This window comes from Acomys russatus, chromosome X (genome assembly GCF_903995435.1).
Source record: "Acomys russatus chromosome X, mAcoRus1.1, whole genome shotgun sequence".
NCBI lineage: Eukaryota > Metazoa > Chordata > Mammalia > Rodentia > Muridae > Acomys > Acomys russatus.
Window position 1 is genome coordinate 55,716,532 of NC_067169.1, and position 72,089 is coordinate 55,788,620.

The 72,089-nt window shown below is 41.9% G+C and overlaps 1 protein-coding gene and 1 non-coding gene across 2 annotated transcripts; one reads left to right on the forward strand and one right to left on the reverse strand.

The window, feature by feature from the left end:
* Positions 1–19,011: 19,011 nt before the first annotated feature.
* On the forward strand, positions 19,012–19,149 carry LOC127186009 (small nucleolar RNA SNORA70). The gene has a single exon (XR_007830266.1). It is a non-coding gene; the product is annotated as a small nucleolar RNA SNORA70 (small nucleolar RNA).
* Positions 19,150–31,867: 12,718 nt separating this feature from the next.
* On the reverse strand, positions 31,868–39,309 carry LOC127185285 (X-linked lymphocyte-regulated protein 3A-like). Its single transcript, XM_051141806.1, has 8 exons — positions 39,222–39,309; positions 38,587–38,656; positions 37,912–37,946; positions 36,581–36,698; positions 35,629–35,728; positions 34,224–34,322; positions 32,074–32,169; positions 31,868–31,980 (listed from the first exon to the last, which is right to left on the reverse strand). The coding sequence occupies exons 1-8, from the start codon at positions 39,307–39,309 to the stop codon at positions 31,927–31,929; spliced, it is 660 nt and encodes a 219-aa protein (XP_050997763.1). The 3' UTR covers positions 31,868–31,926.
* Positions 39,310–72,089: the final 32,780 nt, after the last annotated feature.

Genomic DNA, 72,089 nt, shown 5'->3' on the forward strand with positions numbered 1-72,089 from the left:
TGTGTGTGCCTGTTCATAGTGGTTTTTTGTTTGGTTGGTTGGGGTTTTTGTTTGTTTGTTTTTTAGTATATCTGTGTTGTCGTCAGTTGGGATGTAATAGGTTTTTGGTTTTTTGTTTTGTTTAGTTATTTGGGCATTTTTCCTTTTTTCTTAGTCTACCTGAACATTTGTCAATTACCTTTATCTTTTTAAAAACCAGGTTTCCTTTTTTGTTTTTGTTTTTTTATATACTGCTTTTCCAGTCTCTAATTTATTAACTTTGGTCTGATCCTATTTTATTCCTTATAGTAACTTTGGATTTATTTTACCTTGGTCTATTTACCTGAGTTGTAGAGCTTTCCTTTTTGATGCAGACACTTACTGCTATAAATGTTCTTCTTAGAACTACTTTGGTTTCTAAATTCTATTACATTTCAAATGTTGTGTTGTCATTTTTTCAATATGCCCTTTTATTTTTTTAAAAAAAAAAAAGTCTTTCTTGTCCCATTGATCATTTAGCACCATATTTGCAAATTTCTCTAAATTCTTAATGTTGCCAGTTTCTGAACCACTGTGTTCAGAAAAGATGCTTGAGATGAGTCCTAGATTTTGAAATGTATTAGAACTTTTGTGCCCTACCTGTGGAGTATTCCACATATGCTTGAAACTAATATGTATTCTATTGCTATTGGACAGAACGCTTGTATATTTGTGTTAGGTCCCTTTTATTTACACTGTATTAAAAATCTTGTTTCTTTATAACTTCCATGTAAAGAAGTTGAAAGTGGAGTATTTCTTTCCTGTGCTTCTCCTTCTTCTTTTAGTTTTATTAATATCTGCTTTGTACATTTGAGTGCACCCATATTGGGTGTATACATTTGCATTCATGTGTCCACAATCTTTAAGGAATTGAGAGGGGATTTGTTACAAGGCAATAGTAACACTCTCAAAAGGTAAGTGCAGGCTTATGCTATTTTTCAAAATACAATTTTTCTGACAATATATTCTGATCACACCTTTCCCTCCCCCCAACAACTATTCTGTCCTCCCCACCCCCACCCACCCACCCAACCCCAAGCCTTTTCTTTCTCTTTGTCTCTTTAGAAAAATAGCAAGCAAATGAACAAACAAAACAAGCAGACAAGGAAACAAAAACAAAAAAAAACCCCCACAGTACACACACATCACAGAAACATTAAATCAGAGACCGTAATATACAAGCAAAAGACCAAGAAGACAAAAAGGAAACACATCCCTTGCATGTTGTGTAGTTAATTTTTGTGGGTTCAACTTTGGTGGAGGAGAGGTAAGGAATTCTGAGAATGGATTGAGACTTTCCTGGAATAGAAGTTACCCTCCTTTTCTGTCCTTTTATGGGATTTTCAGATGTGGGATGGAAGCAGACATATGACAGGGTGGACAATTTTACACAGTTAATGATATAGAGCTCCCAGTACACTGAAGCAAAGGGCAATTAGCAGTCTTCTCAGTTGGCCCTTTTGGTTTGGTGTGGTTTTGTGTCTTTACCGTTTGCTCAGTCACATAATGTCTGGTTGTAACACACCTCTACAGTCATATCAGCCTTCAGCCATTAGCCATCTGCCTCTTTCCCCTCAATGCCTATCTAGTTTACTTCTTACCTTGGAGACTTCCATTCCTTAATCTTGAGGGGTAAATGACTCCTAGTTGACACTGTGCTGTTGACTCTACCTATTGAGGGAAAAGAAATCTCTGATCCATGGCAGTCAAAGGTAAAGTAGGTGCCTTTGAAATCTTGAAGGTCAATCTTTTTAGCATGGAACTGTTGAAGTCTGAAAGATTTACATTTTACAATAAAAAAACCAGTGTAAGGACCAAATATTAGGAGCAGTATAATAGTTACCATGGACTTAAGAATGGTAAGAACTATGTTAGACCCTGGAAGGAAGACAATTTTTATTGCTGTCCAAATGATGTTTATATCTGGGCAATATTACTTTAAAATAATCTAGACATTTTGTCCTAGAGTAAGAATTATGGTAAATCATAATGCACAGCACAGAAAGAAATGTAGCCTGCGAGGAAGCCAAATGAAGACATTCATCTTCTTATTTGACTACTAGGCCTTTAAATAGCACAAGACACCTTGGAGTAACCTCTATTATAGGACTCACATCTCAGGACCACTTTGAAGGACTAAAGATAGGCCTTTGTGATTGTTGGCTTCAGATAACCCAAACATACATCCCAAGCCTGAGGTAGACAACAGAAAGTTTGTTTACATAATTAAAAATACTCTTGACTATATATTACAATAACTTAATGGCAGTATGTTAAGAAGGGCTAAAGAATACATCATGTGAGAACTAGTTAGACAGGAAATCTAGAATTTATGGCTCTTGGTTAAGACACCAGAAGTGTGTCCAGAGACTGTTGGCAACTCTTGGCTTTTTTTCCCTGAACAGTATATCCACTGGTGTCTTTTTTTTTTTTTTTTTTTTTTTTTTTTTTGAGAATATCTTGTAACAGCTGCTGTAGTAAGTACTGAGAACCCTCTTTTGGACCCAGTGTAACATTTTTTTGCTTTGTATAATTGTTAGCAATTAGTGTATTTGTTGGTTATACTTTTCTGTTGGATGTTTAAGAAAATGCACATGGCTAAATTTTGTCATTCATTATTTTACTGTTAAGTTCAAGTGAAGCTTCTTAGGGATTGTTTTTAAAGATTTATGAGGCACTCAGTGCCTCCTTTACCTTTTTCTATCAGTTGCATCATCTACTGTATTGAGTCGGGCTTTTTCTGACACTATGGCTTCTCTTGGAACTACTGGGGACATTTTTCTATCCAATAACTATGCATGCGGAATTAAAATTTATTAGAGATAAAAAATTTGATGTTTATGCAGCTTCTGTGATCAAGAGGCTAGGTGTCTTAGTAAAACTATGTAGGCTGGAGAGTAATAACCAAAATATAGGCAGTCTCTTAGGCCCTTTATTCTCTTGACTTCCAGGTTTTGGTTGTTAAATACCCAGAAAATCAGTCACCAGTCTTGAGGAGGAAGTAGTAGGTTTCCATTAGCATTATAAGCTCTCAGATATCTGAATATTTTTGGAACAAACATATGGTGTTAAATGTGCTACAATGCCCTAAAATGATAGTTGTTTGATTAACTAGTTATAAAAAAATTTTTAAAGGTTTTGAAAACAGATAGTTAAATAAACCCTAACTTTGTTAAGAAGTAGTTGCCTTTAAATGGACTATTTTCAGCGGGGGTACACCTTCACCTAGGAGTGCTGATTAGTGGAGTATGTTGTTTATTTCCAATAAAAGAACATGGTATACTGTTCATGAAGCTCTGCTATCTGAGGCAGTGGTCCTCAGTAGTAGGCTGTCCATAGCTCTGGTAAGAGCTATTGGGATTTCCAATGGCAAAGGAGGATTCTGTTATTTTGATGCGTTTATCTCCCACCTAGGAAATCATATTTATCCTCATTGGAACTAAAGTTTACTTGAAAGTATTCCTGGACCAGTGTTTCATTAACAGAACCCTTGATGCCATCTTGGTAGCGGAGTCTGATGCATAAACAAACTTACAGGGACTGATGCTCTAGGGTATGAGGGCAATATCAGCATCTATACGTGGAATATAGGCATCTCAACTGCCACTCTGGTAATGTTGTGCATGGTGCGGGTATTTATGGAAGTGGGGTAGCTGGAACATATGGTTTTTTTCTTTTTAAACTTATGTTTATCTGTGTTTGCCTGTATGAATATTGCATATGTGCAGGTGCCAAGGTAGCAAGAGGAAGGTATCATATCCATGAGAACTTGAGTTATAGACAGTTTTGATCTGCCTAATATGAGTGCTTGGACCCAGACCTAGGTCCTCTGCAACAGCAAGCATTCTTTGTTGTTGTTGTTGTTGGGGCGGGGTTTACTTTTAAGCTTTCTTAGTTTTCCTTTTTTAATGAATGTATTCATATTACATCTCAATTGTTGTCCCTTCCTTTGTATCCTCCCATTCCTCCCTCCCTCTGACTTTCACCCTATTCCCCTCCCCTATGACTGTGACTGAGGGGGACCTCTTCCCCGTCTATATGATCATAGGGTATCAAGTCTCTTCTTGGTAGCCTGCTATCCTTCCTCTGAGTGCCACCAGGTCTCCCCATCCAGGGGACGTGGTCAAATATGGGGCACCAGATTTCGTTTGAAAGTCAGTCCCCACTCTCCACTTAACTGTGGAGAAGGTCCTGTCCATTGGCTAGATCTGGGTAGGGGTTCGGTGTTTACTGCATGTATTGTCCTTGGTGGGTGCCATAGTTTGAACAGAACCCCTGGGCCCAGATCCACCCATCACAATGTTTTTCTTGTAGGTTTCTAGGACATTCTGGGTCCTTCTATTTCCCCTTTCTCCTATGTTTCTCTCACCTAGAGTCCCAATAGGATGTCCTCACATCTATTCCAATTTCCTGGGAAGTGAAGACTTTCATGGGACATGCCCCTTGGGCTAGTGTCCAGATATAAGTTAGTATATATCATTTGAGTCTTTCTGCTTCTGGGTTAACTCACTAAGGATGATCATTTCTAGTTCCACCCATTTGCCCACAAATTTCGGGATTTCCTTGTTTCTTATAGCTGAGTAGTATTCCATGGTGTATATGTACCACAGTTTCTTTATCTATTTTTCTACTGAGGGACACTTAGGCTGTTTCCATGTTCTGGCTATTATGAATAAGGCTACTATGTACATGGTTGAGCATATGTCCTTGTTGTGTGGTGGAGAATCTTCTGGATATATTCCAAGGAGTGGAATAGCTGGGTCTTGAGGAAGCCTTATTCCCAGTTTTCTGAGATAGCGCCAGATAGATTTCCAAAGTGGTTATACAAGTTAACAGCAAGCATTCTGACTACTGAAAAAATTTCAGTCTCTGTTCTATTTTCACGTTATTTTTATTTATTTTTGAAAACTCAGCATTTATCAGCAATGTATCATATTTACAGAAATGACTTCATTCCAGAAGTGTTTTTTTTTTACTCAAATGAATTTATAGATGTAAAAATCCCAAAACTTGTAGAAATTGATGAGTGGAAATACCCAGAGCCAAGAGTCAAAAATTATCTTGAAAAACAAGATGAATTTACATTAAAGATTTAAAAGCCATACCAATAGGAGAACAGAATATCTAACAAAAATTTCCTTACAAGTATGGTGTTGCAGAAATTGTTGGAATATAGTTATTTTAATAAATGATACTTGGACATCAAATATGGCAAAAGGATATTTACTCTCTACCACTCACAAGAAATCAAGCCATTATTGATTTGAGTATGACAGATAAAATATTCTCTTTACGTTTTGAAAATTCTTATTTAACGTTTACCATCTTTCTTCATAGTCTTAGAAATATTGATTTATATGTACCTTTTAGTTCTATTAACTTTTGAAATTAGCATACAAGTTAAGAGTTTCTGTTATATAGCTTTCCTACATGCTTTATTCGTATTGGTCCTCCTCTTCCTTCCGTCTCCCATCACATTGTACTCCCTCCTTCCCTTCCTCATTTACCCATCCAGTAGTGCCCATCTTCTTTCATGATGTATATATTATTCCTCTTTTAAATGTCTTCTCCTATTATCATCTCTCTTCCTTCTAGTTTCATGCCCTACTGTCACATACACTAGTGTATATTCACATATACTCAAAGTTTAGAATCAGCATATGAAAAAAAAACAGCCAGTGCTTGTTTTTCATGGTCTGATTCATGTCACTTAACATGATTTACAGTTCCGTCAAATTTCCTGAAAATGTTATACTTTCACTTCTCTCTAGGGCTGAATAATGAGCTGTTGTGTATATTATCCATTTGTGTGTTGATGAATGTCTAGATTGTCTTTATTTCTTAGCTACTGTGAACAGTGAAACAATTAACAAGATGTGAAGCTGTGTCTGTGATAGGACTTGGAGTACTTTGGGTACATGCCCAAGAGAGATAGAGCATGATCATATGGTAGTTTCACTTTTGGTTTTATGAAAATCCTCCATACCGATTTCCACAGTGGCTGTACCAGTTTACATTCCTACCAGCAATGTGTAAGGATGTCCTTTCCTCACATCTTCATCTGTATGGGTTTTTTGTCATTTGTTTTCTTTTCAAAAATATTTTATTTTTTAATTACATGTATGTGAATTTCTGTATGTGGGCAGGTTCACACGATTGCTTGTGCTCTCTTCATCAAGAGGTGTGGATCCTCCTGGAGCTGGAGGTAAGTGCAATCCTGAGCTGCCTGATGTGGGCACTAGGAACCAAACTTGCTCCTCTGCAAGAGCAAGAAGTGCTCTCTAGTCTGAGCTCTTAACACTGAGCTATCTCTCCAACCCCACAATTTGTTTGGTCATTTGAGTGTTTCTTCTTTTAAGAACTGTTTGGCAGCAAACTGTCTCTGTCATTTTTTTTCCAATTTGGAAACTGCTAACCTGCACCCCCTGATTACTCAGGCAATCAATTTTATTCCTTCTCAAGTCTCTGATGGGGTTGAAGACCAGATAGTTTAGTTTTACCATTAAGCTTAGTTGTTCAGGGGTTAAGATATTTTTACGTCTACATAGATGTTTTAGGTTGATAATGATGAGATATGATACATATTAATTTACATTCAGAATTTTAGATGCACCAAGATAGGAAAGATGTTTTCTTCAAGATTGCCAAATACAGACAAAACATGAAGAATGTAATATTTATATAATTCCTGATTGTTTCCTAGTTCTTTTTACTGTATGCAGTTTATTGTATATGTGTGTAATAATATAAATGTATACGGAAAAATATTATTAAAAAAGAACTATCTGTTCACTTCACTAATGTATATTTTTATTAGAAGATTATTTATTTATTTATTCTAGATATCAACCCACTTTTGATATATAATTGGCAAAACTTTTCTCCCAGTCTGCAGGCTGTCTCTTCATTTGATGATAGTTTCTTTTACTGTGCAGAAGTTTTCTTATTTCATGTACTCTCATTTGTTAATTCTTGGGACTACTCTTAATGCTACTGAAATCACTTTCCAAATATTTTTGTCTATGAATATATATAGAAGCATTTAACATGTTTTTCATTAGCAGTTTTTATATATTGGGTCTTATTTTAAGGTTTTAGACTCATTTTTAAAGATTTATTTTATGTGTGTGACTGTTTTACATGCATGCAAGTGTATATACCACATGGTTGCAGTGCCTGCAGTGCCTGTGGAGGTCAAAAGGAGGCAATGAATTCCCCGGAACTGGACTTATAAATGGTTATGAGCCACCATGTGGGTGTTGGAAACTGAGCACGGATCCTCTGTAATATTAACAAGTGCTCTCAACAACTAGGCCATCTCTCCAGCCCCGCTTTGATCCATCTCAAACAGATTTTTTTTTTCTGCAGGGTGAGAGATAGGCAGTCATCTGGATACTCATTTGTCCCAGAATCACTTGTTAAAGTGAATGCCTTTTTTCTAATGTCTGTTTGTTTGTTTGTTTGTTTGTTTGCTTCGTTTTACTTTTTTTTTTTTTTTTTTTTTTGGTCAAAGATTAGGTAGCTGTAGAAGTGTTGGTTTATGCTTGGGTGCTCGTCATCTATGTATCTGATTTTATGTTTGCATGATGCTGTATGGTCTGTAGTATAATTAAAAGCCAGGTATTATGATACCCCCAAAATTGTTCTTTTTATGACTTTTCTGTATATTGAGAGTCTTTTATGAATAAGAACATGAATGTTAGGATTGTTATGTCTTCTTCTGTAGAGGCTGTAATTCAAGTTTTGATTGGGATTGCACTGAACTTGTAGATTACTATTGGCAAGATAGCCATTTTCTCATCAGTTCTGCCATGGAGGATCTTTGTGAGCCCTTTAAGGCACATGAGTGGCCAGGCCCCTCCTCTAACACCCTCCAACTGCCAGGCTTCATTCACAGAACACTCTGCCATAACGGCTGTACCTAGCACCTTCCCTATAAAGTAAAATGCCCAAGATCAGGACTTGAAAATCCACCACCCCATCCTGGAAATCTTCACCCCTAAGAAATGCTATATAAACCCTGTCTTCTGTAGAGGCAGCCACCCTCCTGAGTTCTTCCCCCCTCATAAATCTCTTGTGTGAGATTTGTTGTGCAGTGTGACTTTGTGATATTCCTTGGCTCCCAAGTGCCAGGAAACCTTTCCTCTCATAGCTGTAACACAATCCTTCCACCATCTAGTGTCTTCTACAATTTCTTCAGTGTTTTAACATTTAAGTTGCAAGAGACATTCATTTGCTTAATAGTTTATGTATAGATGTTTTATTGCTTTAAAACTACTGTGAATGGCATATTTTCTTGTCCATCGAGAATTCCTAGTTGGACCTTCTTTGAGGGATACTAAGACCAGATGACAATAATGACCAGTCCTCAGTTAATTTTTGTGGGTATTCAAGTCAAGTTTGCAGATTGTTCTCTACTCTTGGTAACTTTACACTGTGGCCACTTTGCCACTTTACATCTGCTTTGTGTTCCTGGCTACTTACCTCAACTCTAGTATCAGTCCCACCTAAAATAGTAGCGCGAGATCACAATGCACCACTTTAATATTTAGATAGGTCTCCCAAACTAAAAATCATCAAAGAAACATCAGAGTGAGCATAAACCAGAGGTCAAGTGAATGTGACAGATATCTTCAGAATATTACATCCAACAGCTATAGAGTACATATTCTTCTTGGTGACATGGAACATGTCTAAAATGGTGCACTTTATATGGCAGGAAGCAGGCCTCAACAAAAGAACCAAAATACATTTTTTTACCTTATTGTATTGTAGTAGAACAAAACTAGGAATCCACAGCAAGAGAAACCATGGAAATCACACAAAACATGTAGAGTAAAAATATTTTTAAAGATATATTTTTAAGCCAGGCATGGTGGTACATGCCTTTAATCCCAGCACTCGGGAGGCACAGGCAGGTGGATTGCTGTGAATTCAAGGCCAGCCTGGCCTACAAAGCGAGTCCAGGATGGCTAAGATAACATAGAGAAACCCTGTCTCAAAAAAACAAAAAAAAAGATATATTTTAAAATTATGTTTATGTACCTACCATAGCCACGGCACAGGAAGGGCAGTAAGTGGCCACATTGGCTGAAGAGATTGCTAAGGCTCAAGTGGCCCAGCCTGGCCACATGATCTTGTATGTTTATATGCATCTCTTTCTTTAAGTTGTGAAGTTTTCTTCTAGGATTTTGTTGAAAATATTTTCTGGGCCTTGGAGCCAGGCATCTTTTTCCTCAATTTCTATTATCCTTAGGTTTCATCTTTTCATGTTGTCTTTGATTTCTTGGATGTTTTGTGTCAAGAATTTTTCAGACTTAACATTTTCTTTGATGGTTGCATCAAATTCTTCTTTTGTGTCTTCTACACCCAAAATTCTTTCCTCTATCTCTTGAATTCTGTCAGCAAAGTGTAATTCTGCATTTCTTGTTGTCTTCTCTAAGTTCTCTTGTTCCCACATTTCTTCTCTGCTTTTATCGTTGTTTTCATTTTCGTCTTCAGATCTTGAACCATTTTATTGATTTCCTTCATCTGACTGCATTTTCCTGAATTTCTTCCAGTGATTTCTTCAATTCCTTTCTATAGGCTTCTCTCATGGCCTCTTTGAGGTCCTCAATATGTTTGAGTGCATCTTCCTGCATTTGTTTATGGATTTTATTCGTTTCATCCATTATCATCTTCATTACTAAGGATTTGTGGTCATTTTCTTGTGCTTCAGTTGTGTTTGAATTCCCAGGGTTGAATTCTTTGGGATAACTGGGTTCTGGAGATGCCATATTGTGTTGGCTTTTGTTGTTTGTGTTTTTACTCTGGCCTTTAGTAATATTGCTGTTTTTTATGTTGGGAGGTAGTTTCTGGTGTCCTTCACTAGTCGCTGAGAGTAGTTTGTTGGTGAGTGTCTTTAAATCGAGACCTCTCACCTGTGGGGATCAGGGAACCCTTCCCTGGGTCAGGCAGATGACTTAGATTCAGCTCCGGGGGACTTTGCTCCACACTCTGGGCTACCCACTGGACCAGCAGAGGCTGGTGCTGGTGCTCTGCAGCCCAAGGTTCAGTCCAAGATAGTGAAGGTACTATCTGCCTTTGTCTGGGCTTTGGAGACCCTGCCCTTGGCCACTTGGGCCCTGGGACCTATGTTATGTCCAGCAGAGTGTGGGAGCCACCTGCTGGCTTTGGCTTCAGCCCGCCTGTTCTTGCTCTTGTTCAGTTTGACAGAGAGAGAAGGAATGCCCCATAGCCGAGAACGTTTCCCCGGTCGCTTGCCCCCCTCCTCCCGTGTGGGCCTTGGGTCCCTCCGTGGACTGGCAGGGTGATCTGAAGTCAGGTCTATCCCAAATCCACACTCGGGGCTCCCCTCTGGGCCAGCAGACAGTGAGTCTGGTAGTCTGTAACCCACAGTTCAGCCAGAGAGAGTTCAGGTACTGCCCAATAAGCTGCCCTGGACTTTAGAGACCTGGCCCGCAGCCACAGGACCGTGGGGCTTTCTGTGGACTGGAGGGGGGTGGTCTGGGGTCAGATCTACCAATTCTCCTGGTTTCTCCTCTGGACCAGAATATCCAAATGCTGGTGCTTCACCGCCCACAGTTTAGTCCCAGATATAGAGTCCAAGATATAAGGCACAGCTGCAGCTCACAGTCGGGTCTGCAGCCAGTCTCTGGGGACTGGGCACCTGTCCTCTGTGGACCAGTTAGATGACCAGAGGACACACCCACCTGTGCTCTGCACTGTGTGGACTCCTCTCACCTAGGCTTCTCCAGGTCTTGTGGTCTGTAGCTCCCAGCCCAGTCTCTAGGCTCTGTCCTGCTGCTCAGACTCTGTGGGTAGTCAGCACTGCCATCTTGGATCTCCCCCCACAAGGTGCCTTCTGTTCTTTTTAAATTTCATTTCTTTTTGGCAATTTTTCTTCTTTCTTTTTTCTTTATTCTTCTCTCATACATTATATTCCAACTGCAGTTTCCCCTCCCTCCTCTCCTCCCAGTATCTCCCCAACACCTCCCCTTTCCCCTAAATCCACTCTTCCTCTGTTTCCCTTCAGAAAAGAGCAGGCCTCCCAGGGATATCAACCAAACAAGGCGTAACAAGTTATAATAAGAGTAGTAACCTCCCCTCATAATAAGTCTGGATGAGAGAACCCAATCGGAGGGAAAAGGTCCCAAAAGCAGGCAAAAGAGTCAGAGACATCCCCTCTCCCACTCTTAGGAGACCCACAAGAAGATCAAGTTGCACAACCATAACATATATGCAGAGGGCCTAGTGCAGACTCATGCAGGGTCCTTGATTATTGGTCCAGTCTCTGTGAACCCTTATGAGCCAAGGTTAGTTGGTTTGATTTTAGAAGGCAGCACTCATTCTGTAGCATAAAATCATTGCTTATCTCCTGGCTCACTTCATGACAAAATAACACCAATAAACCTGAGAATATATTGCTCTAGGACAGAGGCCTAGATTCAGGACACAATCATCACTAGTCTGAGTCATTTATGACAGATATTGTAAACCAATGCAGGCGATTCATATCTTGGTGAATGCCATGCCAAAATCAAGCATAGCCAAAAAGTAACAGTGGAGAAAAAAAATCTATTACTTTGCACAGGTAAGAACAGCACACGAGTTTTTCTAGAGTAATGACATTCTTGATTAATAGCATGGCAATATGGCAGTTTTATTTAGGGAGCTTATACAGTCATATAGGGACATAATACATACATACACACACACACACACACACACACATAGTTCAAAAATGAAAGCTGTCAGGCCCATTTTGGGGTGTGCTTAGTGTACGTTTGAAAGGTTACTAAAATGGCAGTCAAGAACATGCTATGCGGTGCTCATCTTTGTCTCAAAATACCTGCCTCTTTTGCAGCCAACCACTTGAGCTCCAATTCTTCCTCTGGGCTTCCAGCACTTTCTTCTAAGAGTCTGAGCTTTTTATCATCTTCCCTTCCCAATCCTTACCCCCATGGGATTCAAGCAGTTGTACCAATCACAGGCACAGCATTGTAGGCACCATTTAGATAGTTCCTACCATTGTGTAAATCAAATTATTGCAATAAGAATCAATCAGTGATGTCTGCTACCGGCTCTACTTCTCAGATTGAACCTTGATTGAAGTAGGAGTTATTTTGAAGCCAGGGGCTTTCCTTTGTGTAACATCCTTTCTGATTTGTTCTGGGCCTAACTGTACCACATTCCATTCTCCGTGACTATAGCGAATGGCTACATTAATCACATTTTATTGTATGTATTTAATGATACTTTGACCTCTTGGGGCCTAATTCTTCTGCCCAAGAGACTTCCCTTTCCATAGCTAGCTAAACCCTTGAGATAACCACCAACTCCCTTATAGGTACATCTGTCATGGACTATCTAGTCAATCCAAAGATTATACTGGTCAACTAACTCCTTTGTGTTTTACCATTGTTATTCTTTCCTAATAGCATGCCAAGAGCAGACATTAGACAACTATGGACAAGTCATAAAATTCTGAGTCTGGTGACATTATACATAACACTCTAGGTTATGTTCTAGGTCAGTTCTAGGTCACTTTCCCTGACCTGCTTAGCCATTCTCAAGAAAATATAATAAAGACTTCTGCCACATTCCTTCTCTCTTACTACGTCAACATTGGCGTCATATGTGGACCTTTGAGGCATACTGTACCATTTTCACTCAGGAACTGAAAGTGACTAATTCTGTTTCCAAGCCATTTGCCTCTATCTCCTTTCTGAAATATCTTGTTAAAATGAATATTGGATACATTATGTTAAGGCAAAATTTCAGTCAAATATAGAGGAATCTACACAGACTGGAATTTTTCTGATACTCAAAGTGATACTGATTATTCATAACCACTGAGCCATCTCTCTAGCCCCACGATGTTGTCTATTAAGTATGATTGCTTTCACCAATTATCAGAACACATGGGAAGATACTGAATCTCTTGCTAATTATTTCTCTACCTAGCTCATGAGAAGTAACCCTGTACCAGAACTAGAAATATTTGAAGGGAGGATTGACAGCTCTGTATCCTCATAGCTATATTGCTGAGAAAGAGGGAAATGTACAAACATAGGAGTATTTCCAGTGTTAATAATTAAGTCACAATAAAATAATACTGAAAGCATTGGCTTTTATACAGGCACTCATCCTTTTACATGTTTTGGTCTTCATGGCTACAGTGGTAGAACACTGTATTTATGATGTCATTGATGACCAAATAATGGACCCTGGCAGAGTTGCTCCCCTGAGTTCAATGTCTGTTCAGTCCAGTGCACAGAAATGTTAAGGAAGCTGTGTATATTTGCTCCTTCCCAACCACTGACTATCAAAACCAAGTTTTACAACTCAGACAACGATGACTTATTTCTTGAAGTCCAAATTAAAAACATTTCACCTTCAACTGTTTTTGTACAAAAGGTTTCTTTGGAGCTACCTGAAATGTACACTGTAGAAGCATTAAATATTCTTGACATGGATGGAGAAGATGAGTGTACATTTGGAACCCGGACATTTTTGCAGGCAAGAGAAGGACGCCACTACTTATACCAACTGCGGATCAAGGAACAATATTTGGAGAAAGCGAAAACCCTAAGTGGCCTTACGGAAATGGGGAAATTAGAGATCATATGGAAAAGGGAACTTGGTGAGATGGCAATGCTAATCACAGTCCCACTGGCAAGAGAGGTTCAAAACTGTGGTGCCCTGAAGCTGATTTCAGAGAAAATTCCACATGTTGTAACCTTAGAAGAACCTTTTCAAATTATCTGCAAGGTAACAAATTGCACTGATAAGATAATGAAACTGCTCGTGAAAATGCATGATACAACTTCTATTCGTTGGTGTGGACGTTCTGGAAGTTACCTCGGTAAGCTGATGCCAGGTGCCTCTTTTTCATTTACCTTGACACTACTGTGCATACAGTTAGGCCTGAGAAAGATCTCTGGCTTACGGGTAATAGACACAGCATTAAAGACCAAATATCGCTATGATGACATTGCAAATGTCTATGTTGTGATGCCTTCCATGGATAAAAGGAAAAACTAAAGAAAACTTCCAACATGATAGTTTTCTTGACGTTTCACAAGAAAACTTAAAAACATAAAAACTTTTATCAGCCAAAAACTTATCAACTAACAACAAGGCCAAAGGACGATTATTTCTCTTGAGACCCTGGCTACCTTTCAGAATTAAACAGTTGCTGATTTCAAAAAAATAATAACCTGCCAGTGTTGTTCTTATGTGAGGTACTGCGTCAATTTTGATCTGAAGTTTGGGGTAATATCCAGTGCTCACTTTCCTCTCTCTCCCTACTTAGAAGGTATCTCTCCAGGATGTAACTTCTGGGATTGAGTACAGGGAAGGCACATAATGTGAAGTTGTCCTTCCTTTCTTCTTCCTTCCTGATTTTTATGCTATACTCTTTCACTTAATGTCCTTAGGTCTTGTGAAAGTATTTTCCTGTGTGAATAGATATTAGAATTGATGTGCCTATAGGAGGAAAGACAGAGGAAGGTCTTATTCTATGTCTTGGTGATGTGACCCTGATATAAATTAGTAATACTTTTTTTTACCAAAGAACTATTTCAAATATAATTGGTTATACTTTTAAGTAAAGCAGATTTTCTTGACAAAGTTTATTGGGTGCTGGAATTAAAGAAAAGTTAAGTAGTGACAAGAAATTCATAGAAATGAGATATAGAAAACTCATGAAAACCTAGTATGGTTTTTTGTTTACTTGCTTTTTGGACCAGGCATTCACAATGGAGGGCTGATTCTCACCTAAATTAAAAAAAAAAAACACCTTTTATTTTCACAATCATTATTACTATAATTATATTTGTTTGTAATACAAAATGCTGTTCTTTATGCAATGGAATCAAATATACCAAAGACCTAATGACTTGTAACCCATGCAACTCACCTCTCCAAACAGCACTGTGATATAAGACCTTTGCTATCCCCTGTTGTGTGAGGAATAACTGTTTCTGTATTATGGTACCAGGTTTTAAACTTATATTTTAAGTATATATTTTAATTCTTTGAAAGTTTTATATATTGGTACAATGCAATTTGGTTATATCCAGTCACCACTATCTCCCTCTAGCTCTTCTTGTCTCCAACAACATTCAACCTAAGGACATGTGACTGGAACAGGAAGAAGAATGAATGTGTGACAGAGGCCCTGGGGCATGGGTGTGGGGTGGTGCAGTTGGGCATCCAATGGATCACTCATGCACAAGGCTATAATATGCGCATGTGAAAAGAGAGCTCAGCAGATACTGGAGCAAGGTCACACCAGTACACTTGGACACAGCCTTTGCACATAAGTGAAGGGTCCACTGTTCTTTTCTTTCCACATGGTACTCTTGTTGCAGGATGGCCCTGAGGCTCTGTCTTGGAGGTCTCAGGTGTTTGGTCTGGCCCTTAATAGTACTCAGATGTTGGGGCAGATGATGGATGCCATGAGTTCCTAACGCTACCAGGCCACCTGTTTCTCGAACCTCTTCTCTGACCTTCCAGGGCACCTAGTCCAGTCTGCAACTAAAGCCAGACTCGGGCACATTACCCTGTCACAGGCCCCCTCGGGCCAGTCGCCTTGGGATCCCCACCATCATGCCCCAAGGGCTGTGGTCCACGCATTACTCTTCTTGACTCACCCTACCAGGGGATGCCCTTTTCACCCATTTGCTCACCTAGGGGACCCTAGCCCACCACACCATTGGGAGCTTCCTTCCCCTCAGAGAGCAGTCACAGCTAGTTAGTTTAGTCCCAGCCATTTCAACGTTGGTGTTCCCGACCCCACCCCACTTGTTTTTGCTGGAAGGGAGTGGTCACATGCAAGGCAGACCCAGCATGGCCAAATGAGTGCAGTGGCTCATCCATGCTTGCTTGCATGCATGACCTATGGCTGACAGGTGAGCCTCGCAATGCACTCTCTCTTCCCCAGGGGCTGTGGATAAAGACCATCTCTGACTGCCACTGCTGGAACCTCATCATGGAGTCCCTTATATTCAGTCACACACCTTCGCCACACTTATCCAACAGGGTACTCTCAGTAATTTCTACTTTTAGAGGGACGAAGTTCACATCCAGTTAAAGTCTGCCTTCCCAAGTATACAGTTGCACCCCTGAAATCACTCCCATTCCTGGGGGGGAGACCATTCTATTCGGGTCTTGTACCAGGTGGCCTTAGTTAAGGTGTGTATATTGCTGCAATACAATGCCATAACCAAGGCAGCAGTAGAGAAGAAAGACTTTACTTGGGGCTTAAGATTCCAGAGGGGTTAGAGTCCACAGTGGCAGGGAAAGAGGGTGACAGACATGGCAACTACAGCTGGAAGCTGGACCTGAGGGCTCCCCTCTCAAACTGGAAACAGGAAGTCAAGGGAAAAAAAACCCTCCAAATGGAGTGAGTCCTTTCAAGCCTCAAGACCTCCTTCCTCCAGCGAGGACTAATCTCCTAAGCCTCCCTAAACAGCCACGGTTTGATTTCACGGTGCAAAGTAAAGAAAAAGAGGGCAGGAAAGAGACCAAAGTCTGACCTGAACAGAGAACCCTGACAGCATTCATCAGCCCAGCATGAGGATGCAAGTTTCTGGGACGGAAGTTGTGCCAAGGGGAGAGCTGGTCAGAGTTCTTCTGGGAATGGGTGAGAGGTTTCTTGTGTAAGAGGAAACTGATGCAGCTGTTGGGGGGCATGCAGATTAGATATTCCTGAGAAAGTTATTATCTCCTCTTCCTGGGACAGTTTTCCCAAACCAGGCAGTCCAGTCTGACGCCCTGCCTGCCGCAGCCTGGAGAGATAGATGCAATCGAACATATCTCCATAGTGGCAATGGCAGGTCTTGGGGAGCTTCTTGTTTTCCACAGCCAGGGCATTCTAACATCCAGGAACGGGTGGACCAAGTATTCAAATGCCAGAGTGTATGGGACACATCTCATACAAACCAGCCCACTGGTGAAGCTGTGGTGGACATCCCCCAAACTGCCCCATGTTAAAAACAATGCAATTCCCATGGTTCGGGTAGTTTCTGTGAACTGAGCTCACCCCCAAAGCAACCAGGCCCACTGAAGAGGTGGGGTAAAACTGCATTTAAACCCAGAAACTGACCTCTGCCACCACATACATGCTTCTGTACTTGGACTTGCTGCTTGCTGGCCTCTGCTGTCCCATCTAATAGAAGGCTGCTGAATGGGATGCCGAGGGCCAGTGCCATAAAGTGACTATTGGATGATGTAGTTCTCCTCTTCCCTGGGGGTCTGTTAGCCATCAGCCCATGAAGGCAGGGGGAACAGAAAGCAAGGCGCAGAGTTCTTGATGCCATGAGCCTGATGGACAATGACCACTCTGGGAACTGCTTCAGGGAGCTAGTTCAACTTTATTCAGGGAGAAGAAAAGCTATTCAGTCCTTAGGGAATTGATGGGTGCGGTGTGTGTGTGTGTGTTAGCACTTCCAGCATAGGTGTACATGATTGGTTGAAATTAGGCACTTTGAGGATGCTTGATTTGCATTTGGCAGCACGTTCCTATCCTATAAGCGGGAACACCATACCTAATTATCCTACAAGCTAGGGGAAGGGAGAGTTGGCAGGGAGCTGTGTCAAGGGCCATATGTGAAATGTGGTCAGGGGTATCTATGTCTAAAGACACTCTCCAGGTGGAGTGAGACAGAGAGCCAGAGGCCCTGCTGGGGAGAGGGAGTCCTGCACTTAACACCAAGCTCAGAGTGCCTATCCTGACTGAGATGACTGCAATCTCAGAGAGCAGGGTACTTCCAACAGAGTGATGCAGCTGTGGTCCACCAGAAACATACATTTTCCTTTCCCCAGCTGAAAACAGCTTGATGGCATAGTTTCCAGGAAACTCCAACAACAAAGCAGGAGAAAGCCTTTGAGCCTTGGAGGCACATGGGCAAGCATGTCTGGTCCATCAGGCCTCCATGAGTCCTGTGAGAGCATCAGTCATTTCTCTCCTAACAAACAGACTTAATGGCTCTGTGTCTGCTTCCTCCTGTACCCTTCTTTACACAGAGCACCTTTTGGTACTTCTTGTCGGAAAAGCATTCATCGCAGGTGAGCGTCCTGGGATTCCTGAAATGTTTAAGAACCAATCATGTCTAATTGTGCATTCTCTCCCACTCCTCTCCATTCTTGTTTCACTTTCCCAATTAGGACCAGACTGGAAAGTTGGACCTCTGCTAAGGAGGAGCAGTCAAGTTGCTTCCTGTGTGAGGAAGAAAGGAAACCATCTAGGCCACGTACGTGGTCTTCTCGTCCTCCCCACCCTCACCCCATCCTCACCCCACCTGGATCTGCTTTGAGACCTTGGTTTTCCTTTTTTATTTTTTTAACAAAAGGAAATTGCTTTCCAACTTACTTTTGTATTCCCCGAGCAGTGTGCCCCAAGAGCTGTGAAAGTGGCGGCCCCTCGTTCTCACCCCAGCCTGTGCTACCATAGGGTGCTGCCACAGGAGCTACTAATATGGCAGCATCTGTCAAGATGGGGGGGGGCATGTCAAGACAGCAACACCTCAGCCTGCTGCTACCCTGAGAGACCATCACAACAGCTGTCCGTGGTGTCTACACCTTCCTTTCCACCTCAGCCTGTGGCCTTAGTGAGACACCACCTCAGTAGCTGTCCACAGTGTCAGCATCTCCTCTCCAGCCTCCCGAAGCAGCTCTCCAGCACTGGAGCCTCAGCGAAAGCTGCCTGCAGCCAGGAAAGTCTTCCCATCCTAACACATGGGTCTGACACAGGGGAAAGGGGGTGAAACAACCCCACCAACCCTGAAGTACAAAATCCCATGAATCCCTGAGTTCCCCAAGCTCTCATGTCTTGAAAGCCCACCAATCCTCATTCTGGGAACCTCTCCCCTGAAAAGCTTTGGCCCCCTAAAGTACATCCTATAAAAGCCCATCCTTTTGTTCTGTTGCCTGGTGTTGTCGCCCAGAAGCAGCGGCAGCCATCTTCATTGAGAGGCTGTGGTAAATATGCAGCCAAGTAAGCTGTCCAAGTAGGTCTCTTTCCTCTTGGGGGCCTGGTGTGCAGTAGTTGAAAACAGCAGGCTCCTAAGGGTGAATGCACACTGCTGCCTATATGGGTTGTCCCAAGGGAGCTTGGACACAATTTTCTGAAAGTTCTTCAAGTCTCTGATTTCAATGTTATCCCCAATCTAGGGTCCACACAGGTATGCTCAGTGCCTGGTCTAGTCATCACCTGGATCCACCTGACTCCTGCTTCAGAATAAGAAACACAGGATTGAGGCCCTAGGTACAAAGCAAGCCACATTCAATCTCTCTGGCTGCCAGAAGAAGGTAAGTCATGTTTTGAAGTTCCTCCCTCCCAAGTACCTAGCCTGGTCCTCCTCGTTGAGTTCTCTGCCCAGGCCCCAGGTCCCTATCTCACAGATTTGGGGCTTCCCTGAGTTGAAGGCAGATCAATATGAAGACAGTGGTCACTGAGATGTGGCTCCTCCCTGATGTCTATGGTGTCTAGTATATAATCAGTCAAAGTGGTACCCTGGACAAGTGGTGGGCCCTGTACTAATGAAGGCTTCCACTGTGATAGTGTCCTATACACTACCAAATCATGTTCAATAATACACCTCACATACTGCCTGAAATTAAAAATGGGGTGTGTTATGGTAACAGAAGACACCCAGTGACAACATCTTCCGTACACCTTGCCTGCCAGGACCTGTGCTTGTGCCAGGGGATGGTTGAAATCACTTGCTGTTGTGCCAGAAGACCCAAGCTCAGCCACCATCACCTACCTTGGGTAACTCACAGCAACCTGTAACTCAAGCTCCAGGGGAACTGAGCCTGTCTTCTGGCCTTCATATATATTTCTTAAGTCCTCCATTCCCTCTGAATTTTCACTACATATTTTTCTTTCTATATCTGTCAAGTGTATTTCAGGATCTGTTTCAACAATTTTAGATTATTCAGAAAAAAATATGTTGACAGAATTAGGTGGTGGTGGGTGAGTTTATGAAACTGGCCAAAGATTAATTTTTTTTTAAAAGTAAACAAAGGGCTGGAGAGATGTCTCCATGGTTAAGAGTATGGTCTGCTCTTCCCTAGGTCCTGAGTTCAATTCCCAGCAACCGTATGGTGGCTTACAACCATCATTTGTAGTGTGATCTGGCATGTGGGTGTACATGCAGACAGAGTACCCATATACATAAATAAATCATTTTTTTAAAGTAAGTGAAAACTCGCTAAGACTTTCATAATGAGATGTTAAAGTTGGTTAAGAAACACCCACGTTCTTATGGTATCTGGTAACACAAAGCATGCTTAGAAAACCTACTGTGAATACAGAGATAGAAATATTTGTGTTCCACACATTTCACTCATGTCTCCAGCCTATTCACATACTGCCAATATTATAAATTAACGTGATATTAAAATGACTTTGACCTTCAGGGCTCATTGCTTGTTGTAAGTGTGTAATATAAATTATATTGGTAAACTATCAAGGGCTGCCGGTGGTTGTTGAAAGCCAGCACTGACAGTCAGGTAGGCCCTCTTAGCCCAGACTCAACCATGCTTATGTCAAGTGTCCTCTGAGACCCTTGATTTAGATACTCTGCCTCTGTGACAGGGAAAAAAGAGAGCAACAAACAGCAGAGGGTGCTTAAAAGCATGCATCCTTAATCCAGCGCCTTAGATCACAGGGTGCAGTGGTGCACACCTGTAATTCCAGCACTCAGGAGGCAGAGGCAGACGGGTGTCTGTGAGTTCATGGCCAGCCTGGTCTACAGAGCGAGTCCAGGACAGACAGGGCTACACAGAGAAACCCTGTCTCGAAAACCAAAAAGCCAAACAATGCGTGCATCCTTAAGATAGCAAGAAGGGGAAATATATCAAACAAAGGTTACTATAGTAACACTACGTTTGACCCCATGGTATAAAAATGCCTGGAAGCTGGAAACTGGTCTGTGGAAAAGAAGTTCTGCCCAGGACTCTCTTGATCTGTAACTCCAGCCTGTTTCAGTAGGTCTTTCCAGTCATTACTGGTGGATATATATATTAAATGCCAAGTTTAATGATGTTACCTCTGTTCTTTTAACCAGGATACCTTAGTCTTTTTGACTAAATATCCTAAGTGCCTCATTTGATGATGTGTTGCTGTCTGTTTCTTCTATTTATATGCTGTATGTCAATTATATATATTTTTAACTTTTGTTTGCTATGTACATAATAAACTCACCCATTTGAAACGCAAACCATAGATCACTGTTCTATAGGAAGGGCTGACATTTAAAACAGTAATCAGTGTACTGGAAAGATTCAAAGCATGCAATGGGGAGAGAGAGAGAGAGAGAGAGAGAGAGAGAGAGAGAGAGAGAGAGAGAGAGAGAGAGAGAGAGAGGGATTTAAAAAAGGAATTATTAATTTTTATTTCATGTATAGCTGTGTTTTGCTTGGAAATGAACCCAGGTCCTCTGCAACAGAGACAAGTGCCCTTAAACAATAAGGAGTCTCACAAGCCTCCAACGAGGCTTTCAAATGATAGGCCTTCATTATATAATCCATTGTTGTTGTTGTTGTTGCTGAGTATATTTTAGTTTTGTATAACTAAACTGTGATGGACTGCATTTTTAGAATTTGGAAGATAGGGCCCAAGTGTATCGCACCATGAAAAATTAAGGAAAAGACAAGAGAATTTTTTAAATGGGAATTAGCTACTATTGTGCATCATGGCAAGTTCTTCTCAAGCAGGGAGATCTCTACCAGGTGAAAGCTTATAATTATTTGCATATGAATGTAACAATACACACTCCCCCTTTCGAGTTATTACATGCTTTGTTCAAGTTCTGGTTAGTCATTTGGTGCATGCAAGTAAATTTTATTTTCAGGATGCTAGCTGGAAGGATGCATGATTATGTCCCAGTGAGTACCCTAGTGAATATCCCTAGCACCCATTTGCAACCCAGGCTGACAACATGCCACATGTGCTTATAATCCCAGAGGTATAAGGGTAGAGACACAAGGATCCCCGTGGCTTGTGGGAGGGCCAGCAGAGCCAAATTGGCAAGTCCCTTGCTTGATGGAGAGACCTTGCCTCAAAGATGTGGTGAGCAGTCCAGGAAGGCGCACAAACACTGGAGCCCGGGCATATATGCAAACATGTACATATGAAGGAAATTACTTTCAGATTTTTGTACTCTCCAGTCTCCATACTGAAGCACACATACACGTGCACAGAAAAGTAAAACTTTTCAAGACCATGAGAGCCACCCACATACATCCAATCCTTTAGAAAGAGCTTAAGAAAGTGTGGCTCTGGTGCAGCTGAACGCTGCTTGGGAACTGGCTCAAAGAACCCACCAGAAAGGCTTGCTTCTGTGAGTGCTCCATGTAAGCAGCACCAGAGAGAGACTCCTGGGCCTCTCTGGCTTCCCAGGTGGTCCCTGCCCTTGTACCCTGTCCTCTTCTGCCTCTCTCACTCTCTTGATCTCTGCTTCTTCATTCAACCTTTCTTTCTTCTTTCCTAGTCCTCAGCTCTTGAGGGATTGCTGTCCTGAAACAGGGACTTTCCCTCTTCCACATGCCCCAAGTGTATCACCCTCACCCCCCCCCCCCCCCCCGTGCCCTTCCGGTCCCCTAAGGAACAGGCAGGGAAGCAAGGCCATGCTTTTCTCAAACTAAAGCTTTAATAAGAACACAGATGGGAGATGCAAGCGACCAGGGTGTCCAGGTATGCAGGGCTGTCTGTGCGAAAGGTTGAGTGGGATGGGTAGATGGGGCAGGCAAATGAGCTGGTAGGGAACTCAGAGCCAGGTGACATCAAAGACAGTAGCAGCAACAGCGAAGGCGTCAAAGGGCAACTGAGGCAGAGGCTCGTAGCTAACGACTACTGCGGCCCCTGCGACTCCTCTGGGCCTCAAGCGGGGCCACCTAGGATATCGTGATGGACTGGAACAGTTAGCTGAGCAGTGCGTTGTTCTAACAATGGCCTCCAGCAGCTGCGGGGTGATGAGCCTGCGTTGGGCCTCTTATCTTGCCTGCTCCAGCTGACTGCGGACCAGGAACTCCAGGACGGTGGTCAGGAAGATGGGCGCCATTGCACTCAGCCGCGGGCCATGGCTGCCCTCCTGAAGATGGTGCTCCACCAGGCTCACGGACAAGGTCAGCTCGGCTCTGGAGGTGTGGGAGCGATGAGACGAAGACCCTCGATGGCTGCTCTGCGTGGTCCTGGGCATGCTGGCCTCTGAGTGAGACCTCACAGGCCGGCTGGGCTCCACCTGGCTGCACTAGGATTGCCTGTGGGCTGTGGGCCTCGAGGGACCAACGGGCGGAGGGACCCGGATGGGAGGAGGGACCCGGATGGGCAGAGGGACCCGGATGGATGCCAAGGCCCAACGGTCCTCCTCTGCTCCTGGTGGCTCTTCCTAGTGATCTGTTTCTCATTGGTCGCAGCCCGCTCCTGCTGATGACGTAGGACGGCTCTTGGCCCGCCCTTGCTAGGGGCACTGAGGTCCCCTTGACACCTCTGTCGCCAGAGGAGCCTTCTAGGAAATAAGATGTGGGGGGTGGGGCGGGCGGGGGCAAACCAGTGGAGCACTGAAGAACCAATCCTTCGCCACTCCCGGCTTGTATGGTACTTTCAGCGCCCCTACCCATGAAGCCTGTGCTCCCTTTCCCTCGCCCCAATACCCCTGGCACCACTGTAGCCCTGAGGGCGTTTTCCCAGTTTTGTGTGTGGAGACTCAAACTCAGTGCCCCAAGCAAGTGTCCCACACCAAGCTACAGCTTTGCGGGTCTCCAGTGCCCCGTAGCCACTAATCTGCTTTCTGCCACGTCAGCTCATGTCGGAGGCGGACAGGCCCTGGAGGTGGAATCACTCTGTAATGGGTAGCCTCTTTTGCGTACCTGTGTCTGCCCCTTTCACTTAATGTCCTGGATTCAACACGTTTCCCTCAAACTACACAAGTTTCCTGGGGCTCCCCACGCTGCCGCTTGAACCAGTGCGCCTCCATTCCTTTCCACAGCCGAATAATAGTGCACTGTAGACACGGGTCACTTACTTACTCCCTCATCTAACAATCGACACTGGGGTGACCTCCTCCACCTTTGGAGAACAGCACGAAGATTTATTTCCCTGTCTGCTTAGGGGAAAAGAGAGCTTCATAGCTATTGAATTGCCAAAAGAATATTTTCAAAAAAGTGTATCAGTGGGAAAAGAAAGTGCCAGTGGTGTTGTCCAGTAGTGGACGCGTGGCATGATGTGGAGGAAGGGAACTCCTGTGGTGGTTGTCGCTTTCACAGAAGTTACAATTATCTGGGAGTTGGTGGCCCCTCTGGGCCTCTCTCTGTGTGTGGGCAGTTTTCTAGATTATGCTAGCTGATGTGAGCATACTTCCTGCCCACTGTGGGTGACACTGTTCCCTAATAAAAAATATTTTTTAAAAAAGAGTGGAGGATGGCATCCTAATACAAGCATGAATGCATTCATCACTCTTTTCTCCGGGCGGAGAACACATCAGCATCAGCTACTTCAAACTCCCCATACGAAGCACTTGCAACATGGTGGACTATGGTGGTGAGTGGAAATGAATCCTTCTGAAAGTTGCTTTTGTCTGGGTATCTTATCCCAGAGATGGGGAAATCACTTAGAAAGTAACCCAAGGAACTGTAGCCTTCTCACAGGCTACATCCCACCATGAGGAGAACTCTCTGAAAATAATTTCAGAAAAGGAACATCTGCAATCATATATACATTGATTTTGACAGACTTTTCATGAAGGAGTTTATCAGGACATACCCTACTTTAAATTAGCTGTTGTTCATACATGTGTTTCTATCTGTACTTTAGCGCTCTTATTTATTTATTTATTTATTTATTTATGGTTTTTCCAGTCATGGTTTCTCTGTGTAACAGCCCTGGCTTTCCTGGACTCACTTTGTAGACCAGGCTGGACTCGAACTCACAGAGATCCACCTGCCTCTGCCTCCAGAGTGCTGGGATTAAAGGAGTGCGCCACCACTGCCAGGCTTAGTGCTCTTCTTAAAAACTCTACTTTATTTGGGGTGTTTAGGCCTCAACTTCCCTTCCAACCTCCCACCGCTATGTAGGAGAGAGGAGGTTAGTCGGGAGTGGGGGCCACTTTTACTTCTCCCAGCAGTTTAGGGTCGAATGGTCTCTGGGGCTGTACCAATCTCTGCCACAGCAGACACAGCCAGCCAGCAGTCTCCCCCAGGTGGCTGCACCTGAAGCATTTCTCTGCTTAGGGGCCTGTCTGCTCCAAATCACCATACCTACTGTCCATCTCTGGTCTCTTCAAACGGCTACAGACCATAGGTCAATACCACATGCCTCACCAGGCTCTCTTTGGGCTCTCATTTATATCCCCAGAGCCTTAAACCACGCCCCTCTCCATGCAGCCAGAGGAAGGCCTTACCAGCTGGGCTAAAGCCGCTCTCCCCAGAAGACATTTACCAGCTTTGGACAAATTGAAGCTCAAACTGAAATCCTACACCTGGGAATAAAAACATACTTACATAACACAACTGAGTTTACAAAGAAACCAAAAACTCCCACTACAATGTACCAAGAATTTAAAAATAAGTAATTGCTTTTACTTCATTTTGAACTATCACAGTTCATCCAAATGACTAACCAGAACTTGAACAAAGCATGTAATAACTTGAAAGAGGGAGTGTGTATTATTACATTCTTATGCAAATAATTATAAGCTCACACCTGGTAGAGATCTCCCTGCTTGAGAAGAACTTGCCAAGATGCACAACAGTAGCTAATTCCCATTTCACAAATTCTCTTGTCTTTTCCTTAATTTTTCATGGTGCGATACACTTGGGCCCTATCTTCCAAATTCTAAAAATGCAGTCCATCACAGTTTAGTTATACAAAAATAAAATATACTCAGCAGGTATATAGGATGTGTAAATTTTCTATCTCATGTCGAACAATAACAACAACAACAACAAAAATGGTATTGCATAATGAAGGCCTATCATTTGAAAGCCTCGTTGGAGGCTTGTGAGACACCTTATTGCTTAAGGGCACTTATCTCTCTTGCACAGGACCTGGGTTCATTTCCAAGCAAAACACAGATATACACGAAATAAAAATTAATAATTCTTTTAAAAAAGTATCTCCCTCCCTCCCACCCGCTTCATTGCGTGTTTCAAATCTTTCCAGTACACCAATTACTGGTTTAAATGTCACCCTTTCCTATAGAACAGTGATCTATGGTTTGGGTTTCAATTGGGTGCAACAGGCAGCCCTTGACAGTTTACCAACATAATTTATATTACACACTTACAACAAGCAGTGAGCCCTGAAGGTCAACGTCATTTTAATATCACGTTAATTTAGAATATTGGCAGTATGTGAATAGGCTGGAGACATGAGTGAAACGTGTGGAACACAAATATTTCTATCTCCATATCCACAATAGGTTTTTTAAGCATGCTTTGTGTTAACAGATACCATAAGAACACGGGTGTTTCTTAACCAAACTCTAACATCTCATTATGAGAGTCTTAGTGAGTTTTCACTTACTTTTAAAAAGTGATTTATTTATGTATATGAGTGCTCTGTCCACATGTACACCCACATGCCAGATCACACTACACGTGATGGTTGTGAGCCACCATATGGTTGCTGGGAATTGAACTCAGGAAGAGCAGACCATGCTCTTAACCACGGAGACATCTCTCCAGCCCTTTGTTTACTTTTTAAAAAAATTAATCATTTGCCGGTTTCATAAACTCACCCACCACCACCTAATTCTGTCAATGTATTTTTTTTCTGAACAATCTAAAATTGTTGAAACGGATCCTGAAATACACTTGACAGATATAAAAAGAAAAATATGTAATGAAAATTCAGGGGGAATGGAGGACTTAAGATACACACACACACACACACACATACATACATACATACATACATATATATATATATATATTCACACATATACATATACAAAGATAGTTTAGAACTGGGAAGATGGCTCAGAAATGAAGAGTGGTTACAACGCTTGCAGGAGACCTGCGTTTGGTTTTCAGCACCCACTTCAAGTGGCTCATAATCACCTGCAACTACAATTCCAGGGTAATGCCATCCACAGTAATCCAAATGCACCTGCAGAGACACACACAGACACAGACAACAAAAAACAAATACTAAAATGAACCTAGTCATCAATATGACCACGACTAAAACCTTGTGCTCCTTGACACTACTAAAATTTAGTATCAGAGTCCTTTTAATATTCACATTAATTTAGAATACTGGCAATATGAGAATAGGCTGGAGATTTAAAAGGAAGCTGTCATTTGGTAGGAAATTTTCCTTTTCACCAGTATTAGAAACACATATATTCATTCTCGACGGTTTAAAAATCACCAGTGAGAGGCTGGAATAGCTTGCCAATGCAGAATCATTAGCCAATAAGTGTAACAGAAACACAAGCAAACTTGTACTTCCCAGTAAATGAAGTGCATACACACTGTGAATAGAAAAAGATTGCAAAAGCACTGTATCATATTGATAACTGTTCCTGTGTGAACAGTGGCTTGTGACCTTACTAAGTCACACGCACTGAAAGTTTACCACAATAGGTAAACTTGTTTTCATGTATCACTTGGCTATGGTCATCAGGGCTTCACATAAAGTTGGTACTTTGTAGGGTCAGGTCCTCTAGTCATGGTCTGAAGAGAGGCCACCATAGGAGAGGCAGACAATCTGTTGCCCCCACCAAAGTGCACAAACACAGCTAACTCACACCCCCAAACCCTTGGTGCATAGAAGAAGGGCAAGTCTGCACAGCAACAGGGTGAACCTTGTCCCCACTTTCTATGGGCCTGTGTTCCCCATTGTCTGTTGCCTCCCACATTCAGGGTACCACTCTGGCCTACACAATGTCCTCACTTCTGGTTTGACATGTGACGATGAGTCTGTGCTGAGGCACACACACTGGAAATGATAGGGCTTAGAAGCCTTACCAGCTGTGGGGTTCTAGTGTGTTTTGGAGGAGCCCTGAAAGAATCCAATTGTGCTTGCATAAAAATGCAGTGAGCCCATGCATTTTTTTTTACATCATAGGTCATTTGCAGTGTGAATGCAGCAAAGGGGCATGATTAGCACACAACAGAACAGAGCTGACATCTTCTTAACTGCTGACCCAGGCACTTTCGTTTTCCCCAGGAAGCTTTGCTTACATTTCCGCACTAATAGTACCATGCCACTGTTGCAGGGCATGCCCGCTTGGCACAGAAGGGAGCCTAATGAGAAGGGTTAGCTCCCCTCTAACACTGTCAGCCTGTGTCCAAACATCTCCACACCTGCATCATTTCCCTGAAGACCTCCTTCTGTGGAGGAGCAAAGAATACAGCTCTGGTCTGTGTCCTCTACAAGGCCATGTGCTATAGCCCTTCTTCGAATGGTCCACACTGTGCAGTGTGACAGATGCGCTGTCACTACTCTGGGCTGACTCTCAGCTGTGTGCCCAGCACCCTGGCAACTCACTTTCGTAACTGGGTAATTAGTTTCCTCTCAGTCATGATCTGTAAAATTCACCAACTCTCATGCCCTCACCTCCTTGATGTCTGTGATGTGACAGGTATGGATGTCACCTTGTTTGTACAGAAGAGAGACTAATGAGGGGGTCTCTGCAGGTGTCACTGCAGGCAGTGGAACACTCAGAAAAGAGGTAAGAATAGGAACTTGGTTGAGCTGGGTGGTGGTGGTGCACAACTTTAATCCCAGCAGTTGGGAGGCAGAGGGAGGCAGATCACTGGGAGTTCGAGGCCAGCCTTGTCTACAAAGTGAGTCCAGGACAGCCAAGGCTGTTAAAGAGAGAAACCTTATCTGGAAAACCCAAAAACTATATTTAAAAACTGTGTATTGAGGGAGAGCGTTTTCTGGAGTAACAGTCTCTAGTACACAAGGAAGCGTAATTACATAGAAACTCCACCCAGAGTACATGGCATTTCTTCCAAGAAGATGGGTTCTGAGCTTAGGCTACCTGTACTAGCTTAGGGGCACCAGGAAAAAAAATGTGTCTTGATCTCATTTATACAGTGTAGCTTACACTGGTACAGCTTAGAGGTCATTTGTGCCATTACATATCCCTGATCCTGCCTCTGGGAGCCTGGGGGAGCCCTTACCTGTACAGGTACTGTAAGGGTCACTTAGACTATTAGGCATCTCCACTCCTGGTTGTTGGAGCTTGGGGTAGGGCCTCTGGCTGTACTGATGTACTGATAGCATAACAGCCATGTAAACTATTGGAAATCCCTGGTCTTCGTTGTGGGAGCTTGGGGAGCTCCTGGATGTACAGCTAATGTAAGGGTCATTTTAGATTGTTAGGCATGTCTGGTCTTGGTTGTGGGAGCTTTAGGGAACCCCACTATACAGGCTCTATAAGGGTTATTTGGGCTATAAAGTTTATCGGGTCTTAGTTTTGACAGCTTAGGGGAGGCCTCGGCTATACAGATAATTTAAGGGTAACTTAGATTATTAGGTATCTTTTATGCTGGTTGTTGTAGCTAGGAGGAGGCTCAGGCTGTCTAGATACTGTAAGGGTCATTTAGACTATTAGGTATCTTCTATGCTTGTTGTGGGAAGTTGAGGGGGAGCCTCTTGCTGTACAGATAATCTAAGAGTCATTTAAACTATTTGGTATCTCGGGTCCTGGTTGTCAGAGCTTGGGGGAGCCCTTGACTATACAGATGACAGATGGGGTCCGTTAGACTACTAGGTATCTTCAGTGATTTTTGTGGGAGCTTGGAAGAGCCCCTGGATGTACAGGTATCTTGAGGGTCATTTAGACAGTTGAATATATTCCTGTTCCTGGTTGTATGAGAGCCTGTGATGTCCATTGCTGGACAGATAATGCAAGGCTCATTGAGACTACTAAGTATCTCTGGTCCCGGTTGTGGGAGCGTGGCTTGGCGGCTGCCTGTACAAAGAACCTAAGGGTCATTTGTAGTCTTTATTGGATCTCTCCAGTCTTGGCTGATGGAGCTTGGGTTGGGAGGCTTTTGCTTATACAGATGATTTAAGGGTCATTTAGACTGCTAGCTATCTCAGGTCCTGTTTGGGAGACTACGGGGTGCCCCTACTTGTACAGACAGTGTAAGGGTCACTTGGGGTTATTAGGTATCTTGGGTCCTGGTGTCTGGTCCTCAGATGTATGGATAACCTAAGGGTCATTTTGACTATTAAGTATGTGCAATCCTCATTGTATGTGCTTACAGGAGCCCCCTGGCTATACAGGTAATGCAAGAGTCAATGGGACTATTAGGTATCTCAGGTCCCTGGTGTGGGAGCGCCTGGCTGTACAGATAACATAGGGTCATTTGGGGTCATTAGGTATCTCTCGGGTCCTGGTAGTAGGAGCCTGGGGGAGCCCTTGATTGCACAGATATCATATGGGCCATTTAGACTATTCGATACCTCCTTTCCCAGTTGTGGGAACTCAGCGAGCTCCAGGCTGCAAGTGTCATTTAGATTACTATCCATCTCTGGGCCTGGGTTTAGGAGCTTAATATGGCCTGGCCCATTAGCTAACTCAGAGCACCTGGCTCTTTTATCACCCCCAGTTCCCAGATTTCTGGATGGAATGGCAGGCTTTACACCTTTTCCACTTAAGAGGCAACTTTACTTGCTTAACATTCCTGGTTTCCCTGGAGGTCTATGGGTGCAAGGACCTTCCTGCTCCTAACAGGGTGGAACACCATGAGAGAAGTTGTGGGAAGTTCCCCCAGATAAGGCAAAGTTTAGGAAGTAAGCTGATCCTAGAGGGGAAGTTCTCAATCACTGTGGAGGAATGCAAGTCCACATGCAGCGAGTGGGAAATGCTGAACACATTCTGTCCTCAATGATTCCATGTACTACACCACAACACAGTGAGACAACCCATGCAGAAACGCAGGTGATGGATAACACACCTCTACATGGCAAGGAGCCATTTTTTTTGTTTGAAGAGGTGTGAAATGCCAGGCAGAGGGTGCAATTAAAGGACTCGTTGCCAGCAAGTCTGAAACAATGTCATGTTTATGAAATCAAATGTTTCCAAGAAAAGATTTCTCATGGTATATATGAAGGAAATCACAGGACAAGCACCTTAACCATATAGGAGACCTTCTGTATCTCTGTGATGCGCATACTACAATGTACAAGAAATTTGAAAAACAAAACACTCTCAGTTGCTCCTATCCATAAAAGGGATGAAATCTATAAACCATGGTGAATTAATCTGTATTCGTGCTAAGGATCCAGTCTTCATGTGACAGACAGATGACATTAGGTAGTAGACCACATTTAATTGACGGACCAAACCAAAAAAAAGTTTGTTTGAAAAGTACGTTTTCACAAACTCACGTCATGTCACTCACATCTGCCTTACCGGGGCAGTTTAATGGCGTCTACCAGTTTAACCAATCTCAAGGCACAGACTTTTAAAGTATACAGAGCACAGTCACTTAGGAAGCTTAAGGTAGTTTCCATAGGCTCCAAGACTGAACAAATTTAAGAGCAGAATGTAAGGGGAAGACTCTGTCTTCTCCGGTTATTTTTCTGTGGAGATGACAAGGATGGACCACACACTCTTGGGTCTGCTAACTGGGAAAAGCATTCCTGAGGTATGACAACCCAGCATACTGGCATCAATGCACTGCCAACTGGTAACTATAGTGCTACCAAGGAAAACCTGTCATTTAAACCCGAGGGCTGGACCTTCCAACAGACATCTTTGCACTGCAGTCACACAAACCTTGGTTTTATTTGGGTTTTAACAGAAAGGGGTGCCTTTGTGAACAGAAGAACCCAGGAAGATGGAGTTGCTGAAGCTGCAAACCGCACCACAAGTGGCTTCACCAGGCTGATTTCCACTCCCCTTATATGGGCTTTTATTCTTCAAAGTATTATGAGAATAACAGATCCAGGAGAGACTGTTGAGCAGCAGCAGCACGCTCTTGCTGGCGCTATCAAGTACAAGGACATATTAAATGGGTTTAAAGTAAACAGTGCCCGTCCATCCTCACTTTGTATGGGAAAGACTCAGTACTCACGTTCACCATCAGCAGTTTCATTTCCAAGGTGTCTATGAGACGTCTCAGCTCTTCAGCCACGGAATTTCCCCGAGAATCCCTCAGCAACTCAAGTTTCTAAAGTGAAGAGACATGTGCAGAAATCAACCCTGGTCACCTTGGCTTACGAATATGAAGAGAATCACTTATAAGGGAGCAAAGGAGGTAAAGGAGATGGTATGGTCATTCCAAAACAAGCATACGCCATGTACAACGTGAAGACGAAAATGCCCACCAAAGTGGCACACACACTGCCACTCCCCAACGCCCTGGTAAATGTTCAAGTAAGAGGTCTTAGGTATGGGGGTGGCCCGGGGGAAGGGTGCTTGCCTAACATGTATGAGACTCTGGAATCCCTCACCCTGCACAGCAAGAAGAAAAGCAAACAGAGCCAAATGAAAACAGAGAACATTTATTGCCATTCTTTGTGAGGCAGAACAGCCTGCCCTGTACTATGACCACTGTACCCATGAAATTAAAACTCAAGGTCTCCAACTGCCCCCCCCATTTCCTTTTTCAGAAACAGCACACACCATATCTAGATGGTTTCATTAAATACAGTGGAGAGATTATGAAACTTTGCAGGACCTCTTCCACAGTCTGGTGATGCAAGCACCCTAGAAATAAGAACAACACCGAGACCTTGACGTTGGAATGGGCAAGCAAGTTTCTGGGCCACTGAGTTGTCAAAAGAATGATATTTCAGCAGGAACAGACAGTGGCAGTGCGGGATGTCTGAAGGGATAATCAGAAGAAAGCTAGGGTCGAATCCTTTCCACTCAGTTGTTTTGGGTCATCTTAATTACTCTGGATGATCAAAGTTTTAGCAGCAACTTGAACAAGCCAATTCACATCAAGTCTGAACAAAACCAGAGAATGTTGTATCTAATTCTTTTGTAAATAGCTATGAGCCTGCAGACAGCACGGGTTAACTTGCTTAGGAAGAACTTACAAAGACGGGCCTATTATAGAGGGCAACTCTCGATTAACAATCTCCCAGTCTCCCACTTACTTTTCCACTGGGTACTACATCTGGGGGCGGTCTTACAATCACAATTGGCTTCAAGGCTGAGGGTCAGTAGAGATTACACCGTTTTCCCCATGAGAATGTCAGCATTATCTCTTTCTGCATTGCTTTCCTGTGCCTCAGGTGTATATAAGTTGAACTGGTGAATAAAGTCAAGCGTCCTGCAGTACTGACTGCAGTCCCTCTGCAGCCTACCCTGTGTTTCTGATTACGTCCTGCCACAGTTTCTTATTTCTGTTCTCTTATTTCTCAGTTCTTGCTCCCTCATCTAGGATCTGTTTGACACTCTCAGAGCGGGCTCTGGCAGGGAAGACAGCTTCAGTGGACAAGGAACTGGCTCCAAAAGCATAAAAAGACAGCTTGAGCTCCCCTGCATGCATATTAAAAGCCAGGCATGCCCCTGGGGCACCTCGAAGTGATGTATCAAACTGGGGCATGACAGGCAGATCCTTGAGACCCGGAGAACAGCCAGCCAAGCCATAATGGTGAGTTCTAGGACCACTGAGCCATCCTGTCTCAAAAAGTCATGATGGAGCCAGGCATAGTGGTACAGGCCTTTAATCCCAGCACTCAGACGGCAGAGGCAGGCAGGTGGATCTCTGCGAGTTTGGGCCCAGCCTGGTATACATAGTGAGTCTCAGGGGAGCCAGAACTACATAGTGAGAAAAAAAGAGGAAATAAAAAAGATAAATGATATGATGAAGAGTGACTGAAGATACCCACAGTTGACTTGTGGCCTGCACACATACATGCACAGACAAGTACACCTTTGTGTCCATGTGTGCACATACTTAGCCACTGAAACATGCACTATGAGACAAGATGAGAAAATCTGAAAAGCATTGGTGCCTTCTACAATATGAACAACCCTGGATGAGGTTACCAAGGCAGCAATTGCTGCTTCTAATGAGTCTCCTAACCATGAATGAATCCTAAAACTAAAAAGCCACTTTATAATTAGGGTTACAGGGAACATGGAACACAAGGATAATGCTGGAAGGTGTTTACAGGCGACTTTCCAAAGGCGTCGACCAAAACATGGAAAAGATGCCAGAATATTCAATGTCCCCATGTACAGGTTGCTTTGTCAGAATGTACAACAGACCTCCAAGTATTGTTCACACAGTGATTTAAATTCCTCCATCCTCTCCTTCTGAAGGGTCAGGGATTGGCGAACCAACTTCCGTTGCTCCATAAACATATTCTACAAACACAGACAGTAAAAGATGTAAAAACAATTCAGGGGAAAACAGAAAACTCATGGAAACTCAATTCTGTATTCTATTTCTACAAAACAGATGGAATGAAACGACTGTCATAGTTTTCCAATTAACACGATGACCGAATGTACATGAGACACCTGACACTACAAAATAACCTCAGTAATGGGAAGATCACTCATTGGATGGAAAGGTTTCCTACCTAACAGTATTCTAAACACTCCTATTAGTTCCAGAACACTTGAAAACTCAGCCGTCAGGGGCCTCCAAATCTGGTGAACTCTCTGTGTGTACAGAATTTACCTTGAGTGTCCCCATCTTTTGTCTCTCCGCCACATAGAAGCCCACTCCATTTACTCCTTTCTAGCAAGAGTAGAGCCAACAATGAGATGCTTAAGAGGGATCGATTCTATAAACTTGCTTCAGATACTGTCCTGGACCAATAAAGGAATACATATCGAAGGGAAACTTTTGGACTAATTCTGTGAGATAGGGACTTTTTAAGTATCTCTCTTTCCACACCTGGGAAACTGAGGCCCTACATTGTTTTCCTGAGTCAGCACTACTATCAAGGGACTGGACTGTGAGTGCACTACAATAGGTGGCATTTCAGAGGCCATGCTTCTGACCACCTGACTGGATGGTGCCTCAAATCTCCCTCAGTATCCTGGCCTCTGGTTCCCCACTTTGGGAAGCCAGACTCTTCAGGAGGGCAGCCTCATCTATGGCCAGGAAGAGGGAGCCCTCATGGACAGCACTGTTCAGAGTCCAGTAGCTGCACTCCCAAACCTCTGTCCCCTTTCTGGGTTAAAAGTGAGTCAGTTGTCATCACACCTCCTTCTCCATTGTGGCCTAAAGACTTTCCCCTCTTCTCCTCTGGGACTGGGCTGGTCTGACTTGCATGCAGCCTCTGAAAGCTAAGTCTCCACCTGCTCTGCCACAGCCACACTGACTGCTCCCAGATCACTGTGTCAGAAGGCTGTGTTGGGCCTGGTGCTCCTTGGTATCTGCACATCTTGGATCATGAAGGGCTCCCCCCTCAGGATATACTCCCATACCTTGTCCTGCACTCTCTCCAGGCAGTGACTGCTCAGACCCTGCCCCTCCACCCCGCACTCCAGCCCCATGCTGGCTCCTAACCCAGTCATCTCTCCACAGAACAAGAAGCAAGTCTCTCCTCACCACAACCAACACCCTGCTTGTCTCCCTGAGCTCATGTCCTGTCTCTTTCCATCCTGACTTGGCGATGCTGACACAAAGGACTCTTTCCCAGCTAAGCCTGATACTCACAGCGAGATTTTCTGCCTGTTTCTTGACTTGATGTGAATCCGTGGTTAACTTCCTATTCAAATTCATAATCTGAAGAGAATAGTCTTCATAAAGTTTCTGCCTATAAAAGACAACAGTGTGCACTGTGTGTGGTACTCCTGCACAGCATGAAGAAAGTACATTGAAAGCCTGACTGACTTGCCCTCACTAACTCTATGGATGGAGGGATGGGGAAAAGGTCCTCTGTGTTTTCCCCCTTTAACATTCTGACAGGGAAAAGGGAAATGAGGTGGATTCTGTGGTCTTTCACTAACAGCATCTGCTCCTCCTTGGCTTAGAAAAAAGTCACTTAACAGTTCCTAGGGCCAGAAAACTCTGGGAGAATTACAATCGGTATTGCCCAAGTATCTCACAAGCATCCATCTTACTGACAAGCACAGCTTCTCCCTTACTTTCTCCTTCTGAGGACCTGGTCTGATGGGGATGCACAGCCACTACCATCAGAGAATCTGCAGAGGCCTCCCCAGTCTTCCTCACTTTCACACCAGTGAGGATTTCCTTACAGAAGTGTGGCGAACACAGCTCTTGAATTCTGAACAACATCGCAGGTGAGAGAATTTCACTTCCTATCGCATCGAACTGAAGATCCACTGCGGGATGAATGCTTTGAGGGTTCCAAGCTCACTGCACCCAACATACGCATGCCACGCACCAACCTACCTTACTGCTACACTGATTCAACTGTGGTGTGCCCAGACACCTTAATTCATCCTTAGAAAACATGGCTGACTTCAGTTACTACGATGTGAGGGTATCAGACAAAAGGAAGTCTATTCTATAGAAAAACCAAGCCGAATACATTTTCCAACAGAGCCAGTGGGCATCATGGCTGTTTCTCGACCTCTTGACATCCTCCTTACTAATGAACCATCAACGGGCCTGGGATCAAAGCACCAAGAAGCCACAACCTTACCTTTGCTCACACTGGAGTTTTAGAACATCCTCCACCTTCTGCTCCATGGCTTGGAAAGACGTGGTGAGGATGACTCTGACTCTTTCTCTGTTTCCCTGAAGAAAGTTCTTAATGGGCCCTGTATTGAAATGCAATCTCATAAACATTCCCATAAAGTTACCTCAGTGGTGCTGGAGAGACACTTGTCATCAATACATAGAAATACTATGTCAATGGAAAGACTGTCTGCCTCCTTTCCTTCAGTCAGGAATTTCAGTGGTTATGACATTAATGTGAAATGGGACAGTTGGACTTTAGTGTCTGTATATTCCATAGAAAACATAATGGAGGGGACTTAACAAAAAGTGTGTCAAGTCACCGTGTAGCTTCTTTACGAGACCCCATCTACAAAGTATAACCTTAATCAATGTACTAGGCACACTTCAGTTCAAGGACACATTCAGAGGGACTCTTGGGCCACTTTATGCAAAACACAAAAGCAGTCCATTAACAAAAATCTCCAAAGGCTCACAGATGAGTAATTAATGCCAGCGAGACAAAAGTACCTTTATGATTATTGTAGCCATCGAGGCTTTTAGACAGATTGGATGAGGTAGAGATCCTGGATAATTTAAAGGGGGGGGGGAACCCCACATTGATCTGTGGGAAACTCTGTGGTACTGAGGATGGAACTTGGAGTCTTGAGCACAGAAGGCAAGCTCTCCCATCCAGCCACATCCCTAACCTGAGTCCTGAATAGTGTCCACATGTAACTCTCCCTCAGAAAATTCTGCATGCTCCTAGCCCATTCTCAGTTTGCAATTCTTTTAACAGTTCATGTGACTAACGTCTGAATGCAATTTAAAGCGGGGCTCAGTCTGATCATACAATGGTCACAGGCTACCAGTGCTGACTTCAGCTTTCCACTTCGCGTGCTATTTGTTGCACATGAAACAGTGGGCAGCTATTTAAGAGGGCTTGGCCCTCAAAACCCACCCCCACACAAAAGAACTGGTCTAGATTACGAAGAAGTGAAGCAAAAATATGGTATTAAAAACAGATGTATCCCTCGGGTGAATAAACCCCTGGAAGACAGATTAGCTCATCTGAGGGGTAAATATCTCAGAGCAAGGCAATAAGAGTCTTTACACTGCAGGTGCCATGTTCTTCCAATCAAAAATGAACGTGAAGTAGAGAGTTTGTAATGTAATAAATACAACTTTGACACTGTGTGTTTGAGAACAAGGCAGCAAACACACTTCTCTTGTTTCCAAGTAATAACCTGCTCGCCTTTCACTTTGTTGGGTCAAACCATTTCCTCAAATTCCTAGTGTCTCGCTCCTAGAACATACCTTCAGATTCTTCAAATAAATCTTCTATTTCCTTCCTGCAAAGAAATCACATTAACTTTTTACTTCAGTCTGTACAGAAGGCCACTTTGGTTGTGCGAGTGGAGGAAGTGGAGTGAGCCACACGGCCTACATTCAGTTCACGGTTCAAGAGTGGACACTGACTTTTCTAGATTTCTTTGCGTGCAAGGGAAGGGCATGTGCACACGTGTGACGCCATCAGAGGTAGAAGTGGGGTGTCTTCCTTTACCCGTCTCTACCTTACCCCTGTCAGACAAGTTCTCTGCTGCGGGTGTGGGATTATCATTTTGCACCACACTGAACATCTGACCGGCTGACTGCAGGGTGAGTGTTTTGGGGCCTTTGAGTTCCATGGGCCCAGCACACTCATGGCACGCACACACCTCATTTACTGCTGTGTCTCTTTCTTTCTTTCATGTCTCAGTTTATACTGTTGGGCTGCCTGGCAATGAGGAAGCACCTGCAACCCTCCTGCCTCTGCCACCCCTCACGCTCTGGGCCTGAAAGGTGTGTTTGGGTGCTGCAGATATGAACTCAGGGTCTAGTTTCTGTACATCTAGCACTCTTCCACTGAGCCATCTCTCCAGCCTGACTTTTCTAAATGTATTTTATGAATGGTTTTGTTTTGTTTTGTTTTGTTTTTTTTTAAAGTATCACCTGGCCTGTTGCCCTTCTGTTCCCGAGGAAGGAAAGTCCTCCCTACTGACATCAAAGACTTCTTCATTGGCTGTATTAAAGAGAAAGGGGAAGATATTTTCAGACAAACTGTGTTGTTCTCATCATCCCCTAAAGGAAACAGCTTCACTATAGGGTTTCTAGAACTCATAGCCACCAATGGTTACTGCCACCTTTTAAAGAAATCATGCACACAATCATCACAATCACATAGACACACTCACATAAACACGCACACTCTCACACACACACTCACACAAGCCCACAAACACACACACAAACACACTCCTCTAAATAGCTCTGACCCTGGGAGCAGCTTGTACAGGCACCTGTACACACCTTCCAGGCAGTCCCTGGGACCCAGGGAGTCCCAGAGAGGCATGTTAACTAGAAAGAGCCGCCTTGTGAGCCTTGCAGGGTTCCTGTGGAGTGGGGATGTCAGGTAGGGGAACCTAAATCCACAAACAAGCTTGAGCAAACCTTATCAGCATCTGGAAGCTCCTGCTATTCCAACAAATGTCCATGCAGCACAACCACTCAGTGTTCCACCTTCTGAGAGATTTTAGGATGTCCCCTGAGGTGGACGCAGCCCATCTGTTTCTGTTTTGTTCTGTTACCTGGAATGACTGCATCTGGGTTCTGGGTGTCATCTGATGGGAGATTTGGATTCCGCCTTGAATGTATGTCGGCGCTGTCAGTGTCCATCCTGGCCAGAATCTTCTTGGGCTAAAAAAGGATGCCTGGAACTTCAGACACCGGGAGGGATTACAGGATGGTAACAGGAACAGGGACCAGGACTCCACAGGGTATGGGCAGCAGTCTTGGCATTGTACAGGTGCAGTGAGAGGGCAAGAGGATGTCACCAATGTCCTGGCCTGTCATCCCATTTCTTTATCTGAACTTGGAGCTCCCCAACCCACTACCTCCCAAGATCAGTACCCTCTGCTGCTTTCCCAACCCTCAGAAGGGGAAATCCTGGGCCACACCCCCATAAAACAAGGCACCTAATGCTGGAGTCTCACTGGGGTCTACTCAGTCGGCAGCGCCACATCCCCCAGCCCAGAAGCTATCCCACTTACCCTTCCTAACCCCTGTAGCCCTCATGACCTGTCCCTAGCCTCGGCTTCTGGGGCCTTGTCCAGTCCCATGTGGAAGCGAAGCCCCTGGTATCACCCTGAAGGTTTGCCTTGGACATGCCTCTTTGTGATCTCACTTCCCTAACGCATGAGTTAAGGCTCTTCTCTGATCCCTGTTCTAACTGGCGAGCAACAGAACAGAGTTCCCTGGTAGTCAATCATTCCGCCCCCCAGGATACTCTCCCGCCCTGGGAGCTCCTTCTTCTCAGAGGATGGTCAGCCATACCCATCTAGGACCCACCTCCAAGTGCACCTCTCTCTGAAAGGCTGGAAAGGCAGAGACTCCCAGGATGAAGTGGCCTAAACTGGCCCCTGTGGGATTTGGATGCAGAAGCTGCTGGTTGGTGAAGGGGCTCATCCATGCCCCATCCCCTTCACACGGGGACTTCTGCTAAGGCAAGGCCCATGGCTGCATATAAGCAGGGCCCAGGTGTCCGCTGAGGACTCCAGTCGGCTACAAGGAGCGTAGGTGGAAGGCCATCAGGTCCTCTTCTACACGCCACTCTCACACTCAGCTCTCTTCAATCCTGCAACCCTCTGGACCCCTTTTCCTCCACTGCCCATGGTGGTCTAGTTCACTACCAGGTGGAAGAGAGTCTTCCAAATGTCACAGCACAGATTAAACCTGGACCTTTCACCTCAAGATCCCACTCTCATCCATAAAGGGCTGTGGATGCCAGCTGATCCTGCTTTCTCACCATCAGGGGCTCTAGACTGAATCTGATGATACCCTGTCATTCACCCAGGTGACCACACTTCCAAGGCATTTGCTCTGAGAGGCTCCTTCTCTGCCCCTCAAACAGAGGCCTCACCTCCAGGAATGGATCTCTGAGTAGCAAGAACACCACTATGCAGGCATGTCTGAGGTTGCCTAAACGCACTCCCAAAGGGGTGAGGCCTGTCCATCAGCCACCCATTCCCAACTTGTGCCAACTGCCCAGAGATCCCCTTCCCCTTGAGACTAGCCAGCCTGTCAAGGTATTGCCTATGGATGCATCACAGGACCCAGGTGTCTAGTCAGGACCCCACTGCTTCAAAACACATGCGCGGGCATACGCGTGTGTGCACACACACATGCACACACACATGCACACACATGCACACGCACACACACACACACCAAAAAAACAAAACAAAACAAAACCCAGATGGTGCTACAGATGGGTAAAGCTCCCACTCCCTCTCCCAGCCCACTAACAGGCCTACCCACTCTTACAGGGCCGTGCTGCCCTCACCTCCCCGTTTTACTCTTGGCCCTGGTGCTTCTCCCATTCCGGAATGAATCCAGGCTCTGAAAGTCACCTCAGTGTCTCTCCTGGACCCTCTCACTTGGTGATCCCACAGTCCTGCCACAAAGCCTTTAGTCTTTCCTGATGCCGCTCAACCAGCCCAGGAAGTCCTGCCTGAAACACTCACCCACGTAGGCCCCTCGGCTCCCTAGAGAGCCTCCCTCCCCTCAGAGGCCAATCATGCCTAGTTTAGACCCACATTCCAATACAACGCTTTCTGATTGGCTGAGTAGCATTCGCGCATGCGCACTCCAGACCAGCGCACTGAGCTTGCATCATGGGGCCTAGCCTGCCTCCTCCTGAGGTCACTGTTGCTTTCCTGTCAGCTGATGGCCTATGGCTTCATTTCGCTGGGCCATAGGCACAGCCGGTTATGCCCAACTCCTTAAATGCGTATCTCTGATTGGCTGGAACAGAAAGAAGCATGAATGTATGACAGAGGCCCTGGGGCACGGGCGTGGAGTTGTCCCATGTGGAATCCAATGGGTCACACATGCGCGGCTGCTATAATATGCGCATGCGCAAAGAGAGCTCAGCAGATAGTGGAGCAATAGGCAAGCCTGTAGGTCACACCAGTACACTTGGGCACAGCCTTTGCACATAAGTGAAGGGTCCACTGTTCTTTTCTTTCCACATGGTGCTCCTGTTGCAGGATGGCCCTGAGGCTCTGTCTTGGAGGTCTCAGGTGTTCGGTCTGGCCCTTAATAGTACTCAGATGTTGGGGCAGATGGTGGATACCATGAGTTCCTAACGCTACCATGCTGTCCGGCTCGGACACCCCAGGCCACCTGTTTCTCGAACCTCTTCTCTGACCCTCCAGGGCACCTAGTCCAGTCTGCAACTAAAGCCAGACTCGGGCACATTACCCTGTCACAGGCCCCCTCGGGCCAGTCGCCTTGGGATCCCCGCCATCATCCCCCAAGGGCTGTGGTCCACGCATTACTCTTCTTGACTCACCCTACCAGGGGATGCCCTTTTCACCCATTTGCTCACCTAGGGGACCCTAGCCCACCACACCATTGGGAGCTTCCTTCCCCTCAGAGAGCAGTCACAGCTAGTTAGTTTAGTCCCAGCCATTTCAACGTTGGTGTTCCCGACCCCACCCCACTTGTTTTTGCTGGAAGGGAGTGGTCACATGCAAGGCAGGCCCAGCATGGCCAAATGAGTGCAGTGGCTCATCCATACTTGCTTGCATGCATGACCTATGGCTGACAGGTGAGCCTCGCAATGCACTGATGTTGGCTATAGGCTTTTATATATAGCCTTATGTTGAGATACGTTCCACCTGTTTTTGATCTCTTCAGGGATTTTATCGTGAATCTTTTTTTGAAGACAAGGTTTCTCTGTGTAGCCTTGGCTATCTTGTTACTCTGTATACCAGGCTGGCCTGGAACTTAGAGATCCACCTGCCTCTGCCTCCATGAGGACGGGGATTAAAGGTGTGTGCCACCACACCTGACTTTTATCATGGATTTTGTATTTTGTCAAAGGCCTTTTCTATGTCTAGTTAGATAATTGTGTGATTACTCTTCTTGAGTCCACTTATACAATAAATTATATATGGGCTTTGATATTAAAAGCCTCATATATAACATATTATATTTATTGATTTGCATATGTTGAAACATCCTTGTAACCTTGTAATGGAGTCAACTTGATCATGGTGAATGATGTTCTTAATATGTTTTTTAATTGGATGTACAAGTATCCTATAGAGAATGTTTGCATCTTCATCAGAGAAATTGATCGATTTTCTGTTTTGTTTTGGTTTTTTATTTCTTTTTTACATATACATTTATATTATTACACATATATAAAATAAACTACAAACAGCAAGAAGAACCACAAAACAATCAGGAATTTTATTCGTGTTACATTCATAGTATTTTGTCTGTTTGTAGATTTTGTTTTGACCTACCAATATCAGATTATATAAGCAACTAGAAATTTATCTATTTCTTTTAGATTTTGCAATTTAGTGGACTATAAGTTTTTATAGTATGTCCTTATGATCTTCTGAATTTTGTTTGTGTCAGTTATAATATATCCCTTTTTATGCCTAGTTTTATTAGTTTGAGTCTTTTCACTTTTTAAAAAATTAGTTTGGCTAAAGGTTTGCTGATCTTGTTTATCTTTACAAAGAACCAACTTTTTTCCTTTGATTTTTTTCACCTCTATTTAACTAATTCATACACTGATATTATTTTTTATCTGCTACATTTGACCTTGGCGTATTCTTATATCCCATCATCCAAAGGCCATTTTTAAAAATATTGCTTCTTTTAAATATAAACTTGGCTCTTAGGACTGCTCTCATTGTATCATATAATATTTGATACATTTTAAAATACTTTTCTTTATATTCTAGGAATTTTTAAGTTTCTAGATTTCTTCAATGATCCTTTCATCATTCAATAGGGTGTTGTTTAATCTCTATGAGTTTGTGTGTTTTTTCTTGCTATTGACTTCTGGTTTATTCCATCATGGTCAAATCAAATAGAAGAAGTTATTTCAGTTTTCCTATATTTGCTGAAATGTGCTTTCTGTCTTCATGTGTGATCTATTTGAGAGAGAGTTCCATGGGATGCTGAGAAGAATGTATGTTCTGAAAGGATCTGCATGGGATAATCAGTACATGTCTCTCAAATTCATTTGATCTATATTATTCAACTCTCATATTTCTGTTTAATTTTTGTCAGGATGACTTATTTAATGATAAGAGTGGGATACTGAAATTACCCAGCACTGCTGTGTTGGGATAAGCTTGTGACCTTCTTTCTAGTATAATTTTGCTTTATGAAATTTGTTATAACCATATTTAGTGCATATATGTTTAGAATTGCAATGTCTTCTTGAAGGATTCTTCCCTTAATCAATATTAAGTGACATTTGATATTTATTTTCACTAGTTTTGTTTTGAAATCTGCTTTTTCAGATATTAGGTTAGCAATATCTGCTTGTTTCTGAGTTCCATTTGCTTAGAATACATTTTCTGTCCTTTCATTCCAAGGTCAAGTGTGTTTCTTTGAGGCAATGCACTATTCTTATGTCTTTTGATTTGATAAACAGGATCATTAATGTTCAGAGTTATTATTGAGAGGTGTGTATTGCTCCCTGTCCTTTTGTTGGGTTTGTAGAGTTCAGTGTTTTCTTAGTCCTCATTTGCTTAGTTATTGTTCCAACATCATTTCTCCATATACCTTCTTAATCATGCTTATTATTCTCTGCAAACCAAAGGATTTCTTCCAGATCATCTCTAGAGATGCCTTTGTACTAATACACCATTTTAGCTTACTTTATTATGGATTTTTTCCTTTCAAACATGATAGGGTTTTGCTGTAGTATAGTAGCTTTGGTTGGAAGCCATAGTATTCCAGAACTTGAAATATATAATTCGAAGTCTCCCTGGTATTTAAAGTAGTTATTGAGAAATCAACTTTTGTATGATGGGCCTTCTTAATATGTGACTTAGTGCTTCTTTCCTGCAGCTTTCAATATATTCTCTTTGTTTTGTATGTTTAGCACTTTAAGTGCAGTAGATGTGGGGAATTTCTTTTTTGTCTTGTCATTTTGTTTTCTTTATGTTCTTGTATTTGGATGGGCACCTCTTTTCGTAGATATGCAAAATTTTCTGTTACAAAATGGCTACAAATATTTTCTATGCTGTTGGTATGGACACCTTTTACACTCAAAAATTATAGATTTTTTTTCTGATGTCCCAAAGACATTAAATGTTCCAATAGTGTTTTTATATATCTATCTTTATTCTTGACTGAATATTCCAACTCACTTGCCATGTCTTCTAGCCCTGGTATTCTGTTTCCAGCATGATTCATTCTGAGGATTTTTAAAAATTTCTTTATTGAATTCCATTTTCATATATTGTATTAAATTCTTTATTTCATTCAAATGTTTGTGTTCTTTTGAAATTCATCCAAAAACTTATCTACTCTTTTATTTTTGACATATCTATTATCATTCTTTTGAATTCTTTGTACTTTCACTGTTATTTGGGTCATTACTGTGGAATGGCACTATAAATGACTGTAAATGTTGTTTTTATTTTCTCAGAGGAAGGGATGAAATGAGAGTCATACCCAAGCTGTGCAAATACATGCCTTGGGCTGAACCCAGAACATTTCTTTCTCTGTTCTAGCTATTCCTAGGCCTAGGCCTGGAAGCTTCTAACCTCCATACAGTCTAATCTTCTGTAAATCCAGACCTTGAAGGCTTCAGCTTCCAGCCTCTATCTGCTAACCTAGGCCTAGGTAGACCTAGGATGTTTTAGCCTCTGAGACTTACTGCTGAATAAACTCACCCTTTCTAGTGCTTTCTGAACTTTGGCTGGCTGGTTCAACTCAGCTGTTCTGATTCAAACTCTTCTCCAAGATGACTGATTCAAACTGGCTTCTCTCAGCTTCTCATTGAATTGCTCTGATTGGAAAAAAAACTGCTTCTGAACTCCACAAAATTAACTGCACTGACTGCACAAACTTAATGGAAATGCATGAACTCAACTGCACTGTCTGTCTCTTAACACTCTACCTGCTCTCAAGTAGCCTCTCTTTTGTGAGAATTAGCCATATCCTATCTCTGACTCATTCTGTCAAATCTTTCTCTGATTTGTCACTTTGTCCCTCAATTAGATATCATTGTTTGGGATTAAAGATATGTACTAAAGGTGTGTCTGTATTCCAGCCAGATCGTATTGTCCAGCTGGATCACATAGACCTAGAAGCTCTTTAGATGTGATCCCTTGCCAGAGCAGCCATATTGCTAGATTAAAATTCCTCTACATGGTGCATTTTGGGGGAGATATTTTTTGTTTTGTTTTTCATTGTACTTGTGTGTTTTTCACTGAAATATGTACATATGGAGTTAGAGCACTGGTGGACATTCACTTTATTTAAGCCAAATTCATTCTTTCAGTAGATTTGTTTACAAAGTTTAAGATGGGCTTAGTTGTAGTAGGATTGAGATTCAGTTTTTCTCTGTTAGATTGGTGTTCAGAGAATCAAGTTCCATCCCCAATCTTTCTGGAAGAGTATAATGTTGCCTACAACAGCAGTCACTATGCAGGGATAGCCCCACTATGGAAATAGGGGAATGCTTAAGTACAAAATAATCACTTCTTACTCAACAATAATTTTAGGTATGTAGAAACACTGACAGTTCTATAGTAACATAGTAGTTACTGTGTGTATATATGGAAAGAAAAAGAAACAAAGAAAAATATTTATTAGCATTCTATTTATTATACATAGAAGGTAAAGAAGAGGAGAATATAAATAGAAGGGGGCACTGTAGGGTCAAAAACAAGGGGGAACCAACGTGTTTTGGCTAAAGTAGATTGAAAGGAGAGAGTTAAAGATATGGTCTATATTCTATAACATAGAAAAGTATCATCTCTTAGAAGGCCAAGCCACAGAGACCTTGCAAACCTGTGTTCAATGGGAGAAGAAAAAGAAAAAAGTAATGCAAAAAAATATAATAAAGGGGAAGAATGGAGCAGAACCAAGATAGCTTGCTATAATGTTAAATTTTATTATTTTTATTTTGTGTGTCTGTTTATGTGAATGTCCAAGTGCATGCCTGTGCCCACACAGGCCAGAGGGCTCAGTTCTCCTGGAGGCAGAGATATTGGCCATTTTGAGACACGTGGAATGTATGCTGGGATCCAAACTCTAGTCCTCTGGAAGTGCAGCAAGTGCTCTTGATTGATAAACTATCTCTCCAGCCCTTGGCCTGCTAAATTGACATTCATCCTTAAACAAGGGAGGAATGGAGGAAGAGGAGAGAGATACCATGTGGAGATACAGGATCAGAAAATTGACCTATACCTAATTGCTGGATTCTATGCAGAATCTCAGCATCTTCTCCCACCTCCTAGAAGCCTTTCTTGCCACAAGGAGTTCCTCCATGGTAGGTTCTCTGTTCTCCCTTTTGAATGATCAAATTAGCAATGTCATTCCAGTCTGGGGGTACTGCCTCCCAGGCAAAATCCCAGATGCTGGTGATACTTTTGTGATTCCTTTTGGTTTCTAGCTGTGAATGCTGGCCCTGTTCTCATGCAGCTCTTCTCAATGTTCAACCTCGCTGCTTGGAGTTTGTGAACGTGCCCATGTAGACTTTGGTTCCCACTAGGTTTTCAGCTTGCTGATTGCCGTGTGCACCTGACTCAAAGAGCCTTTCCCACAGTTATGCAGTGTTTTCTTGGTCAGGTTTGAGCATATGGTCTGGCAACACGGGTCTGAGTTTCTCTGAGAATTTGGTTCCTAGGAGGTCTTGAGTTGTAAAGTACCTGACTCCCCAGAAGTCTTTATAAAATAGCATCTTATTTCTGCTGTTAGTTGCCTAGTGCTGAGCACCCAGTGCCAAGGAGAAAGGTTTTTCTCAACATCCCTGACTACTGATTCTGCTGAAGCTTTACACTTGGCCACTTTCCAGCTGTTCAGAGAGTCCACTGCTGTTATGATAGTTGTTCTGCAGATTTTCCCAGGATTATTCCTCAGGGACTCTGGCATACCTTACTGGATCATCATTTAAAAAAAAAAAAAACCAGCTCTTGTGGCCTATATTTACTTTTTAACACTTGCTTAAACTATTTTACTATGTGGATTTATTCATGTATAATAAATAAGGTAAATGAATTTATTTCAAATGATGCAATGATCTGTTAGTCCAAATGTTCCTTAATAATTTGAAATATTTACTTAAACTATATAAAATAAACTTTATAAACTTACACACATTTTATATCTCTGTTTCCATATTCTGTCAGACCAGCTCTGTGTTTATAGCAAACTTTTCATTTGTGGATTAACAGTTTCATATTTAGTAGGTTTGTCACTCATCATTCCTGTTTATGTTTCAGAACAGAGTCATTAGTTTTAAAGGTTTATTGTTGCAGTTGAGATTTAGACAAAATTATATAAAAATAGAATCCATATCATGTCACAGCACTTCTCAAAAGCAGTCAAGACTTTCCTCTCAGTGATGCCCCCCTGTGCCTCCTAATAAGGAAAAATCTTCCTCTTCACACAGCTGCACCTAACTTCCCTTCTAAAAAACCAACTGGTATGAATAATGGAATCCTTTCATGCTGTATTGGACCTTGATGATGCTTTCCTTAGGCCACCTAATTGTTTACTCCTGAAACCAACTGGCACCTGTGTCTTACAGACTTAAAAGCCCATCTATTTTGTTGTTGTTTTGTTTTGTTTTTGAGGCAGGGCCTCTCTATGTAGCTGGCTGCCCTGGAACTCTCTCTGTAGACTATACTGGCCTCAAACTCGCAGAAATCCTCCTGCCTCTGCCTCCCACATACTGGGATTAAACGCCAGCACTACCATACCTGACCTTCTAAACTTGTTTTTATTCTGACACTTTTTCTATTTTAAATATGGATCTATGTCTTTTTACTCTGGCCAAATAAGTATTTTGTTATTGTACATGCAATATATACTTAAATATAATTTGTTTGTAATAAGTATCACTATTCTATGATTTTATAAGGGATTTAAATTTTATGCCAAACAATGGTGGTACATGCCTTTAATCCCAAGAGGTGGGAGGCAGAAGTAGGGAGATCTCTATTAGTCTGAGGCCAGCCTGGTCTACATAGTGAATTCCAAGAAAGCCAGAGCTACACACAAAAAAAATCTTATCTTGAAAACAAACGAGCAATAACAACAACAAATTAAATTAAAAAAATTTTTTTTACTATCAGTGCTATTGACTTCTACTAAACCAAAGACTGTAAACTTTGCTTTAAAAATAAGACAACACTAATACCATATATCTGTTTACACACACACACAGACATATCATTCTGGTTGAAATGAAGAGTTTCCTGACCTGCGTCTATTGAATCCTAGCATTTATTTCTTCAAACTGTTTCAAAACTACTTACTGTTCACCAATGTTCCCAAGAAGCTCCTAGCCTGCTTGCCAAGCAAAATCTATCACCCTGTGCACTGTTTTAGACCCTTGGAACTACTCACTTCATCCTTCCAAACAGCTCAGTGCCAGACCATCTGTAACCGTTCTTCTAAGTGACTATTAAAGTGAATAATGATGATTCCTTATGTTCCACGATGAATGACATTGGCAAAGGTAGGAAATCAATGAGCCTACATAATATTCTTTCTTTCTCTTATTTTCCTTTATCTTGCTCTCCTTTCTACTCTTCTCCCTTTTTGTCTCACTTCTTTTCTTTTACTTCTATGGTCATGACTGTTTCTTCAGTAATTTTTCTTTTGGTGGCAGTATTGCTCCACTAAAGGAAAACAATTCTTTCCTCCCACCCTTGGCTTTTGAAAAACACCTACTCTTTGAACAAATGTATTTCTCTTGGAGAGAAAAAAAAACTTGCTTCTGGTCTGGGATTTGCATCTAAGGGAGATTTCCTGGAACCTACTCCTAATAATTCTTTGCCCATGCTTTCTTGATTATATAGGAAAGGAAGGTCAGGCAGCTCCCATGATCTCTCTGTTTCTTTTTTACTCCAATAACTTTTCCTTGGCTATAAAATATACACCTGTTCATTATAGATAACTTTCAAGCATGTAGAAAAGGCTAAGCAAGAAGATAAACATCGTGTATAATCTCATAAATGTCATAGACGTACTACTGTTAACAATGGAAATGCTTCTTTCCTAAGAGGTATATTTGGCCACATAATTGCAATCATATACTAGGCATAACATTTAGTATTTGTATTTGTATTATCTATAGATCATAAGTATGTTTATGTTTTTGAACTTTAAAAGCTAATTTATAATTTAAACAGTCTTAATAATCTGCTGTGTACGTGTAGCATGTGCTAATTATAATTTCCTTCGAAATGATACATATGTTGCTTATAGCTACTACTATTTTAATTAATGTTTCTGTCAACCAGCTAAGTATACTAGGTGATCCCTTTATTGAATGTGCAAAATACATGTCAGAAAGTAAAGACCATTGGAATATGAACAGCAATTGGTTTGAACTAGTGGAAACTTGAACTTCCTCTAATAGATGCACTTCTTCCTTCTTTATCTTGGATGACATGGTACAATGGGAAGAGTATTACCCAGGCTGGTACCCAGATGACTCCCAAGAATCATGTAACTAGTGGCCCAGAGTGCACCCAAACACTCCAGCAAACAAGTAAGTACCATATCTGTTCAATCCTTGGTTTGCTTCCCAGTTCAGCCAACTCAACCTTCTGGTATTCTTATGGTGTGAGGAACCTACTACTCATTGATTATTGCCTACATATATCCAAAGATAGCATTACTAGGTGTATTTTAGAAAGGTATCTTCTTCATACCATACCTAACTATAAAGTAAGGCATCAATACCCACCTCCGGTTTCACTATTTGGCAAAGAAGCTCACTGATTATTTGTGTTTTAAATCTATTGACTATTTTGGAAATGGATGAGGGAAAAAATAGCAAATAGAGGCATTGACAAAAATTGCTATTCTCACAAAAATTACAAAAGTTCTTGAGTGGCTTTTTAAATTGCCCAGATGGCATGAGAACAGCAGCAATATTATTGATGTTTCTTATGAATGGCATAGTATCAGTCTAGGTTGCTAGGTTGCAATGCTTGCTGAACATATGAAATCTCCGTTCATTATTATCCTTGTGCTATACAGCGTGGATGTGGTGTGTCGCTGAATAGGCCATGTTTAAAAGTTTGGTTCTCAGCTTGGTACTATTAAAAGGTAGTGGAAACTTTTAAAATATGTGGCTTTATGGGAGATCAGAAGTTATTTGTGGCATGCCTTTAAATGGAATTGTGGGAATCTAGTTCCTCTTCTGCTTCTCAGCTGCCATGAAGTAAGTGGTTTCTTCTGCCATACACTCTTGCTTCCCGTACTACCTCTCCACAGGCTGAAAAGTAGCAGGGCCAACCAACCACGCACTGAGACATCCAAAATTGAAAGCACAAATAAACCTTTTTTCTTAGTAAGTTGATTTATGTTGGGCAATCACTATAGTAATAGAAAATACATGTGGAAATTCCCTTGACCTTTGAATAATTACATTTCCATTTTTTTGGTGTTCTATATTTTCCTCTTTAATAATTTATTACCTCATGTTAGTGAGTTCCACAAATTGTTACATGAAGATAATATGTAGTAGATAAATATTTGTGAGACATCATGTGTTCTCTTGCTAGAACTAACAATGACACAGTTAAACACACTCATTATAAGTGAAGTACAAAACAGAAATTTATTGTCTCATAGTTCTTGAGGCTATAAATCCTGGATGTAAAGTAGCTTTTGTCATTTCTGAGGGTTGTAAGAGAGAACACAGTTCATAGCTCTTTACTAAGCCTCTGGTGGTTTGCTCATGATTGTTAATATTCCCTGCCTTATACATGTATCAGTCCTGTCTGTGCCTTCTCATCCAAACACCATTGCCACTGTGTATATGTGGCCATATCCAAATGTTTTCTTTATATAAAATATAAACTATATTGGATTAAGGGCCTAACTTGCCTCAACATACCCTTAAGTAACAATGTTGTTTCCAAAAATAGGTCAAGTTTGGTAGATAGGGATTTATAACTTTAACATATAAAATTGAGAGGACACAATCCAATTAATAATATTTCACATATTGAAATGTTTTCACTAATAATTAAATTTTGATCGATGTGATGGCTTGAATGAGAATGGCCCCATGCTCACTCATAGATTTAAATCCTTGGTCACCAGGGAGTGGCACTATTTGAAAGGATTAAGAGGTGTAGCCTTATTGGAGAAAGCATGTCACTGTAGGTGGGCTTTTTGGTTTCAGAATGCCTATTCCAAGCCCAGAGTCTTTCTCTCTTTCTGCAGTCCATGAATCCAGAACTCTCAGCTACTTCTCCTGCACCGTATCTGCCTGTGTGCAACCATGCTCTCCATCATAATGACAATGCACTAAACCTCTGAAATCATAAGTAAGCCCAGTTAAATGCTTTCTTTTGTAAGAGTTAGCTTATTCATGGTGTCTTTTCACATCAATAGGACACTAACTAAGCAGATTGGCTATTAAACTCAAGTACATAAATAGTTTTTCTGTAGAATGTTGAAAACATTACTCCACCAAATATATATATATATATATATACATATATATATATATATACATATACACACACACATGTATGTATGTATGTATCTTCTAATGTTTGCCACTAAGAACTATATATTTATGACTTCTTATGTCTTAACTGTTTATATCTTTCTAGAAGCTTTAATATGCATTTATTAGTGTAGTTTTAATTTTACAAAATATCTGGGCTTCATTATGACTATATTATACATCTAACGAGGGTTTTTTTTTTTTTTATCGTATTTGTCCCTCCTATTACCCACACTTACTTCTATTCCATTCTTTTCTTCGGACTTTTTTTGTTCCTTAATAGTTCCCTTCTATTTTCATGTCTTTACTGAATATAATGCCAACAGCTTAAGTAATAAAACCAAGAACTAATAGAAATGTTATATCAAACACAAATATTTCTGTACAGCAAAGGAAATAACAGAACTAATATATTTTCTTTGTTCCAAATACTCTGAAATTTAGTGTTAATATTTGGTGTGGATCTATTTTCTTCCATCATTACAGGTATTCTATAGGTCCTTCTTTTGGGTTTGGAAATCAGGTGTTTCAGTCCTGGGATATCTTATTTTTAAATTTTTATTGACTATTTTTAAAAATTATAATCACATCATTTCACCCCTCTCTTTCCCTTTCCCAAGCCTTCCCATATGCCACTTCTTGCTTTCTTTCTTTCAAATTCATGGCCTCTTTAGTTGTTTTACAGACACACACACGCACACATCACATTTATCTTCCTAAATACATAAATGCAATCTGCGTAGCCCTAATAATGTTTTACACACACACACACACACACACACACACACACACACACACACACACACACACGATTTCAAGTCTGACCATTTGGTATTGGTGTGATCTTCCCTGGAGAAAGCTACTTCTCCAACTCTCAGCATTCCTTAGTTGCCTGTACTTCTTGAGGTCTCATGGGCTTTCCCAAATCCATATTATTATGTCTATTGGTATCATTCTTATTCAGCTAATTTTTAGGCAGTCATGTTGGTAAGACTTTATGGGTATAACTTCTGACATTCCTAGGAGACACAGTCTCATGGCAAACTCTCTGATACTCTGGATCTTAAAATCTCTCTACCCCCTCCTCCTACCTGAGTCTTAGATGTTGAAGGTGTTTTGTACGGTTATCTGTTGGGATTGGTTAGTTGTGGTTTTCTGTAATGGTCCCTGTCCTTTGCAAAGAGATGTCTCTTGATAAGGGGTGAGAATTAAGCTTATCTGTGGGTATAGAAACAAATATTTAGAATATAGTTAGGGATTATTCTGGTTTAATAAAGTAGTGGTTGTAGGTTCTCCTCCAAGAGCTATGACTTACTTAGCCCCAGGTACTTAGTAAGGTCTCCAGTCCAATTAGAGAGCTGTTGATTAATGCCAAGGTATGCATGCCACTATTGCATCCTTCTTGAAAGTTTAAGTGATGTGATTATTTCTCTGCTGTAATTTTCACTGTTTTCTGTTTCTGTAATAACAATTATATAGATGTTAGATCTTATGAACTAGTCTTCTAATTTATAGAACGATTTCATATAGGTTTAAACAGGATGGAAAAGGGAGAAATCAAGTTGCAGAAGTCCTTCCTTGAAACAAGTAAAAATGTACTTTTCCTAAGTGGGTCGATGTGACAAATGCATTCAATGAGTAGTCCTGTTTAATACCTGTTGTACCAGGTATAAAACCAGAGACACTAAATCAGCTAGAAGAATAAATGGGGAAGAGCCTGGAACATGTAGGCACAGGAGACAACTTCCTGAACAGAACACCAACAGCCCAGGCCTTAACGTCAACAATTAATAAATGGGACCTCATGAGGCTGAGAAGCTTCTATAAAGCAGGAGACATTGTCAACAGAACAAAGCGACAGCCTACAGACTGGGAAAAGATCTTCACCAACCCTACATCTGACAAAGGTCTAATATTCAAAATATATAAAGAACTCAAGAAATTAAACTCCACCAAACCAAATAACCCAATTGAGAAATGGGGCTCAGAACTAAACAGAGAATTCTCAACAAAGGAATATTGAATGTCTGGGAAACACTTAAAGAAATGCTCAATGTCTTTAGTCATCAGAGAAATGCAAATCAAAACAACTCTGAGATTCCATCTTACACCCATCAGAATGGCTAAGATCAAAAACTCAAGTGACAACACATGCTGACGAGGATGTGAAGAGAGAGGAACACTCCTTTATTGCTGATAGGAATGCAAACTAGTACAATCACTTTGGAAATCTATCTGGCACTATCTCAGAAAACTGGGAATAGGCTTCCTCAAGACCCAGCTATTCCACTCCTTGGAATATACCCAGAAGATGCTCCAGCACACAACAAGAAAATTTGCTCAACCATGGTCATAGCAGCCTTATTCATAATAGCCAGAACATGGAAACAGCCTAAGTGTCCATCAGTAGAAGAATGGATAAAGACACTGTGGTACATATACACTATGGAATACTACTCAGCTATTAAAAACAAGGAATTCCCGAAATTTGTGGATAAATGGATTGAGCTAGAAATGATCATAATGAGTGAGTTAACCCAGAAGCAGAAAGAATCAAATGGTATATACTCACTTATAACTAGACACTAGCCCAAGGGATATGTCCCATGAAAGTCTTCACCTACCAGGAAAGTGGGATAGATGTGAGGACATCTTTTTGGGACTCTAGGTGAGAGAAGTATGAGAGAATGGGGAAATAGAAGGATCCAGATGGCCCTAGAAACCTACAAGTAGAATATTATGATGGGCAGACCTGGGCCCAGGGGTTCTGCACAAACTATGGCACAAACGAAGGACACTATGTGCAGTAAACATTGAACCCCTACCCAGATCTAGACAAGGGACAGGTCATTCTCTACAGAGGAGTGAAGAGTGGGGACTGACTTTCACATGAATGCTGGTGCCCCATATTTGACCATGTCCCCTTGATGGGGATGCCCAGTGGCACTCAGGGGAAGGATAGCAGGCTACCAAGAAGAGACTTTATACCCTATGATCTTATACAGGGGAAGGAGGTCCCCCTCAGTCATAGTCATAGGGGAGGGGAATAGGGTGAAAGTGGGAGGAATGGGAGGATAGAAGGGATGGGATAACAATTGAGATGTAATATGAATGAATAAATAGATAAATTTTTAAAAAGAAACATAAAAGAGAAAAGAAATAAGAAAAAAAAAAACCTCATTATAACCCTGGAGCATCGTATTCAAACTTCTGGCCCAATATATCTGAAAGACTCATTTGTGAGGTAGAAACTACTGAAGACTTGCTTACCCTGTCTTGGCAGAGTTTGGCCATCAACTCTGCCTACATCCAAGCTTACCCATTTTTAGGCAGAATTCTGTCTATGGTAAAAACAAGGACATTTTTCCCAGTGGCTTGTTTGCCACATTTGAAGCTACTTACATAAAGAGGTTCTTTGATGCTCATCATCTTCTTTGAGGTAGGCTTGGTATTAACTTGTCTCAGTGTCAATGAATCTTTAAAATAAGAAAAATATCTTTAAATGAAAAAAAAATACCGGTTGCATTAATTAATGGCCAGGGGAATGATATAGTCCAACTTTCATAATCATTGTCTCAAAGGAATAACACATGTTTTATTGTTCTAGAATGCAAAACTTGTCCTTTCTACTTCAATATACAACAAGATGAATTCCCATATCCATTACAGGGGAGGGGGGAATAAAATTAAATGAGAGAGTATAGACTGGGGGAAAAACTTTCTATCCTCTTTCATGACTCGAGCATCCTTTTGCCTACAGTCTGTCCTTCATCATTACCTATCTTTTTTTTTTTTAATCTTAATTTTAAAGAGTTGTTTTAAGCTCTGTCCATTTGCCTTCAATTTTCAAGATTTCCTTGTTTTTGACAGCTGAATAGTATTCCACTGTGTAGATATACCACGATTTCTTTATCTGTTGTTTGGTTGAGGGACATCTGGGTGGTTTCCAGTTTCTGGCTATTATGAATAAAGTTGCTATGAACAAGTTGAGCAAGTGTCCTGGTTGAATGGTGGAGTATCTTTTGGGTATATGTCTAGGAGTGGTATAGGTGTGTCTTGAGGTAGAACTATTCCCAGTTTTCTGAGGAAAAAGCACCAGATTGATTTTCAAAGTGGTTGTACAAGCTTGCACTTACACCAGCAATGGAAGAGTGTTTCCCTTTCTCCACACAAGTTTTTTTATCCTAGCCATTCTGAAAAGTGTAAGATGGAATCTCAGAGTTGTTTTGATTTGCATTTATCCTGATGGCTAAGGATGTTGAGCATTTAAGTGCTTCTAGGTCGTTCAATATTCTTCTGTTAAGAATTCACTGGTTAGCTCTGCACCCTATTTTTAAGTTGTACTATTTGATTAGATGGTGTTTAATTCCTTGAGTTCCTTACATACATTGGATGTTAGCCCTCTGTTGGATGTAGGGTTTGTGAAGATCATTTTCCAGTGTGTAGGCTGCCATTTCATCCTATTGGCATTATCCTTACAGAAGCTTTTCAGTTTCATGAGGTCTCACTTATATATTGTTAATCTTAGAGCCTGAACTGCTGGTTTCCTGTGCCAGTGAGTTCAAGGCTCTTCCCCACTTTCTCTTCTGATAGAGTACATCATGAAATTTTCAGGCAAATAGATGGAGCTAAAAAAGATCATGCTGAGTGAAGTAACCCAGAACCAGAAGGAAACACATGCTCACTTTTAAGCAGATATTAGCAGTGGAAGTGGAAGTAGAGAGGGAACTGGATAGGAAAGCAAATGGAAAGGGAAATGAGGTGGAGGTCAGATGTGGGGAGAGTGGGGAGTTGGAGGTTTAAGGGCCTGGAAAGAAAGAGGAAACTAAAGGCATTACTGAGACAAAGTAGAGACCTGCAACAGGGTAGGCTACAGGGAGAATATGGGCATGTCTCTAGCTGAGCCTCCTAGCAGTGGGTGGGGGGCATGGAGACTGAGGAGGCCACATTCTAGCCAGGCAGGATCTATAGTGGTGGGAGGGGAACACCAATCCACCTACCAAACCTTCGGCCCAAAATGTACTCTGCCTACAAGATGTGCAAAGATAAAGATAGAGACTGAGGGAATGTCCAACCAATGAATGGCCCAACCTGAGCCCCACTCCTTGGGAGAGAGCCAACCTCTGACACCATTAAAGATACTCTGTTATGTTTACAGAGAGGAGCCTAGCATAACTGTTCTCTGAGAGGCTCCACCCAGCAGCTGATTGAGAATCAGATACTGAGACTCACAGCCAAACATTATGCAGAGCTCAGGTAGTCCTGTAGAAGGACCCAGAGGGGACAAGAATGCCACAAGAAGACCAACAGAGTCAACTAATGGAGGAGCATGGGAGCTCACAGAGACTGAAGCACCAATTAAAAAGCATGCAGGGACTGCATACATAACTGATGATCTTCATGTGGGTTCCCCCTCCCTCCTCTTCTCCCAGCCCCATCCTCCCTCACTCTTCACCCTGTCCCCCTCCCCCACTCCTCAGATAAGGGAAGCCCCCCACCCCACCCCACCCCAACACATCAAGTCAAATCAGAACTGAATACATCTTCTTCCCCTATGGCCTGGCAAGGCAACACCACCAGGGGGAACTGATCAAAAAGCAGGCCACAGAGTCCATGTCAAAAACAGCTCCCATTCCCTTTTCTAGTGGACCCACATGACAAGTGGCCGTTGGCTATGTATGTGTAGAGGGCCTAGGTAGAGTCTATGCATGGCCCTTGATTGGTGCATCAGTCTCCGAAAGCCTCCCTGGGCCCAGATTAGTTGGCTCTGTTGGACTTCTTGTGGAGTTCCTGTTCTCTCCAGACCCTCTATTCTTCCCCACACTCATCCACAAGACTCCGTACACTTCGGTTAATGCTTGGCTATGAGTTTCAGCATCTGTTTTGATTCACTGTTCGGTGGAGCCACTCAGAGGACCACTATGCTACCTCCTGTCTGCTAGCATAGCAGAGTATTGTTAATAATGTCGGGGGTTGGTTCTCTCCCATAGGATGACTCTCAGGTTGGGCCAGGCGTTGGTTGGACATTCCTTCAATCTCTGCTCTACCTTTATCCCTGCATATCTTGTAGGCAGGGTAAATTTTGGGTCAGAAGTTTTTATGGGTGGGTTGGTGTTCCCCTTCCTCCACTAGGAGTCCTTTCTGGGTATAGGAGATGACCATTTCAGTTTCCATATCACCCTACTGCTAGGACTCTCAAGTAGAGTCACCCCCATATCCTCCCAGAAGCATACCCTATTGTGGGTCTCCAGCTTTTCTCAGAGAAGCCCCTTCCCACTGTTTCTCTTCTCTCTGCAAACCCTCTGTTCTCCCCCAACTCACCCCACTCCCCCATGTCTGAACTCTACCCTCATTTCTCTCCTCACTCCCTTTTCTACCCTGCTTCTGCTGTCTAGTTTATTTCCCATTCTGAGTGTGATTTAAGTTTGTAAAGCTTCAAAAGATAATTAAATTAGCTGATTATAGTCAGTCTACCATTTTTACTCAGAAGTTTATCTTATCTATTGTCAACATTTACATATTCCATGACACCTAAACTCTTCCTATCCCCAAAGAACTTAAAAGTAGAAAAACTAAAAAATGTAATTAATATTGTCAATTTGACAGCATCTGCTGTTGCCCATGAGTCAAGTGTCTGAAAACCTGTGATAGGGTTAGTCTCTAGACATGACTATGAGGGGAATTTCTTCATTAGGTTAATTGAGGTGGGACAACCCACCCTAAGTATGGGGTTAGCACCTTCTGCCAGTGTCCAAGGTATGTATACCCCCTTAATGGTCTGAGGAAAAATCTTACTTGCTTACTTGCCTCTGCATCTTATTTTAAATGCCACCACCCCCAGTTGCTATCATCCTTCCCTCATAGTAGAACTCAGTTTCTTTGGCATTCTCATGTAGACTAAAGAACAGTGCTCTCCAGGAATCCTTCAGCCTTTCAACACCAGCCTGGGACTTAGGAGGTATCAACCCTCATGCACTGTGTAGGTACTGGCCTGTCAGCCTCTCTAGCATGAAGACAGGCATGGGAACTTACCCAGACTATGTTTTTAAGGCAAACCTAATAAATTCTATTTTAATATATATTCATCCTATCAGTTCAGCTCCACTGAGAACCCTGGCCTAGAGTTCTGACACAGAGTATATCAATTTTTAGACCCACATTGTCAAAAACTGCTGTCTAAGGGTCCTTTTGCCATGTTAGGATGGACAACACAAATTAGTAAGGCAAAAATCACCAGAGATGGCAACCTTGAATTCTCAAAAGCCAGGTACTTATAGGCTCAACTAGGAAACCTATAGGCTTATATCTACGTCCTGAGAATTAAAGAGTTATGGCCCCAAGTTTTAAACTCCATAAACATATATCTTTGAGTGTTCATGTCAGGATAAGATCTTGATGTCAAAGTCATAGACTTATTATCATGGAGCCTGAGAACTGAAGGTATATTACTTGTCTTAGCTGTTCTTCTATTGATGTGATAAAACACCATGATAAACAAAACTTATGAAAGAAAGCATTTAATTTGGAGCCCATAGTTCATGATGGCAGAGCAAAGGCACGGTGTCAGGAACAGCTGAGAGTTTATATCTTGATCGTCAATCTAGAGGTGGAGAGGGTGTGTATGTGGTTTCAATGAAACCACATAGACTCATAGGGAATGGTGGCGTTGTTGGAGTAGATGTAGCTATCTTGAGGGCGGTGTCACTGGAGGTGGGCCTTGAGGTTTCATATGCTCAAGGCAGGGCCATTGTGTGTTTCTCTCTCACTGTTGCCTCCTAATCCAGATGTAGAACCCTCAGCTCCTTCTCCAGAACCATGTCAGCCTTGAGCACCAGCATGCTTCACACCATGACAATAATGGACTAAACCCCTGAAAGTGTAAGCCAGCCCCAGTGAAATGTTCTCCGTATTAAGAGTTGCCTTGGTCAGGATGATTGATATCCATGGGAGGCCTCCTCTTTTCTGAGGTGAAAAGGAGAAGGGGTGGATGGGGGAGGGCAGAGGGGGAGACTGGGAGGGAGGGGAAGCTGCAATGGGGATGTAAAGTAAATAAATAACTAATTAAAAAGTTGCCTTGGTCATTGTATATTTTCACATCAATTAAAACCCCAACTAAGACAAAGACAGGAGACAGAGAGAGAGAGAGAGAGAGAGACAGACAGACAGACAGACAGACAGACAGACAGAGACAGAAAACTTCAAAGCCTACCCTCAATGACATACCTCCCCCTACAAGCCCATATCTCCTAATCCTTTCCAGAAAATTCTACCAACTGCAGCCAAAGCAGTCAAATATATGAGCCTATGGGGCCATTTTCATTCAAACTACCACATTCTATTCCCTGTCTCTCATAAGCTCATGGCCTTACCATAATGCAAAATGCATCCAGTCCAATTTCAAGCAGATATTAACCACATAAAGAAGGATAAGCACACTACTTTAGGTCTAAAGAAACTAAATAACAAGGAGGACCCTAGCGAGAATGCTTAATTCTTATTTAGAGGGCAAGTGGAATAGATACCAGAAATGGTTGAAGAGAAGGAACAGGGTAGGAGGCTGCTATATAGTTCCTATGAAAGACTCCACCCAGCAGAAGATCAAAGCAGATGCTGAGACTCACAGCCAAACTTTGGGGTGGATAGAGCGCAGGGAACGTTATGGAGGAGTTGGGGAAGAGGGGGACCTGGAAGGGTCAGGAGCTCCACAAGGAGACCAATGGAGCCAATGGGCCAGAGAGTGGTGTTGCAGAGACTGATGCACCAACCAAAGTCCACGCATGGCAAGGACCTAGACACCCTGCTCAGATGCAGTAGATAGGCAGCACAGTCTCCTTGTGGGTCCTATAATATGGGGAGTAGGGGTTACCTCTGACATGGACTGTTTTGGCCCACTTGTTGATCACTTCCTTCTGGCTGGGTGGTTTTGCCAGACCACAGAGAAAGAGGATACAGGAAATCCAGAGACTTCATAGGCTGAGGTCAGATAATAGGGGAGGAGAACTCCCTGTTTCTGGGGACTAGGGGATAGGAAGAGGGGGGAATGAAGGAGGGAAGGAGAGTGGGTCATAGAGGTGGATGAGGGAGGGGCTATAATGGGATGTAAAGTGAACAAAACTTTAAAATTATATTTTAAGATGTTCCTATAGTCTTTCACAGTTTCAATGTAGTTTTTAAAAAGTCTGAAGTCTCTACTGAGACTCAAAGCAATCTCTTCATTGTAACCCCTTGTAAAAAGCAAAACGCAAATCACATACTTCCAATATTCAATGTCACATAATATATATTACCATTCCACAAGAGAGAAGGGGAGCATATGGAAGAAATACTGGGCCAAAGCAAAATTGAAAGGAAGCAATGCAAGTTCCAAATTCTGTAGCTCACTATCTGGTGTCAGATGGTCTTTCCTTTTCAGCTTTTCTGCCTTCAACACACTTCTTGCTCTTGGACTGGTTCTACTCCCTGAATGCAAGGTTCCTTGGCAGAAGTCTCATGACTCTGGCATCTCCAGCATCTTGAGGATCTCCAACACAATCCAGGCTTCAATTTTACAGCTTTGCTCAATGACTTCTCAGGGCTTCTTGCCCTGTCAGGGCCTTCATGTAGGCCTTGCTCTGCCACATACTGCCTGGCCTTAGCAGCCCTCCTTTGCCATGCAGAAACATTCCACAATCTTTTTTTAAAAGATGTTTTTGTTTATGTATACAATGTTTTGTCTGCATGTACATTTGTATGCCAGAAGAAGGCAGCAGAATTCATGGGACTATAGTTATAGACAGTTGTGAATTGCTGGGAATTGAACTAAGGACGTCTGGAAGAGCAGCCAGTGCTATTAATGGCTGAGCCATCTCTCCAGGCCAGATTCCACAATCTTTACTCCAGTATCCTTCAAGACTCTAAAGCCAGAACCATGTGGACAGGGCTTAGCTGCCTGCTTGAGGTGAAGCCTGTACCTCCTTGAATCATATTTGCACAAACTTTTCTTTGTTATTTTTTAGGAGCAGACACTTTCTCAGATCTTTCCTTTTTGCAGATTTCAGGATTATCTGGGCAGGGACTTGCCATGAGGGCACTTCTACTTTTATTCCTTTTTGAATCAGGCCTCTTTTTATTCAGCAGAAACTTTGACTCCAACATTACATTTCTTGGTACTCACTTTTGCCTCAAATTTTGTATTTTTTTAACTTTACTTACCAGGAAAGTGGGTCAGAGGAGAGGACATCCTATTGAGACTTTAGGTGAGAGTAGCATGGAAGAATGGGGAAATAGTAGGACCCACAGGGTCCTGGAAACCTACAAGAAGAACTTTATGACAGGCAGATCTGGGTCCTGGGGTCCTCCTCAAACTAAGGCACCAGCCAAGGAGAATATAGGCCGTAAACTTCGAACCTCTACCAAGACCTAGCCGATGAACAGAATATTCTCCACTGGTGAGTGGAGAGTGAGCTCTGACTCTCACAGGAACTCTGGTGTCCCATATTTGACCATGTCCCCTGGATGGGGAGGCCTGGTGGCACTCAGAGGAAGGATAGCAAGTTACCAAGAAGAGACTCGATACCCTAAGAACATATATAGGGGGAGGAGGTCTCCCTCAATCACAGACATAGGGGAGGGGAGAAGGGGGGAAGTGGGAGGGAGGGAGGAATAGGAGGAAACAAGGGAAGGGATGTAATATGAATAAATTAATTTAAAAAAATGTTTGTATTTTTTTGCTTATTTTTTTTGTAGATCTGCATAAGAGTGGTTACTAATAACCATGTAACAGAAGTCTCCTCTCCCAAAGAAATTAGTACAAAACTTTTCAGTTTAGCTTCAGGCAGATTCTTAGGACCAGGGAAGAAAGCAGCCACATTCTTTGCCAAAATATCACAAGAACGGTCTCTAGTTCACTTGCTAATGTTGTTTCCTCTGAAACCCCTTGAGCTAGATTCCACAGTCCACATTGCTCTCAGCACTACTGTCTTCCATGATCCTACTAGGATAGAACATTAATCTTAGCTAAGAGTGCTCAACCATTTTTTGAGTACAAAACCAAAGTCTTTCCCATTCCTAAAATCAAACAAACAGACAAACAAACAAACAGAAAGAAAGAAAGAGAAAAAAAAAAAAAAGAAAGAAAACAAACCCCAGCATCTCTTAGTCTTACCATCTCAGTCCACTCTGCTCAGGATAAAGACCTCAAATAAAAGACCGCCCACCAGTAACCTTTATTGGAATTTAGTATTGGAACAGGAGGCAGAGGTAGGAAGACCTCAAAAATGTTCTTCAGCTAAGGGTGGGACCTTGTAAGGTTTCTCCCACTCATTTTTTATATCAACTGGTGTTGCCATCTCACAGGTCTTATGTATGGAACCATAATGTTGAGATCTCATGCATGAACCTTCCCTATCATATATAGAAGATACTGGCTCCTGGTCTTCTGGCACTTACAGTCCTTCTGCTCACTCCTCCATTATTTTTCCTGAGCCTCAGGTGTAGTGGTTGCATTGTACATGTATTAATTGTGGTGGAGCACCCAAAGTCACTTGGGTCATTTTGACCCATTGTGGATCTCAGTAATAGTCACCATCTTCTGCAAAAAGTTGTTTTCAAAATGGTTTAATTTTATTTTTTATACATTTTTAATAAAAATATAATTATATTACTTTCCCCTCTTCTCTTTGCTCCCTACAAACTCTCTCAAGTCCTCTCTCTTCAACTACTTCCATGTCCTCCCCACTGTCAAAATGATAACCTCTTTTTCTTTTATTACTCTTGTAACATACACATGCATATATGTATGCAAATAAACACAAGTACAGTCCTCTGACTATTTTGTTGTTGTTTGTGTGCATATTGTTTCAGGGCTCATGCCCAGGAGAGGCTAATTCTCCTTCTCTCAGCAGTCATTAATTGCCTGTAGTTCTTCGTCTAGAGATGGGACTCCATGAATTTTCCACGCTTCCTTATTAACATGTCTAGATATGGCCATTGTTTTCATCTTGTTTATACAGTCATTTCTAGGGAAAGTATTTCACTGCTGACTTCCTGGTCGTCTGGTTCTTACAATCCTTCCTGCTCTTCAGAAATGTTCCCTGAGCCGTAGATTGAGGAGTGGTGATGTAGATATATCCACTGGGCCAGGGACCTCCATGATCTGTGGGTCTCTGCATCGTGTCCAGTTGTGGTTTTCTGTGATGGTCTCCATTTGTTGCGAAAATGGGCTTTTTTGAGGTAGTTTGTGAGCCTCTCACCTATTAAGAGTGACTGTTCAGAGAGCCATCCATGGCTACCAGAGTCTGTAAGGCTCTGTGCTTCCCATGCAGGTTCTATGCTTGACTAGCCTTATACTCTAGGGTTTAGTTGAACTTTCCTAAGATATGTTTAAATCTTAGACCTGGGATTAGCCTATAGAGTGTATAGCCAATCAAGCACCATGTGTCTCTCAGAGTTTTTCTGCTTATGTTTCTCTAGGATTGTTTAGGCTTCTCATTAATAGAGTTCAAAATTCTTTCATGTTTTGGCTCATCAGAATGCCACACAATAATGTGTAACATATAGAGACGGCATCAAGCTAGGAGACATATCTAGCTCCGTGTGTGTGTGTGTGTGTATGTATGTATGTATGTGTGTGTGTGTGTATGCATGCACATTGGTGTTTTGCCTGTCTGCATGTCTGTGTGAGAATGTCAGATGCCCTGGAATTGGAGCAACAGACAGTAGTGAGCTGTAATGTAGGTGCTGGGAATTGAACCGGGATCTTCTCGAAGAACAGCCAGTGGCTCTTAACCACTGAGCCACCTCTCCAGCTTTAAGGAACTATGGCTACATTTGTGGGGTCTGGCCTAAAACATAAGAACTATAAAGAGTCATCCATGGTTGATTTGGGAGACACCATGAGTTTTGGCCTAGGTTGCATGGAATTTTCATCCTAGACCATGCTCAGCTGTTAACACTTTGTGTGACCTTGGGAAGATAATATCACCTTCACGAGCCTCTCTGTTTCTTTAAATTCCTTTCAGATAAAACATTCTGTAACTCAGAACAGTTTAGTAGCACTGGGATTTATCCTGTTCAAGGAGACATGGCTTTAAGCAGAGAAACGAATAGGCTGAGTAAAGTGTAAATTGCCTTTTGTCACTTTTCTTTTTTTCTGGTTAAATGCATGTGTTCTAAGGTAGCTCCCAGGTAGAGAGCTGTTGGAAGTAAGCCTGGTAATAAGGAATTCAGAATCCAGGAAAAAGGTGGCAAGAGACTGTTTCTAACTTTTGGTTGCAAAACAGGAGCTTCATATTGCAAGAAAAAACACATACGCAGTGACTGGAGGGGTTTCAGAACTTTGAACCAGATGCTGAGAGAACTGTGAGCTTTGCAACATGAGGGAGAGCAGAGGGAATCTGAGATGACAAGCCAGAAGCCAGAAGAAGCCTTCCCACTGGGACCTTGTTCCCAGCTGTCTCAAGCAGTCTTATGGGAGAGAAGAGTAACATTAAACCTGAATCAACAGGTATACTAGGGTCAGTAGATAACTATAAGAACAGATTTCCTGTTAATAGGGGCATTCTGCTGCATTGTAGACATTTCTGGGGCTGGAGAGATGACGGGATAAGAGCACCTCCTTCTCTTGCATAGAATCCAGGTTTTATTTCCAGTATCCGCTGTAACTCTAGCTCCAGGAGATCTGACATCCTCTTCTGGTCTCTATGGATACCAGGCACCACTTGGTGCATGGACAAAAGTATTTATTTCTGGTTAGTGAAAGTTGGCAAGGGATATCCAAATTAACTGATTAAAAGGTAGTGCATTTGATTAAAAAGTAGTGCATAAACTCAACCTAGGCCCCTTACACATACATAACCGATGGGTACCTTGGCCATCATGTGGGTCCCCGAGAAAGGGAAGAGGGGGCTGTCTCTGACATGGACTCTGTTGCCTGCTTTTTGATCACTTACCTCTGGTGGGGCTGCCCTCCACCGGCCACAAGAGCCCTCATGGCTCTTGATGTGCTGGTATGGGTTGGTGAAGGGGGGTGTCTCCCTTTATCTGAGGAGAAGGGGAGGAGTGCATGTGGGACCAGGAGAAGAGAAGAAAGGACCTACAATTGGATATAAAGGGAATATAAATAAGTAAATAAATAAATCCCCAGCACATGCTTTCAAAAGTAGTGCTTATTTGTGAGGCAGGAATTATTGAGGAGAATCTTGGGTAACTTTTCAGGCAGCATACCATCTCTGCCATCTTCTCATTTGGGAAGTTGCTAACCTGCACTCCCTGAATACTCAGGTAATTAATTTTATCCCTTCTCAAGTCTCTGATGGGGTTGAAGACCAGATAGTTTAGTTTTATAATTAAGCTTAGTTATTTAGGGGTTAAGATGTTTTTAGGTCTAGATAGATGTTTTAAGTTGATAATACAAATAGCCAAAACACAATAAATGTAATATATATATATATATATATATATATATATATATATATATATATATGAAATTCCTGATTGCTGTAGGTAGTTTTTTGTATATATGTATAATAAGTGCATATGTAAAAAGATTTAATAAAAATTGTAAAAAATTATATAGTGGTTATACCAAGAAGAGACTTGATACCCTATGAGCATATACAGGGGGAAGAGGTCCCCCTCAGTCACAGTCATAGGGGAGGGGAGTAAGGGGAAAATGGGAGGGAGGGAAGAATGGGAGGATACAAGGGATGGGATAACAATTTAGATGTAATATGAATAAATTAATAAAATATATTTAAACATATATAGTGCATAAAGATTCATTTATCAGTGGGAATTGTATAAAGTATTTTAAGTCCTTTTTAAAATCTTGACAGTCAATAATGTTCATATTAGTGACAAATCAAGTTAGTAGAAAGGGAATTTTATTCATGAAGTCTGGAATTCCAAGTAGGGACACATATATGCTACTATTTACAAGGCTATTTCTGCCCACTGACCATTGAACAAATGTGTAATTTTCACATTAAAGATGGTGAGATTTTATTATTGTTTGCCAAAACTGAACCAGCCAGTAGAGCTCAGGGAAACAGTGATTGTGCACCATGCACACTGTCCTTGTTTTAATCCTGAACAAACAAAAAATATGTTTTCAACTGGGTTATGCTTACCTGTTTCTTCACAGTGTAAACTGAATAGTTGAATCACAATTTCACAATCATGTTGAGTTTGAAGTTTGTGGATGAATGTAAAGTTGATCAGAAAGTTAGAAAGTACACCAAAAATGGGGATTATTATTTTCTTACACTTGGTGGCATGACTGCAGTTTGATCTCTGACAATGTTTACAATGAAATTTCTCTAAGGTTAGAAAAGGAAGACCGTTTGAAGAGTGAATCCTTCTGTAACCTCTGACCTTTAAACTTGTCTCTATGGGCCCTCAAAATGGCTCAGCAGGTAAAGGGGCTTGTCACCAACTCTGACAACAGGAGCTCAATCCCTAGAACCTATGTGGGGGTAGAAGGAGAGAACTGATTTATGAAAGTTTTCCTCCGACCTCCTCCACATGTGCATAGCATATGTGCCCCCTAGCACAAATGGTGTTGTTGTTGGTGGTGATGAAGATGAAGATGATGATGATGATGATGATGATGATGATGGTATCCTCTAAAGGCACCTACTTCCCCCGTGGAATAGTGTAAAGAGAAGTTGGACAGATCTGGTGGAAAGCTGTGAGACACTGAGGTATGAGAAGAAGCAAGAGCTACATGAAAAGTTGGAGGAAGAAGCATCAGCAAAGCAGAAAACCAGTATCATGTCATATACAAACCAAGGTGACACAGATAGTGTCATGTACAAATGTTTCTGATATTTTGTAAGAGAAAGCTTTTAGAAATGGATTATTATTTTTTTAATGGCAGTGTTTAAATAGTCTTACTTTCATGTAAAGAACACTAGTATAGGCCTGGAGGCTCTCAAGGAGTGCAAAAGTCTCTTTCTTTGGCACAGGTATGATGGGTGGGGAACTGTGTCTCTGCAAACGGGTTGGCTAAAGAGCCAGAATGATGGGAAAGGGAATTGGAGCCCTGGAATGAATTCCGGGGCTGGCAAGTACTGATGATATTTTTCCCATACTCCCAACTGTTTCTAGGAAACAAGCATTGTTTACCTTTTGGAGAGCAGGGAAAAAAATGACATTTCTTTCACCGTGAAAAAAAAAAAAAAAAGATATCTCTGTCTGATCATCTCTAGGCTTAGGCTTGTTTATTTATCAGCTGCTAGGAATCAACTGTTTTCTGCAGCCAAGTCCCAGTTCACAGGCCTATGTAATGGGAGCATGTATCATTATTTAACAGGAGACTAGTACCACTGTGCTGGTGACACCTTTGGATCCTTGGGAGAATCCCTTGTAAATTACCCCTCTCTGCTTCTCCTTCTTCCCTCTGCTTAACTCTACTCCCTTCCGATTTTGACTCCTCTTCATTTTCTTTGTCTTTTCTTGTCTCTTTCCTGATTCCCTCTTGTAATACCCCCATGTTTCCTTCTCCTTCATATCTATGTGGTTCTTTTAACTGTTATCATCCTCAGTTGGCTCAGACTCTAGGCAGTTGTACATCTAGGATACTTTTTCACCCCTGACTTAGAGAAAAGATAGATGTAACACCAATATTAGCTCATCCTCTCAGTCTCTCAGGTGCAGAAGGATTGTTCGCCAAGACTCTGTTTTGCCTTACTTCAGTATAATATAAAATGACTCCAACCAAGGAACTTCTATATTTTCCCTTGAGAACAATCATTCTACTATTTAATACAGTTTCCTTTCCATTTTTCCTATTCTGTGGTTTAATATTTCCTTTGCTTGACTTCAAGTCATTACTCCTGGTAAGATTATCTGGGGCTCCTCTAAGTCTTTCTGCTCCCTCTCTAGTGTTTATTGCCTAAATGTACTAATCGCGATCTTGTAGAATAACAATGTGAACCTTTAAAAGTTTGGTTCTATGACTACTTCTCCTAAAAGTAGTAATTATTAGGACTTTAAGATATAAAATCTTAGTCCTAAAGGGATTTAACAACTGGTAGGGTCACAAAGTTCAAAAGCAGCAATTCTGAGATGCCAAACTAGATTTACTCTATGCCAACACCCATGGTCTTTCCACAACATCAAAATGGGGCTCAGCATAGCTTATGACAAACGTCACAAAATTATTTTTCTAGTTACAGGATCAATCCCTAGGTCTAGTTCAAACTCACATGAGCAAATGGATTGTGGAGTACAGAAGAGGCGCATGATATGGTAGAATTCCTGGGCTGGGCGTGGTGGCGCACGCCTTTAATCCCAGGACTCGGGAGGCAGAGGCAGGGGGATCACTGTGAGTTGGAGGCCAGCCTGCTCTACAAAAGGAGTCCAGCACAGCCAAAGCTAACACAGAGAGACCCTGTCTCAGAAAAAAAAACCCAAAACAACAACAACAAAACAAAAAACAAACAAACAAAACAAAAAACAAAAAAAAAAAACCAATCCCCCCAAAAAAAGAAAGGAAGAAAGAATAATTCCTGGGATATATTTACACTTATCAAACTGGTCTGGGCATTTTATGTATAAGAAATTACTTTGTTACCTACAGCTCACAAATTGAAACATAGAAGCAAATGATACTAATATTATAATACTCAAAGTCACTCAATACTAAGTGACAGCATAAGGTGTATGTCTAAGTAGTCTGATACTAGAGTTCATGGTCTCAACTTCAATTTTATTCCTTGACGAGTGTTCAATGTAACCTTGGTTATGGTTCTTTTCTGGTCTTTACTTTCTCTCTGTATACAATGAGTAAGTTAGACTGGTACATCCTGTGTTTTGCTGAGCCCCATTGTTTCTTTGGGAAGGGAACAGAACCTTTTAAGTTTGCTCCATAATACTGAAAGCTTCAAATGGGTTTCTACATGAACTCCTTTACATATGATACATTATCTTTCTCTCCTTTCCATCATTTTGAGCTGATTTTAGCACCATTTTCAATCTTTACTTCTCTCTCAATTGTTCCACAAACACTGAATAATCTTTTGACTCTTAAGGCCATAACAGTTTTTAGTGAAGTAAATTGCAACATTTATTGGTCAGGGACCCCAAAACTGTTGTTGTAATATACAGATTATTCTTAAGTTCAAATTTTGATTATATTTAGATATACTCAGTACTTCTGAGTACTGATGGTGTGTTAAGTGTAGTTCAAACATGAAGCTGTATGGAGCACAGGATATTAACAAAATAATGGAACTAGAAAGAACAGAAAAGGTCACATATCAGTTGTTCTATCTTGAATTACGATTTTTTTCTTTTTAAGATTTATTATGTATATAGTGTTCTGCCTGCCTGTTCCCCTGTACACCAGCAGAGGGTGCCAGATCTCATTATAGATGGCTGTGAGCCACTATGTGGTTACTGGGAATTGAACTCAGAACCTTTGGAAGAGCAGCCAGTTCTCTCAATCTCCGAGCTATCTTTCCAGCCTTTGAATTATGCTTAAGGTACCCATATTTTACCTTTATTTCCTTATGACTTGTGACATAAGAAGGTCCTCCTATGTGCCAGAAGGTTGAATTCTTCTCCATTTGGGAAAAATTTAAGCCCCGTAAAATAGTGATCAGACATCGTAGTAGCATATCCATGAAGTAGAGACCATGTTTGGAGTAGCTTTCATTAGCTATAGTTAAACTTCAAATCTCATGGAATCTTATGGGAGGAAAATAATTGACAACAGTGCCCATTATTTTGATGACAGTAAAGTAGCTTCACATAGTACATTTATGAATGAGTTATGTGTATTTTATCTAATAGTACAATATGTTCTATATCAGTTAACTCTTTTGAAAGTTACTTCATAATAAAGTAATGGGTGACTTTCTCTGGATTATAATGATCATTCTGGCTTACCTATCATGATATGCTCAATATAACAAAACCTTATCATTAAAGCCAGAGCCAACATTTGGCAGGAAGCTTTAGTGTTGTATGTATAAATAAAGGATAGACCAACTGCAAAATGACTACATAGTAGTCACTTTGAGGACTTTTCTAGTCACATTCTTATATTTCTTTTATTTCCATGTGTTATTGGACCATCACATACAAAATGTTGCATGCCTTTCTGGTTCTGTAAACAGCATACTTTGTTCTTCCAAGTGAAGAAGAAATAGGTGTCAATGACCCCTTATACTTTAATTTTCCTAGAGAAATGTGATACTTTTCTGCTCACTCATAAAAAAAAAAAAACTGATCATTTATTTTTTTAAACCAATTGTTTCCTTCAAAAGCAGCTTCTTACCATGACTCTTTTTGACGTTTGGGAAAGCCTTATAGAATAAAGTCGATAGTGGAACATTCAGTCTAAGAATTTTAAGAGGTAGTCAGTTCTTTCTCAGAGTGTGAATCAGAGAAGCTATAACAGACTAAATGTCAGCCTTTTATAAATGTGATTATTTCCTAATGCTAAAATTTTCCCTCATTTGCTGCCTGCCACTTTTGCTTTGTTTTTAGTATTTTTCTTTTCACAATTATAGTGTTTCATAGTTTTTAAAGCTAACAAGAAAAAGTGATTATTTTTGCCTCCAAGATTGGCCTGAATGGAATGGAATAACAAGTTCCTTTGATGTGAATTCAAAAAAGCATACAAAAGAGAAATTACTACAAGCTATATCCTGCCATTTACAGACCTTTTCCCAGAATTAATCTCTACTCCAACTCTGGAAGTTTGTTTTAAATAATTAGAATGGTTATTTGCTTGGCAAACTCATCAAAAGCTGCTACTGGACCCTAAAGGATTAAACTGTCTCTCCTTTCACTGATGGATACCACTGTACATTTTATTTTCAGTGATATACTATTAGGCCAATGAAAATGGAAAAAAAATGACACCATACTAAGTTTTCCTCTCAGGTTTATAGTAATAGTTGATCTCATTCAACATACAGAAGTGCACTGCCACTCTTTAAAG

Coding starts and splice junctions, on each gene's coding strand:
- LOC127185285 (XM_051141806.1), bottom strand. CDS start 39,309: ATGGACACTGACAGCGCCGACATACATTCAAGGCGGAATCCAAATCTC. Junction 38,657..39,221: donor CCCAGATGCAGTCATTCCAG/GTAACAGAACAA, acceptor TCTTTAATACAG/CCAATGAAGAAGTCTTTGAT. Junction 31,981..32,073: donor TGAAACTGCTGATGGTGAAC/GTGAGTACTGAG, acceptor TGATAGCGCCAG/CAAGAGCGTGCTGCTGCTGC.